The 62,363-nt window shown below is 39.3% G+C and overlaps 3 protein-coding genes across 4 annotated transcripts in view; 1 reads left to right on the forward strand and 2 right to left on the reverse strand.

Moving 5' to 3' along the window:
* The window catches only part of GATM (glycine amidinotransferase), a 15,300-nt gene extending 541 nt beyond the window's left edge, over positions 1-14,759 (reverse strand). The window contains exons 1-9 of the mRNA XM_026121325.2: positions 14,602-14,759; positions 13,960-14,178; positions 8,100-8,295; positions 6,643-6,833; positions 5,173-5,310; positions 4,722-4,886; positions 2,726-2,789; positions 2,494-2,610; positions 1-497 (exon numbers count right to left, since the gene is read on the reverse strand). The exon at positions 1-497 is cut by the window's left edge and continues 541 nt beyond it. Of these exons, the coding sequence (XP_025977110.1) occupies positions 385-497; positions 2,494-2,610; positions 2,726-2,789; positions 4,722-4,886; positions 5,173-5,310; positions 6,643-6,833; positions 8,100-8,295; positions 13,960-14,178; positions 14,602-14,670 (1,272 nt within the window). The 5' untranslated portion in view covers positions 14,671-14,759 and the 3' untranslated portion in view covers positions 1-384. The remainder of the gene's footprint in view (positions 498-2,493; positions 2,611-2,725; positions 2,790-4,721; positions 4,887-5,172; positions 5,311-6,642; positions 6,834-8,099; positions 8,296-13,959; positions 14,179-14,601) is intronic.
* Positions 14,760-29,482: 14,723 nt separating this feature from the next.
* SLC27A2 (solute carrier family 27 member 2) lies at positions 29,483-57,756 on the forward strand. 2 transcript variants are annotated; one of them, XM_026121255.2, is made up of 11 exons: positions 29,483-29,985; positions 33,090-33,299; positions 34,558-34,716; positions 35,245-35,369; positions 40,021-40,215; positions 40,575-40,662; positions 42,253-42,451; positions 43,060-43,157; positions 45,771-45,901; positions 47,406-47,521; positions 57,589-57,756. In XM_026121255.2, the coding sequence occupies exons 1-11, from the start codon at positions 29,508-29,510 to the stop codon at positions 57,683-57,685; spliced, it is 1,896 nt and encodes a 631-aa protein (XP_025977040.2). In that variant the 5' UTR covers positions 29,483-29,507; the 3' UTR covers positions 57,686-57,756. The 2 variants fall into 2 exon arrangements, with proteins under 2 accessions (XP_025977040.2, XP_025977039.2); XM_026121254.2 differs by having other exon boundaries at positions 40,572-40,662; positions 57,589-57,752.
* Positions 48,961-60,664, reverse strand: HDC (histidine decarboxylase). Its single transcript, XM_026121253.2, has 12 exons — positions 59,993-60,664; positions 59,390-59,562; positions 58,190-58,303; positions 56,694-56,816; positions 55,717-55,851; positions 54,599-54,742; positions 54,292-54,358; positions 53,565-53,727; positions 53,373-53,463; positions 51,931-52,029; positions 51,096-51,197; positions 48,961-50,910 (listed from the first exon to the last, which is right to left on the reverse strand). Exons 1-12 carry the CDS (start codon positions 60,018-60,020, stop codon positions 50,149-50,151), a joined length of 2,001 nt encoding a protein of 666 aa, XP_025977038.2. The 5' UTR covers positions 60,021-60,664; the 3' UTR covers positions 48,961-50,148.
* Between the last annotated feature and the right edge of the window lie 1,699 nt (positions 60,665-62,363).

A 62,363-nucleotide genomic window follows, 5' to 3' on the forward strand; every position in this document is an offset into this window, starting at 1 on the left:
TGTTAACTCAAGTTTAACATTTCAAGCTGCCTTTTTGAGTACTAGACAGAGGTAGATGTCTAACATTAGTGGCCATGCTATTCTAGCAAGAGCCTTTAGCTATCTTGTCAAGTTTTTACATTCAAAGCCAATGAAAAGGCTTCGTGAATAAAGGATGTCTTTCAAAAAGCCAGCCAGAAAACCTGTACTGCAGATGGAAGTAGATTCAATTATACTGCTTAATGCAAAGAGTAGGTAAGTAAATCATTCGCCAGACCACTGTAAGGACACCGCTGATCAAGCACTAGAGCTCATGCAGTTGTTTCTAACAAAAAAAGGGTGAAATTTATTCATTTCCTATGCTTATTTTAGAAGTTGAACCACTGCTGCCTAGCTGGCCAATAACTAGTCAAAATAAGATTGCAGGGTACCACGGCGGCGGATATCACATGTCCAGCAATGGAAACCACCTCCCAAGGAATTGGCATGGCGAATACTCACTTTAATTGTAGAAATGCCTGCAAAAAAACATACATTGCATACTTTAAAATGAAAATCTCAAGTTCACATGGTAGGCTTTGCTCAGAACTTTAGACAATGCTTTAGCAGATCATATGGCTTGATGCGAGCACAGAAAATATTTTCTACCCATTTGTTAAGAAATTTTCTTCAAATTCTAGGCAAAGAACAAGCTAAAACACACAGCCTGCTTATTTATTTCAGCCATACCCTCAGAAATACAGTGCCTGAAACACAGGCAGTGTTTGATGTGTTCTGATGTGCTGGTCTAAAATAAAAATAATAAAAAAGGTCTTTGCTGTAGGTATGTGAAGAATTAGCTGAACTGCTGATAATGCACATGATCAGGGCACATTTATATAAATCTGTGTGAGCATTTAGAGTTCAGACACTGAATGGGCTCTTTCAAGTGCCTTTTTAGAAAAATGGCATCTGAAAAAGTTTGGGACTCCAAGTTCTTTCTCAGAGAGAGAAAAGGGCTGTTATATTTGCTACCTAGGTGCGAGTTAAACTTCCTCCCACTTCTTTTCAGCTCTGATGTCTCAGCTGTGGCTCAACTCATACAAAACCCTGACAGATAGACTAGGATCAGAAAAGTTTTGTTATGAAGTCTGCCTTTTTGTTTCTTGGTGCTTTCAACAGCTCAGGAGCAGCTCAGGAGAAGCCTTCAGGTAGGTCAGCGATACCTTCATTCCCAGTACTCCCATCTCAGTCCTAGGAACTTGCTGACTACAGGAATTTGTTCAGAATGTGGCCAAGCAGACTGAAGATCACATGTGAAGGATGCATCATGACTGGCATTAAAAGTCTCATTTCCTAAGCATTTTAAAGCACTTATAAATCCTCAGCTCCTTGGTAATGTAGAGAAATAAAACTACTTAGGACTGAAAAGCTAAGTGATTCAGGAAAGGTTGTACAGCCAGTCATTAAGAGAGCAGATTAAAGCATTAGACTGCATAGTTTCCACCTGTGATCTGGCTCAGATTTGACAAAAGCTTCAATAAGTGCACTTCTCCACAGCACTAGCCTTTTAGTTTCAGAGTTGCTATCTTCCATCTTTGGTTCATTCTCTCCTTCCCATCATTTGTCTCTCCCTTTAAAAAAGTCTTCTGCTACTGGGATTTATCGTCTTACTCTCCAATACAATGCTCTCTTATTTTCCTTGGCTTTTCTTCATCTCTCTACCAGTCTTACTACTCTGTCAACTTTTGCACCACCATGTGCTTACCTTGATGCAAGACAACACCAAGCAGTCTCGCTACCCTGCAACTGATTAACTCAGTATGAGCCACAAGGAGAGCTATCCACATCCTTGCACTCCAGCATGAGGAAAGCAGCTATATTAACTGAATGACTTCTAACAGGTTTTTTAATATGTTTGTGCAATTAACTGCACAGTCACTGTGTGACTTTTCGATTTTTATATGCAGTTAGTTATCCTGACACTGCATATCTAAGCTCTTGCTAAAGACGCTGTCCTACCATGGAGCTGCACTTCTCACAGGAGAGAGCTTCTCCATAAATGCACTGAAATGTGTCAAGTGATCTGAACTTGACTGTTTAAAATGCAAAAAATATTGGAAACTGGAAAATCTGAAGGCATTTCAGCCATGAGGCGTGAACAGCTCTACATCACTCAGCCATGTATGCACTCATTCTCTCCTAGACCGATTTTGATCTCCAAACTGAACAGACAATAAGTTCTATGTTAAAAGAGCTCATTCAAAATCATGTTAGCAGTAATTTTAACTGCTACAAGAACCTTCACATCCTGCAGGCTGTAGGGGGCAGATGACATTAAATAGTCCACATTCATGACTGAAATATTCAGGAAAGAATTAACTGAATGATTCTTACTTATTAATCCAATATTTTGAATACTTTCTCTAGTGCTGGCTGCTTTGACTATTATGAGTGAAACATCTGTTCACCCTGATGGGCATAGTTGATCAAGATCATTTAGTTTTAAGTATATGTTAAAATGAGTTAACATACCCAGATTTTCAAACATCTTTTGAATTGATGTCTCATTGGCATCCACCATCACACGTTTTTCATCCAGCATTAAGACATTCATGGAGAGCCATTTAGACGACATCCACAGTGGGTGGTCTAAACACATTAAAATTAACTTGCTACAATGGTTGTACATTTTGTACCAATGTTGCCTCATAAAAATACTCCTAAAAATTCTCTTAGAATTCTCAGAAAAGTGAACTCAACATACCATCTGGGATGAGTGGCACTGGTGGATGAATCACTGTCCAGCCTGCTTTCTTGAAAAGCTCTATCTGAAAGAGTAATTTAATTATATTCTAAACAGAGGTCTTAAAAGTGTCACATTACTTCCTCCAACCTATGCCACATTTTCTCACAATACTTCAGTATACATAGCATCCCCTTTTCAGAGTTCACTGCTCTTCCTCTAATTCAAACTCCATCTACAAACCCAGTTTTCACACAGCATCTTCTGAAAACTTTTTCAGACTCTGTATTCCACTAGAATTTGTTTCTATGGAGTTTTTTGGTTGGTTGTTTTTTGTTTGTTTAAGCATATATCATAGGCCTACTGGAGTTGTTACAGAGAAAAGTAACATAAAGGCAGTTTAGATCTTGTCAAGTGAAAGTAAAATTAGTAACAGCAAAATAGCATTAAATTCTGTATTTTTAGTATTTTTCCTTACATATGACTGTACAAGCCACTGATGCTATGAATTATACCACCATTTATAGAAACAAAAATACCATGTAAAACCAAAATTATTTTGCATCATGCTTCATACAGATCTTAATATCACAGAATATGTAGCTTATTTAACAAACAGAACAAAATATAGGCATCCTAGGGAATAATATTTTGCATCTATTTATTAGAAGTGACACAAAGTTAAAAATAAGAAGACAACAATGCGGCTAGAGAGATTTGTCTCTGGAGTTTGAATACTTGGAAGAACTCTTTATTCAAGTATTACCACAAGCGGGCGCTCCACTTTTGAAAACAAACAGCACAGTCTGCAAGTATTTTATGAAAGCCTCCCTTTCCCCTGCACTTCCCCCCGTTTCACGGTCATCTAAAACTGCCAAGCCAGTTTTTATGAAACAAGGCTGCAGGAGTCTTCTACTATCCACATATATGACAGTTTTCATGCATCCATTTGCTGGGACTATTTGTTCAACATGAGTACACTAAAGAGCCTCATCTTGTGATTATGAAAAACAGGGAAAGGGAAAGGGGGAGGGAAAGACTATGATCGTTTTTAAAAACATTCTTATAATTGTCATCACAAGAGGTGGCAATTGATGTGAATATTTGCACTGAGGCCACTTGCTGAGAAAAGACTGTTTTTAAGAGCTATGCAGTGCACGTTTCCTTCATCTCCACTGTGCACAGCCCTATCCCCTCTGATTTTGTATCATCACAGTTATTACCATGTGGTTGCACAGCTCCCGGAAATAATGGGGATCCTAACCAAAATCCTTAACACTAGCACAGTAGCGGTAACGCATCTGTAACACTGACGTGAGCTCTTACTCCCTGCAAGGCTTTCTGATCTTACACTATTTAAAATTATTAGCTTTTCTCAGCGTGAAGTAGTAGGTTTTATACTCTGAACCAGATTGCCTCTTTTCTGCTCTTCAAAAGCATTTCTCATTCAGTTATTCAAAGCTGAATGCCTGAGCAATTACCAGATTCTTGCCATTGGTACAGTTAATGATACAGAAGCAGAGGCTTCCAAAAACAAAGTAAAATAAAAGGAAAAATTACTCACCCGAACAGCAGAAAATTCCCAATTTCTCTTTGGATACAAATATATGTAAGTAGTGAAAGCGTTAGAGAAATTGATTATCCTAAATACTTGCTTTAATGCTACACAGTTTAATATAAAATAGATCACTTCCATCATGTTTGGACTATGTATATAGAAAGAAACACATTAGATGCTTCCACTTAGCCTCACTAGAGGAGAGCAAGGAATAGCAGCAGAAAACAGGGAGAGCAATGGTCATGCACTGCTGAAAGAGTTCCAGAGTCGAGATGCAAATACAGATACAAATTCCTGAACCCATGCCTGAGTGCTGCCTGAATACTGTAGTTTAATATTATTCAGGTGTATATGAAATAAACTTAATGTATTAGCAATTGTCCAACAGGGACCTACTCCAGCTGAGTCATTTTTAAATACAAAACACTATTGCTACTTTCACCTTTGTTACAACCTCACCTGATGGCAGGGACGATCTGGGTTAGACAGCACAAGACCAGGTCCAATGATATTAAATGTGGCATCAATGTGCATAGGGTTAGGATCCTTAAAGGATATCACATGCACTCTATAGTCTGGTGCAAGATGCCGCTTCATCCATTCAATGCCCATATAATTGGTAACCTAAGAATAAAACAAGAAAGTTTTGCTTTAGTTTTATAGGCTACAATATAGAGGGCATACAAACTTAGTAGACATTACTAAGAAAATATTTAAACCCAAAATACTAGAAATTTGTGCCTTTAGCTAACTTCTTAGCCATAAGACATTTTCACCCTATATGTCAGACATTCTATGAATAACTCGTTGTCAACACTAACATTTTGATGTTGATCAGGAATTTAAGAACACACATAAAGAAGACTTTGGAAGATGGATATCAAAACTGTTGGAACAAGTCTTTGTCTACCTGACTCCTTTGTACAAAGATATCTCTTCCGGCTCTAATGAAGTCAGCAGCATCGAAGCATGGCTCAAATTCAGTAGTTACAAATTTCCCCTGAGCAGCTAGTTTATGTCTGTCTTCAACAGAAGAAATGGGATAATCCTAGTCATACAAAGAGATAGCTTTAGGTTGGTTGAGTTGGTATGGAAAATTTTCAAACTTACTGCTACTACAGAACATTTTGAAATTAAGAAAATAAGTTTATATTGATAGCTGGTATATTCCTTGAAGTTGGCTTTGTTTTCTTGTTTCTAGAATAAAAAAGGCAAAACTGTAGAAGTTTAAATAGATAAAGTACATTCGAGAACAGGTGATGATATAAGAGACAACAGTAACTCCAGAGAAGTTAATTTCTCTTGACAGCAACTGTCTCTGCAGTATTCTGGCCTCTGGCCTAGAAGTATTCATTACCAGCTGAGCCATGTTGAAGTTTAACAAGAAACCTTGTATATCTGTCAGTCCAACAAATCACAGCATAGTGACAGAAAAAAAGGGCATGCAAACTATTTCCTAACAAAAGTGGACTCTGTACTTTCCACATTTTTGGAATGGAGCAGTACTTCAACCTAGAAGGAAGATCTTCAGGAACGTAAACACATTTTAGCATCAAACGATGCAATTAAGAACTAATGGGGTGGAACAAACAGCACAAAAGCTACCAGATGAGCAAGCATGCTTTGGAATAAGCTCTGGAAGTTTATCTAATGCTTACCTTACTCTAAGGTAATTTCATTGAACAAGAGACGTCCTTACATCATTGAGAACCTGTCACTGTTCCCAAACAGTTATAAACATTCCACAACCAATCTTACACTTTATCGTAGATGAAGGGCCTTTACCTCAACCTAATGCACTTGTCGGCCTGTAGAGAACTACCAAAATTGTGTGAATCAAAGTAAATTGTTACAGAAGTCTAAAAAAAGTGACTTTCCCTTTCTTCCCAAGTACTCTGAAGGTAAACACCTTTGAGTGGATCCTTCGCTTTTAAGTAACTTCAAAAATACTAACTGATCATGCAAAATAAGAATTATGAGGTCTCTTCTGTGGGGAAAAAGATATTCTCTTCCACTTCCCTGATAAACTCAGGGAACATGGACATTCCCTGGGGACTGTATTTCTTTAAAGTAATCTTTGATGTCTTTCTAGTGGTCTTTCCTCTTTAGCAATGCTAAGTTAGAGCCAGTAATCAAAATAATTCCAAGCAGACTAGAAATGAAGAGGCAAAACTTTCTGTTTCTTATTGCCTACTAGCATATTCTAAATTTCATCTAGAAAAGCTGCATAATGTTTGCAAGCATTATTAAAAAAAAATACACACAAAAATTACAGTATTTCTTAATTTTTGTAAGTTTTGTGAAACCTAGACATCAGCTTGAAACTACTGAAGTTCTGTGAAACCAGAACTGAAGTTCTGAAACAAAATGAGAGCAATACCTGATCATAGAGTTTATCTGCCATTGTAGGTTTGGGTGCAGTTGTCCACTTAGCACCACTGTTGAAATACTCTTTGATTAGTTGCCTATATGCTCTGTACTCAAAGAAACGAGCACGCCAAGCCATAGGAGCTTCAATAATTTCATTTCCCACCACCAACAGGATGTCTCTTGGCATGGCAGCATACATACCTGAAAAGAAAAAGGCCATTAACCTATGAGACAGCCCTTTCAGTCTATTCAATTTTCACCCTAACTTCTTCTACCATTGCTTCTATCGGAAAGACTGACAAAGAGCATCTTAACAAAAATCAGGAAACCAGCCTATAATCTGAGGTCCCTAATCACATTCTTCAATGTTTCAAAGTGACAATATCCCTTCAAAATCCCTTGCAACATTTTACCGCAAAGCCTCAGTCGTAACGAGTTTATGGCTAGATAAAAGCAATCCACAATCTAGTTTTCACTTTGTAATTTAGTTAATGGAAATTAACTAGACAAATGCTTATGAGCTGCTCAAAAGGCTTTTGAATAGGTGATTGGTAGTGTTTTCCCAAAGGACCTCCTTTCCTTGTACACTATGCTCTTAAAAAGTAAGAGCAGAGAGGAGGAGTTTGATGTAGCACAGAACCAGTGCAGGAAGCAGTCACATCAGAACAATCAAATGAGCAAAAGCAGCAAGCACTCACATCAGCTGCTTTCTTATTACATTGCTGAGACTTTTCATAATCATTATCTGGTCTGTAACAAATGTGAATTCCAGCAGTACAAACTAACTTAAGAGCACATTTGACATGTGAAAAGAACGTGGAGATTACACTTGACGCCAAGTTGAGCATAAGCCAGTGTGCTCTCATTGCAAATAAAGCAAGCTACATCCTAGGCTACTTGAGGAGGAATGTGGCCAGTAGGTGCAGGGAAGTTCAGACCTCGCACTGGGAAGGCCTCTTCTGGAGTATGCCTATAATTTTAGGCCTCCCTAGTTTAAGAGGGATCTTGAGAAACGGTAGGACCCAAAAGAGGGCTATAGAGACAGTCAGGGGCCTTAGAGCACATGACCTGTGAGGAGAGCTTGAGGGACCTCAGCTTATTTCGTACAGCAAAGAAGGGGCAAAGTAAGAGCAGTCTACAATTACTTGAAGAGCAATTAAATATGAGAGTGAAGCACTTCTTTGTAGTGGCAGTGGCAATATAACAATGTCAACAAATGGGAGTGTGAGAGATTCCAGTTAAGTATTAGGAAAAAGTCTTTCATGAGAAGTTTGTGCAGCACTGGAACAGCTTAAGAAGAGGTGGAATCTGTCCCTGGAGATTTTCCAAGCCACAGCTACACAGAGCCATGTCTGACCTGATCTAGCATTGGCAATAGTCCTGCTCCAAGCAGGAAGTTAGACTAGATGACCTCCAAAATGAGAGCAAAACAGGCTATAAGGCTTCTAACAATAGAATAACATTTACCTGTAGACTCAAAATCAGGCGTTTTATATTTGACAGACCAGTCAATTGGATCAGGCCTCTTGACAATTACACCTTCTCTTTTCAAAATATTGCACATTTCTTCAATTTCAGCAATAGCTTTTTTTAAATGCTCTTTGGGGAAGCTCTGGCCTCCAAACTTCTGATAAAATCCCCAATACTTTTCATATGTGTTGGCCTAGGAGAAAAAGACAGGTAAGTGACCAAAATAACTGGTGCTTATTCTTTGTACAGTGAAATACATGCATAATACGCAACTTTTGATGTTCAAAGTTTGTTGTTCTTTTCTTTCACTGACTCCACATTGTACTATATGCAATCATCACCCTCACATGCCCCAGTGTGCCTTGCATCCCTTCCTGCAATACTTTGAAGAGACACTAAGAACTGTTAATGTCCTGCAAATCCTTCTCATATCAAGGACCTGGAAACAAAGTAAGGGAGAGCTTCAAGACTCCAGATAAATACTGCCAATTCCTGGTTGAGAATTCCTAGCCTAGCAGCACTCTGCTGTCTTTATTTTCTGTCTTTACTACTGCTATTCATATTTACCACTGGTAAGGTTTTCCTCAGATGTTTTATGATGTGCATGTTTCGGTTATCAAACTTGTAAAAACACAGGTGTTAATCTAGTTCTGAATGGTTGGTGTCTTCATAAATACTGACACATAGTAAGAGTTAAGTTTCAATTGCATGTGCTGAGAAGGCTCAGACAATTAGAAGAAAGCTTCAGTACTACTGACAGTCAGTACAGGTGGCATGATGCCCAAAGAAAAGGTCGTCCTATGAGCAGCAGGAAGCAGGGGAGGGGGAGGAATTCCCCTGGAATGGGGAGAAGCATACATTTCATTTCGTTTGAAACTTCAGTGTTTTGACTTTTCAGACAGGATTGTTAGGGTAGTTCATTTCCTCATACTTTTGGATAGATTAACAGCTTATTCTATCACTTGTTTCTATTGATGTAAATATTATAAATAATGTCATAAATACTTTCTTTAAAGGTCTCTTTCCCTCTCTAGTCGTAGCCTTACAGAAAGTCTCATTATTATCAAACCAGAGATGAAAAATCAAGAGAAACTAAACAAATATCTTCCAGTTATGCTTCTGTTAATATTTACTGCCTAGTATTGCTGAGTTTCCGGGAAAGATTTGGTCATTACACTAGGCCTATACAAGCACACCAAACATGTACCAAACCCTATATATTCTGCTGCCTAATAAGGCTAGCAGACTTTTTTCTTTTTTTTCTTTCTTTTTTTTTTAAAAAAAAAGAAAAACAAAACAATGAGCTTAAGTATCCAAAAACTGTGTCTGCAGTGATTTTCTCACAATCTTACTTCAGTACCATCACATAGCGGTGACATCAGGGATTCTAAAGCTATCCCAAGTACTGACAACTTATGCCCTGTTGGCTAGAAGTGGCCATACCTCAGATAAAGAAACAGTCTAGAATAAAGGTAAGTGATAGTAAATTCATATGTCAGGGTTGAATTAAAACAACTATAACACTTACATGCCTAAATCCTCTGCTCCTAGAATCCCATGATAATCTTCTGAAATTAACGACTAATTAATTCAAAATTGTATCCTAGTACTCATGGTTTAATCAAAACAAATGAGGCTGCCTCAGTTCAGCACATCTGTGAATGCTGTTTATGCATACTTGTAAGCTGTGAAACCTGCAGCTTTGATGGGTTTCTGCCAACACTAACATGACAGAAGAACAGATGTATATGGAGCCCTTTGGAATGACAGCAAAAGGGATCAGGAGAGCAAGGGGCCAGGCCTTCTCCCCTGCCAGAGAGTGTCCTGTTCACTGGACACCAGGAATAACAGTCACAGGATGCAGGAGAACCTGCCTTCCTGAACATGAGGCATCTCCTGCCACTGCAATCCTTACTACCTTCAGGAAAGCAACGTGCTGGACAGACACAATCCGAAAGCGTTCCCTTTGTGCTCAAGCAGGCAAGACAATTTATTTGAAAGCATGTCTGATTTCCTCCAACAACTCAACCTATTCTCTGCATTCTCTGCTATTTCTGAATGTTTCCCCTCATGGTTGCTCAGGCAAATATCTCAGCATGGCCAACCTGCTCCTTCAGCACTGAAGCCTCATGCATCCTTCCTGAAGAATTTATTCTTTTTTTCCAAGCAAGGTCTTGGGTAATTTCATCACCTCTGAGACTTGCCAGCTGTTCAGAAGTCACACGCAGATCATACGAATGTCTACCATTGCTATGGAATCCTGTTCTGCTAATGAGACAAATTTGTCCTAAGGAGTAAAGCAAGTTATTTCCAGAACCACCCATAACATATTTGCATCCTATTAACTCCTAAGAGGTGCTGCTCTCCTCTTCACCAAGTGTCCTCTACTACAGATCCTCTTTTCAAACCTGAGAAATAACAGTAGTGGTGCATCAAACTGATGACAAAATCCAGCTACAAGAGTAGTTTAAGACAGAGTAAGGATAATGCCATAAGACCACTCATGATCCCTGCTTTCTGAATAGCACGGAAAAGGGTACATGGCTAGGATATTACTTCATACTAATTCAGGGTTGAAATTTCAGACCCCTGTGATGATATACTACAAGGTATTTCTGGTTAGGACACAGAAAAGTTAAATAATCTTTTCAATGCATCTTACAACCTACACTGAGATTCTCCTTGTATCTGAGAAATTGGAGTAGCATTTATGAAAACAAGTTGTTTTTAAGAAACTTAAGAAAGTGCTGTAAAAAAGCATTGTTTTTAATAAGGAAGAAGCAGAATTACTCCTTACAATTGCTATTTTTTAAACATTTGTTATGGGGAATAAAGGAATACTGTCTGAAAAGACTCATACCTAGTACTGCGTGGTACAACATTAATGCTCTCTAGATCTACCTTCAAGCTAGTTAGGACAGTTACAAAATTTAATACACAAACATATCAAAGTGCTTTTTTGCCTAACTCAATAGTAGAACCCCAACTTTTCACCCAAGCTATAATAGCTAACTGTGGTAATAATTCCTCTTCACCAAAAATGTATTCAAAGCTATTATTCCCAAAATATACTGCAAAATATTGCAAAGTACAAAGCCATAAAGCTCAACGATTTGATTAAGTGCCAACTGTTTCAGAAGAATACACCTGAACTGTGAGATTTTGTTTGACCAACATGCTAATTCAAAAAAGGGGCGTCCTCCCAATTAACATAATTTTAACCTTCTAGTTTCCATTTCCCATGTTTTCCCACCAGTATAACCTACCTATGCCATTTCAAGTTCACTGAAAGATACGCAACAAAGTAGCCAACAAGTGTCAGCTAAAATATTTATCAGATAGATAGGGCTCCATATTCAACTCATTCACTCCTCTTTCTTATGTCAAGCACATCATTTATAGATAACAGCCTTAAGTGTATGCCAAAAGCGTGTCTCAAAGTACACAGAACACTGAATGCAACCATACTCACCACATACCTTAAGTATTTGGTAAGTAAACACACAATTTTAAAGCACAACTTGAAAGTACTTTAAAGCAAGTGTTTACCAAAGCAGTGTTATAATCTGAAATGTACTTTCCAAAGTGTTTTAGGTCCAAAGCCTCAATTTTTCTCACAGAACTCAAATTTGTTAGTTTTCAACTGCTGTTTTTGACTAATGACCCTCATTCATATTAGGCAGAAGGCATGCAATACATATCAACCCTAATATTGCCACTTACAGGCACAGTAATAGGGAATTGAATTATTTGTCTCCCACTTCTGGGCTAGCTGTTCTATCACACTGGAGCAACATAAACACATACATGCACACACACTCCCCTACCTTTCAGCCACATGGCAGAGATTCTGACAATATTTGAATCTACTAATATCTTTCAGTATTGCCAAGATAGGATTTAGACTACTGCTCAGACTATCAACTATGCTCCCAGGCAGAATTACTGTGGCAGTTTCTGCAGCATAGGAAAACAGATCTCAGCTGGCACACTTTACTACCTATTATGGACAATGAATTCTTCAGACTACATGCAGTGTACTTAAAGCAAAGTTAAATGTAAAGCTTTCTTTAACCCCAAACTGTAGGTCTTTGAATTAGAGAGGAAATTCTATACTTTGACATTCTCCATTGAGCTTTAGATATTGTAAATAACAGTGAAGTTCTGAGCTTCATTTGATTAATTCAGGCTTAGAAAGGCATAGAACCAGGCTAACTGTATAATAAGTTACACTTCAGCAAGTTAGACATTTCAAAGAATAGTTTTACCAGCATTAAGGCAACCTTTGGCAGCTATTTGAGAACAGAATTCTGCCCCATGTGATGTTACAAAGTAACAAAGCTGGACAGTAGGGTTTTTTCTTAGTCTAATAGCCCTTTCTGTATCGTCACTACACCACTTTTAAGTACACAAATGCACATACATACACTTTTATAATATAAATGCAAATCCTCATTAACTTCTCTCTCTCAAACTGCTAGAATATCTTTGGAGGGTCTGAAACAGTATGCCACAGAAGTTGGTAACTGAGCTTCAGCTTTCAAGGAGTAAATCCAAGTCATAATGAAGTCAGTGGTAAAGTTTTCTTCAAGCTCACTGGGGCCAAGATATCATCTCAAACATCCAAATGTAAGTCAAAGGATTATTTTTATATGGAGGGATTAGAACTACCAAGCTGCAGTAATTCATTCAAACGCCTCTAAACATTTTTGCCCAGAATCATGGCTCAAATTCTAAAGACAAAATATAAAGGTAAGCAGGCAGGGGAGAGGGTGGGGTAAGTCTTTTTCATAGCACATCCAAAGCCTCATCTAAACTATCATTTCTGGCATGTTAAACATCTTTTCATTATCTTTACTTGACATTCTTTCTATGTCGGAACAGAAAAATTCACTTGTTTTGACTGAGGTCTTCTGGCCAGTTTTCTGAAAATAACCTCTATAATTTTTACTAAGGTCTATGCAGCAGAAACATTTTGTCAGTTCATTTTGCTAGCCATGCATTACATGCTACCTTTGATGCTGGACAACACAGCAGCATGCTGTAGCTGTACCAGGACACTGGAAGACGACAATTGAAGATCATTCCCAGGAACCTTAAAAGTCCAGGTAAGGTTCATGACCAGAATGTGAATCAAGCCCATCAATTGGGAGTTCCTATTCTAAAATACAGTTACTCTTAAAACAGAGAATGAAAGTTTCTGCTTGCTTTAAAAAAACTCAAAATTCTGATTTTTCTATGTAAAACTTCTTTAAAATATGCATAAAAAGCAAGGCACGGCTAAAATACAGCATTTTAGGTAAGAAATGCAAATTTTTCCTGGGTTGTTGTTGCAATTTTAGGCATAACAAATCTGGAAACAGATGAATATGTATTTCCATACATTACTGACTCTAGTACATGAGATCACCTGTGAGCTATTTAAAACCTGTTTAAACAGAGGAACAGTCCTGCTCATCCACAGTTATAGAACTCAGTCTTCCTCAGACTGAAGAGTAGAAAACTTCACTTTAAGTAGTAAGCTTCACTTAGTTTCAAGCCCCAGCTCTACAATTAGACTTGTATCAGTCTCACCAGCTAACTCAAATGCTACAATGCTTAGCTTAATAACATCTGGCCTACATTATTGAGGCATATTGTCAACTTCTGTTAAAATAGCCAAGTCAGTTAAATGTGGGAAGAAAAAGCATAGCTGCAGCAATATGGCTATGCTCTAAAATCCCACCAATGTAAATAACAGCTGGACAGAAGAATTTCTGCAAGCAAACACCACACCTTGATGCATTGTGAAAACTTAAGGAAGTTGTATATAAAAACTACACTATTTTCCATTTAAGGTGGTGTTTTTCTTTTTTACCTTAACCTCCACAGAAAAAGGAGGAACGCATGCATTTTCAGCTCTTCCCACAATGACTTCTTCCAGTGGGTCCCATTCATTATATGAGCAAACAGGACAGTCCTTAGGCACAGGGCTAGTGGCCTTATTGTCATCAGCAGCACAGGAGTTCTGGGAGGCTGTAGCTGCCTGGGTGCTCTGGAAAGATCGCTGCACCCATCCTGTAAAGACTCTTCCAAGCTTGAAATAAAAATAAAAATCATGTTTCCTTTACACATTAAGTAATAGTTCACTGCACAAGCGCCTTACACAGTAATCCCAAAGCAATACACATAACCTGGAGCATTAACAGTAATCCACTGTTTATTAGAGCAATTCTAATTTATTCATGGCACACTACCTGCTTAAAAGACAATTTGCCTTTTAAAGTTACACTCAGCTCAGAATAACAGTGACTTTGGAGCACAGGGCTGACAGTGGTGACTGGGGGGGCACTGAACCCAGCACTGCTGAAGGAGGGTGCCTGTGTGAGCCTGACGGAGAAGTCAGCACTCACTCCACGCCCACTACCCACCGCTCGGGGCACCCCCTCACGCCCGCTACCCACCGCTCGGGGCACCCCCTACCCCTCAGAGGCCGGGGGCGGGTCTGCGCGGCACCCACCCGCGAGCCGATGTAATGCGCCGCTTCGGCTCCGCGGCTCCCCCCGCGCAAGCACCGCACTCGCAGCATCTCCGCGCGCCCGCTGGCAGGACAGCGCCGCTCCGAACCGCCGCGAGCCCGCGCCCACCGGCAGCACCACCGCAGCCCCTTCCCCGCCCGCAGCCTTTATAGCGGCTCGCCACGCCCCCGGCACCGCCCATTGGCCGAGGCGGCGCGGGGCGCGCGGAGCGGCGCGCGGCCCATATTCGGCGGCGGTGGCAGGCGGCTGCCCTTGTATAGCAGCTGCGGGGCGGCCCGGCCCGGCCCCCCCACGCCGCAGGGCCTCCGCCCGCCGCCCCCGCCCGCCCTCAGGCACGCGGTGCGGCGGTGCTCCGCGCTCCCGGCCCTCGCGGCGAAACCGCACCCGGCCCCATCGAGCCGAAGGCAGGCCCGGCGGGCACTGTCTGTCCGGATGAGGGGATCTCCAAAGCTCCCCGACGGCTTCTTTCCACATACCTTGATTTCATTCCCATAAAAGGTCTCCTTAACAGTATTTCCGGTCAGTTTTAAAATTCTTCTCTGCGAAGCATATTTAAGTCCATCATTCAGCTATTTTTAGTCATCCGATACGCATGTTCTTCATTAAACCTGTAGTAGACAACAGAAACTCAATTTTACTCAAAACTTAAATAATTCAAATGTTAAGAATTCAGATTTTTAGAATACAACCTAAAGATTTTGTGATCCTCCTCAAAAGTATTTTACTTTTTTAATTATCAAGGTGCTGTTTCAATAAAATTCCAAGCACTTCATTTCAAATTTTGACTTCTTAAAATGCATACTATTGTATGATGGAAAGTCTTCTTAAAATGAAAACTTCAAATGGTTAACTCCTAGTAGACCCACACTTCTTCACTTTCCCCACAAAATTTCACTATGATGAAATCAACTGAATATTTTCAAAAATACATCTATTTTAACCGAACTGCAGTCTCCAATGAGAAATTAATTTGCTACCAGCTCTACTCTTATTTAGGATATCCTCCTGAACCTGATATGACATTATTCTGCATTTTTCAGCTTTGCATACAAGTTTACTTTTAAATCACTAAATTTTGCCTTACAAAAGTGAAAAACAAACACAGAAAAAATTAATTTTGCCTGAGTTGTTTTCTTTAAAGTAGTATGACTCTTCATCTTTCTTTTACCGTTAGTAATTTTTGGTTCTGCCTGTATTGCCTATACCTTGCCTAACATTTCTTCAGCCGTGTTCAATCCTGTTCCTTCAGTCCATGCTTCATTACCCAGTGCTAGTATAGTGGGGCACAACTGCAGACAGACATGATACTTAATATTACCTATACATGAGATCATGAGCAATCCCAGTGAACTCAGCAGACGTATCCGTAGCAGGAAAAAGGTAAACATCATCAATACCACTGTATATTAAAACATAAACCACAATCTTAGAATACAGCAAATCAGCTACAGTTTTAACCTGCCTTAGATAAAGGAGTAAGCGAGCTTTACTCCACTAGGTAATTAATCATTTGACAGTTTGCCTTTTTGGCACATGTAAACACTAACCTTCTTTCTAAGAGATACAGGACAGTGCAATTCCTCTCTTCAAATATTTACACAAATGCTTAAATACTTCACAACTTGGAGGTTTTGGCTACCAGGCTAGACATGGGAAAAATTACATTTGGCATCATATCAACTGAATAAGATTAAATACATTTTAAAGGAAAGTTAATTATTTTAGTTGGTATGATACCAAGCATGCTTTGTCCTGTTTCATATGACTGCAGAACTTTTTCATGAATCACTCATCTTAGCTTGTTAGGAGTCATCTTTAACATAATGGCCTCAGACACTGTCCTTCCTTGTATGAGAAAGCTTACTCTTCTCCCAAGTTTTGAAAAGTAATTTTTTTGATGCTACTTAATTCTAGTTACTAATTTCTGTCCCTGAGTTGATTAAAAAAGAAAGAAACTAAGTTCTTGCTACTTATGCTTGTTATTTGATTCAACTGATTTTGCTGAGGTCATTCTACTCACATTGACCCATCTGAGAGAATTAATGATTGGCTTGTGGCTAAATCCAAAGGTCTTGCTTCCTTTCCTATCCTTATTGACTTATCAGCTAGTTTTGGACCTTTGGATCATTCTTTATCAACTCAGCTTACACAGTTTTTATAACTTTGCACAGTATTTCTTTTCCTACTTACTACAGATGTTTGATGTTTTATAGGGTCCCTAAAATTGTCCTTGCCATCATTACAGTGGGTTTTTTGCAGAATGCTCTACCATTTATTGATTTTCCTGCTAGGCTGCATTTTTTCTGCTCACATTTTTTCAATGAAAACATTCTTTCCTATATCCCACACATCTGTTTCTTCCTGTCTTACAGGTAGTTCCTCCTAGCTGCAAGCTAATTTTAAGTACAATCAAGGCAGAAATCCTTTCCTTCTCCTAACTGGAATGTTTACGGTCTGGCCTTGAAACCTTTACTCATGCTAAACAGCATTTACCTTTCAGCCTTCACTGAGGACCAGTCATTTGACCCCCAAATTGCCCTCCCAATGGCCTTGATAGGTGCAACGCTATCAATGCACAATCTTTTAAAGCACACCCTATTTATATCCTTATACTTTTTTCTTCACTTGACCACCTTCTGGGTCACTTGGGAAAAAAAATCTCATTTGTTTCCTTAAAGCAGTCACTCATTGTTGCATTTCTCTGCTTATCCCTTCTTATATTTCTTAACAACTGATTTGGCAGATATGGACTTTATCCAGTTTGCATTCGCAATACATGGAAATTCTTACAGTTCACTCTTTTGTATCAACATGAGAGTTCTCCTGCTTTTTGTGTACTAGCTAGCCCTTTATGTATTCTTCCTTCTCCTTCTCTTCTACAAGAAGGGCTTGACCTTCTACCAATGTAAGTTTTATCAGTGACATAAATCATTAAACACAGCAACGGTAACAGTTATTCCAATGTTACTTAATTTACATAATTCATTTGTTACCTAAATGAAAGGTAACAATGCTAGAATCCCTGATCAAGTCCATCCATCATTTGGAATAATATATGGTACTTTGCAGGACATATATACCGCCATCTCATTCTGATAACTAAATAATCCATTTAAAGCAATGTAGTTACAATTAACCAAGAACAATATTCGGGCCCAACAGCATTAAGACATATGATATACAGTAGTAAAGTTCTAGCTTAAAGCCATATAATTAGAAAAAGTAACAGGAGACATGCAGTATGGAAAAGTTCTTCTTGGCAACAGGACTAGTGTTAGTGAAGCTCAAAGCCTAAGTTCAGCTATCTTTTGGATGGTATCTGGTCTCTGGCTCATACATCTTTTTCTCTAACATGTATCTATTAAAAAAAAAAAAAAACAAGTCTCAAAGGATTGTGTTGCTGTTTAGTTGTGAATTTCCATCTGTCCAGGAACTGAGGTCCAACCTTTCAGAGCATATGTAGTTGTTTACAGTTGTAATGAGGTATAGCAATGTGCCTGAAGTACTTGAGGGACATAATGTTTAAGGTTAAGGAACAGCTTATCCTGTCTTAACAGTATTTATGCTATAGTACTGATTAAAATTATTTGGTATAAAATGTCATTTGACCTAACCATGCTTTCACATACATCTGTTTTAGAAATCTAAATTGCACTAAGTGTCTTTTTCATCAAAAGGTTGGAGACAACACTTCTGGTGAAATCAACAAGTGACTCTGAAAATGGAATAAAGATAATTACACAAGATAATTTTGTAAATTAACACTTATATACCTTCAACAGTTTTTTTTACTTATGATACCTCTGTTCAACAATACAATTGTCAGAGATTAAATTTCTTTTAGTGCTTTGTCAAGGATACTGCTTGCTAAATTCCAACAGGCTACACCCACAAGAAGAGAATCTGGCCTAGTAAACCTTACCTGTTAGCTACCAGGCACAACATAGAAGAATTAGGTATGCTTCTTAGAAAGCAAATTTCAAACTTCAGAAACATCTTCAACTGTTCAGAAGTCTGGACTGTTCAAGCTGAGGAAGAATCAATGCATCCCAAAATACTAAAATTACATATTAATTTTTTGCCATTTAAGATCATAATTTTGCTATCAGCTCTAAACTCTAAGATCAGTCAAAATACAGTTTGTCACTTGTAATTAAAACTTTTTTCATTTAACATACTTCACTTTAACTTGTGACCTATAATAACAGTTGAAAAATCAATTTACTATTTTCAGAGGTCCTTCAGAGAGATTTTACTTTGTTCAATTAGATAATGTAAAATCTTGTTTTATCATCCCTCATACTCAAAAGAAAGGTATAATGAGATTTAATTCCTTGCCATATCAGACAAGCTGCATTTGTAAAATGGCAGAAAATCCTTTCTCTCTAATCCCAGTTTCACCCAGATTTAACCTTTTAACTTGCTGACAAACTCTACGTGGCTTCAGCCTATTTTCTACTTTTTATAGTTTTTGAAGGACTAATCCTGTACTTTTCCCCCAACACCAGGCCTGGGAATTTACTTCAGAAACTACTTGGAAAATCTGCTCCTCTTCCTTCTCAGGACACCTTCACTGTGTGACATGTGCTGAAGTGCCAAGTTCTCCATCAGATTGCTCTAGCTTGCTACCATGGAGTTTTAGCTACAGAATGCAATATTTATTTGTGTGAGCACAAAAACTAAGGACACCTGATTTTCTCTCTATTTATGCAAATCATATGGTAAATGATATATCATAATCGTAAAATGGATTGTTAATCATAAACATGTATTTAACATAATCAGAGACTTTATAAAGCATCTATGTTTTGTGGATATTCTGGTGTCCAATAGCGCTGCAACCTTTCTGTTAGTCAAAGCACTTACAGAATCTTTTATTCCTATCCAGTTATCTATTATCATGAAACTTGTAGGAACTTAATACGACAGAGTCCTATTACCCTTTTCAAATTTGTCTGAAAGTAGCCAACAGAGCTTAAGTTAGCAGAGTGTGAGGGGAAGCACAGAAGAGACACAGACAGATAAATGCACAGACAAACCATGGTCATATAACCTCATGTTCTTAGGAAACAAGACTAAAAACTTCCTTGTCTTTAAGAAATCAAAAGGTGGAAAATGTTCTCCTGTTTGAAAGTGGATGAATTATATAACATTTTTTACATGTAACTTAGGTAGTGATACATCAAAATTTTGTAAGATTGTTAGCACACTGGTACGATTCAGTTCTGAGTGTATTATTTTATTTCAAGCAATTAAAATACTAAGCACAAGAACAGAACTCTAATGAGAATCATTAGACAAAACTTTTGGCTTAAAAGTAGTCCAAAAAAGGTTTGGAACTTTGAGCAAATAAAATAGTCCCTGTTGGGAAAATAGGACTTTCTACTGTCCTGATGGCTACTGACAAACCACACTGCATCATAAAAATGACCGGTTTAATAATTAATTTCTTTACCTAACAGAGCCTGCAGAAATCCACATTCTCACTAACACTGTATGTGCATATAAACATGAGCATTAACATATGTATAAATATTGCACGTTTTAATTTTAGATGTCAGGTTTCTATTATGGAGAGGTGACAGAGCTGAACAAAGTTCCGTGAAGGCAAGGGATTTGGTGATCATAATCCATGACATTTTACACTGTCATTTCCAGAGGCAATGGAGTGCTGACTACCGAGAAATGCAGGAGGTTCATGCAGCAAAAGGCACATCAGTTGGTGGGATAGATTTCATTCAGACCAGTATTTACATGCATACAGTAACATGATCTGCCAACATTTTGTAGGGTCAGATGTGTGACAACAATTCTTTCTGTCAGGGCTGCCAAGTGAACTTCATGGCTCTAAGGCATTTGAAATCTCTTGAATATCAAATATGTATGAATATCAAATATGTCAGCAGGGTATGTCACAAGACATACCCTGCTGCACAATATCATCTAAAATTGTAAACTGCTCCACATTTTTCTTGAAGAGCATTTATAAAAATTATTAGTGCAACTTTGCTGTGTCCCTGGAATAACAGCACTGCACTCAGTTTTCTTCTCACTCACACTGGAGTAAAAACAAAATTGAAGCTTTGTCACATTAGGCATCTGAACAACCACTTCAAACCAAGTTCTGGGTTCCTTTAATCAGGGTGTGTGTGTGTGGCAACTGGAAGTACAATATTGGCCTCCTAATGTGAAGAGTTTTTGTGTGATTTTTCTGGCAATAATTAGCACTTGTTCTTTCTTGCGAAAGACAGAAAGCATTGGCTCGCCAATAACCTGTTAATCCATCCCAAACTTCATGCAGAGGACAGCCCAAAGCACCAGGTATATTTTACCTCTATTTACTTTAGGGAGAAGGCTACAAAGAACAGCTTTCCCCCCTTTCTTTTTCTTTTTTTTTTTCCACACTGAACCACAGAATGTTTTGAAGAGACTCCCCAACAAGAAAAATAAGCCACAGAACCTCAGTCACTCTGAGGAGTTTCTTGAGCTTTTCTTCTTTAATCAGCTCTGCCCTGCTCTCCTTTGCTCCACAGACTAATTGACAGCATAGGTTCTTCCATATGAATTGGGACAGAATTATACACTAGTCTGAATATTCCCTTTGACAGACAAAAAAGTATTCAATTATGATTTTCTAGTGTATGCATGCAGGTTACTCCTGTGCAAGAGGCTGGAGTACCCTTGGACTAAACAAGATGACAGAGCTTGTCTGTTCAGTTTGCTATAGCTCAGTAAATTAGGCTGCAAGAATAAAGTCTCTTTTGCCCTTTCTAAGGAAACATAGTTCTTCAATAAGCACTTTCATTTACCTGATGCTCTTGTTGGCAGCATCTGTGACTACTGTTCATACTGTTACGCTCTCAGATGTCTGCTGAGCTAAAGTATAAGCTTGCTTTGATGGTGGTATGGTAACAAATTATACATGTAGGGTTCAATCTTGAATGTCTGTCCCTGAGGACTTCATAAATTCATTGCGAGTTTTACATTCAATCTGGTTCAAAAATTGGACACGTGGATGTCATCTACTCTTCCATCAGAAATGAAAAAATGGCAAAGACAAAATCTGCCCTGTACTAAACAAATGGTATCTGAACTAGCTTTCACTGACATAGGTCTGGAATGATGTTGGCTTTGCATCTATAATGAACTAACAGAATTCAAAATCTAATTATGGAATGGAAACATTTTCTCAACTCCAGAAAACTGGACAAGGCTCCTTGAGGAGGTTCTGTATTAGGAAACAGGATAACCCTCGAGCTCTGACAGCTCCCTTCCCTGATCTGGATGAGCACATCTGCTCTGCTGCAACCCCAACCATGTCCATCCAAGAAAGATGAGGATGGGCTCTGAGCCAAGGATCCAGTTTACATCCAACACCAGGAATCTCTCACACGTCATTGTAGAATAGTACAATTTGGCTCCTAGAATTTCGTATCAGTTGCTTCTAACATCTCTACAACAGAAAGATGAGTTTCACTGTGAATCAGACAGCTTCACCTAGAAGATCTTCAGACAACCATAACTAAGGAAAGAGCTAAGTCAAAGCAGGCCACTCAAAATAATATAAAATAGTTTAAGATCTTAAACTTTAATATAGTAGAAGCAAACATGATATTGTAAGGAGACTCAGTGGGCAGTTTTTCAGCAAAATGGATTTTTAATCACAAAATGTCAATTTCTTGAAATGAAAATGTTTTGGAGCCAACGAATTTAGGCAGAATATAGGAAAGGTTCCCTTTCCTTCTTCCACTTCCTGCTGCAGTTTTCCATGCAGGCTGCTGGGAAGACAACTACTGACAGTCTGCCATGAGCGCTACATTTCTTCTACAAGCCTTCTGGCATTGCAGCATAAGAGTTAGATCTCTAACAAAAGCTTTGGCAGCTTTTGAAGACCAGCTGCCCTCTCAAGATACCATACATGCTTCTAACCACTGGGCTAAACTAACAAACCACGATATGCAGGATGGAGTAGCTAAGATCCATAGCCATTAAATGCATACATAGCAATAGTACTGGCATTTAGATTTTTCATCCTGTCCTACTAGCACAACTTCCATCTCCTCTGAAGTGCAGCAGATCTCGAGTGTGTCTACACTATTTGAAATCTGTATGTGTGGCCTATAAATCTGGACTGTTTATCCATACTGCTTTGTTCACGGGTCAAGCCATGTTTATTCACAGCCAGAAGTTGCACCTGCTCATCTTTTAGAAGTAATGTCACTAATGTAAAAGGAACATAAAACAGTTTGTGGCAGATTGAAGCAAAGTAAAGGCACCCTGAAATATCTGGATTTCTTGATTTTGGAGGTGGGTGGAAGGGACTGGGCAATACATTAGACAAAAGTTTCTTGGAAATTCCAGGGTCACAGGAGAGGTTTGCTCACTCTGAGGGAGACTTTTTGGAGGCTGGTGATTGCAAATTACTTTAGTGAACACATGGGTCAAGTCAGTTGCAGAGTGGACTAGCAAGTCGATTCACTTAGCAGACCAGCTAGAACTTCTGATGCATTACAAATTTGCAAGCATCATCCCTCAGGAGCGGGGAAAGATCTAGAATAATACTGATAAACTGCTGAAGTTAGCAGTTTAAGTGGTACCAAAGAACTGACTTCACTGACCCTCATCTGCTGAACCTTTGCCAGAGAGGGAGGATAAAAATGGAATGCTTTGAACTTTGTCAATGAATGGGTTCAGTGACTTATCTCTTCATAACCATGAACTTGTCTCTTGCATTTACAAAAATGATTTTTCCTGGTTAATAGACATGTTGCAACTTACGTAGAAGCTGGGAGGGGACAGAAAGAGAAATTGAGAGAAAGCATGTAGGAAAGGAGATCAAGCTGTTGCTTTTTACTTCCTCACTCTCTCCTTTGCATTCTTCCTACTACCAATATGACCCCTTGACGAGCCAATTTTACTCACTGAGTCAGCAGAGAACTCACCCAACAAAATACCAAACTTTCTGCTGGCTTAGTGAGCTGAATTGGTCACTGAAGTGTCAGAAGATCACCAGAGCTAGAGCAAGGGAGGCCACAGAATTAGGAGGCTTACATATGGAGGAGAGGGAAATGGAACCACCCCTTTTGGCATCACCAGTGTATTACATCAGCTCAGCCCTTCTCATTTAATTGCAATCTTAGAGCAACACTGTGATGATAGTGCAAATAAACCTCGCAGCCTCTAATAACAACTGCAATAGCTGTTGATTTGAAAATGGGACAGGAAGGCATTTGAAAATGGAAAATGAAGACTTCAGCTTAGCAACCCTAAAAAATAACTAGTTGTGGCTTTCCGTGAGAAGGCTCAGGTGAACCAGATGATAAAAGAGCAATACCCAGCTGGCCTGTTTCAAGGACTCACTCAAGGCACAACTCATCCACTTTGAACCTTGTCTCTCTACCACTGGTCACCAAGTAACTAAGTGTTTTTCTGTGGTATGATTACTGTCACTTCAGCTAGCTAGAAAGGAGTGTGCCATCTTGTATTATTGCAGTGAGGTCTCGCATCAAACCATTAAAGAACAGAAAAGAAAACAAAACAGTGGAGAAAAGACTGGAGGCTGTCTGCACAGAAGAAGCTGCAGCCAGGAGCATCCCGTGGTTAGCCAGCATAAGGAGTGCATAGCTTTACCGTGCTCCCTGTCTAGGGAAGGCTACATGCCTTTCCCCTAACTAGCAGTACAGGCAGCTTGAATCCCAATTTAATATAAACTTCCAGTTACTTGTTACCCTCTGGTGACATCTTGTGGATCAGAGCAAGATAACCCTGCCTAATCCCACAGAGCCATGAGTGCCCTAACCTGCAGAGAGGAAATCTCTTTCGTACAAGATAGATGGAATTGGTTTAGCTTTTCTTTAATTTTTCTTTCCTTTCCTGCTCTGTAGTGTAAGTGAGCTCTATAATAATTCTTCCTACACAAATAAATTCTTCCTATACAAAGAACTAAAAATAGAAGTAAAAAGGGAAGAAAGCAAACAGGAGAGTAGAGCACAGAGTCTGAGAAAAGAGGAGGGTAATAAATAAATGTCATGAGCTACGTTTTCTATCAATAAAACTGTTTCCAATATCCAAAGCTTAGTATAAGCAAGTGTTGAGCTATTGGGAGCTAATAGCTAAAGCTAATGGGAAGCTCTGCACTGCTTGTCGCAGCAGCAGGAGCATGCAAATAATCATCACCACACAATGATAGCTCTTTGCACCCTGCAAATATTAAGCAGCTAACCCTCCCAGCATGCCTGTGCATGTAACATCATTCAGAGGCTGAAGATTCAGCTCAGAGTCAGCTTGGGATACTAAGAAATGGAAAAGGTTAGTAATACTCTGCTAAAAATATTAATTAATTTTTGGAATGTTAATTTTGGAGCCTCAGGTTTGAAATACTGTATGAAATGTAATTTAAAATTTTTGATAGGTATCAATCTATTTCTCTACTACAGTAATTTTTTATTACTTTAATACAAGTGAGCAGCCAATGTCTGTAGCTTTGCTGTGGTTATTCATCATTTATTCTGAAAATACTTTCACTAAAAGTTATTCCAGTCTAACTTCCCATAGAGACAAACTTACCCCGAAGGTAAGTTTCCAAACAAAGAGTTATTCCAGAATAACTGCAGCCCTTTAAATTCACATCCTATCTTACATCAGAATAATACGTAGCAACAACACTCCTGGTTTCCTAGCAAAATACCACCTCACATCTTCATATTCAAAAAAACTTATACATGATAGAGAATAACCACCCAAGTCCAAAAGAGAATGCTTGAATCCTTAGGAGTTCTGACCATATCCTCAGTGAAGGAAATGAACATTTTAACAGTAACTTCAAGGGGAGAGGATAGAACCAGTGTGCTCTAACACTGTAAATCACTAAACTTTTTTTTTAATTATTAAAAAACAACAGCTTATCAATGTGCAATAATTTGTTTGCCATTTTTATCCAATACCTCCAGACAGCTATGTTGACCAGTGTAAACAGATGGTATGCTGAAAATGATAAAAGGTTAAGTTATGGTCCCATAGCATAGGAAAAAATCATTCTACATAACAAGAAATACACTCACTTGTGACCTCTGCAGGCACTTTGAAATATGATGCATCACCCATGATTGATGCAGAGAAAAGAAAGAGTTCCATGAACATCAGCTATCATGGAGATATGATAAAAGTACTTGTATTTCAGGTGCTCCCACAAAGCATTAAAGGAATGGGAGGGGCAATGAAAGTTGCAGAGGAGGAGACTACAGAAAGTCATAAATCTGTTAACTGAGCACCTGTTGAAAACAGTAGTGAACAGGTTTGAACAGCCCTTGGTTGCCACACAGGCCTATGACAGCGCAAAGTCCCAAAGGGGTGCTTGGGCAGGAGCCCCTTGCTCAACATTAGCAATAGACCCTCTGCAGAGCCAGGCCCCTGGGCAATGCCCAGCACAGGATGGCACTGCTGACTGCCCCAAGGTGGGCAGGGCCTTGTCCAGTTCCCAGCACAGGTGCAAGCACACATGCTTCTTGTAACACCAAATAAGGGTCAGCCAGTCACAAGAAACTCCACCGGCTCTCTCCAATAAATTAGAACAGCTAATTGGAAAAAAAAAAAGGTGTAGGTACTAAATGAGGTTTGTTAAACTATAAAACCTAGCAAGCAACTAAGTCAATAAAAAAGCGCTCCTTTGCCCCAAGCTAAAAAAAATGATACTTGATTCAGCAAAAATACTGAAGTGTATACAAGGCAATTTACAGCCAAGCTGACACCTGGTTGAGGAAAAATGTCGATACATACTAAAGCAGTCCATAACATTAGTCAGGCACAAAGTAACCCACATGGATTAGTAATTCTCTCACAAAAAGAATTTAAAAATCAGAAAAGTACAAGACATTTCAAACCCATGTGCCATATACAGCATGCTTCCTGATATTTCATTAACTTCAAAACAAAATATGAATTAGCAGTTAATCACCTATTAAAGCTGCCATGGTAATGAGAAATACTTGAACAACAAAACTGTATATAGCAGTAGACTAACACACCTTCACCCCTTGGGATTACTTAAGAAAAATAAATTGTCCCAGTGTGCACTACAGACTAACTCCTAAGAGGGCTTTGCTTTGTATGGTTTCAGAAAACAAGACAAATCTTAGTGCTAAATCAGAAGTATAAGAAGGAACACTATAGACATAGATCATTTAGGACTTTGTTTTGGTTATTGCCTGTTGCCTCTCGTCCTATCGCTGGGCACCACAGAAAGGAGTCTTGCCCAGTCCTCTCTACACCCTCCCTTCAGATACTTGTACACATTGATAAGGCTGAACAGGCCCAGCTCTCTCAGCCTTTCCTCATATGAGAGATGCTTCAGTCCCTTAATCATCTTAGTGGCCCTTCGCTGGACTCGCTCCAGTAGCTCCACGTCTCTCTTGTATTGGGGAGCCCAGAACTGGACACAGTACTCCAGATGCAGCCTCACCAGGGCTGAGCAGAGGGGGAGGATTACCTGCCTTGACCTGGCAATGCTCTTCCTAATGCAACCCAGGATGGCCCCAAGACCAATGGCCACAAGGGCACATTGCTGGCTCATGGTCAACTTGTTGTCCACCACAACCCTCAAATATTTATTCTGTGACAATTTACAAGTTTTCCAAAAAATCAGTCCGGAATAAAAGGCAGACAGAAGTCCTTCAAAAGGCCACTCTGGGCATACTCATAATAAATGAACCTGAGGCTCTTAGCTCTCCAGACTGCTGATTAAGATTCCCTGGTAAACTTACAGAACTAATGCTACTGCCCACCTGAGAAAGTGAGAGGCCTAACTAAATAGGACAAGGTTACATAGGAAAACTCTTCTTCACAAGGCACATTGCAGGACTACAGCACAAAATTGCTACATACTCTTCTAAGCAAGTGGCTAGAATTAGTTAGGGTAGTTTGGCACTATTTTGGAAGGACTGGCTGTGGACATAACCCATTCGGCACGTTAATTTCTTCCTTGTTTCCCATGCAGTCGACATCAGGTAAAGAAGCTTTCAAAAATATTCTGTATTTTTTATGGCTGTAAGTCTTTAAAAAAACCACTAAGCTAAAGAAACTCTTCAAAAAACAAAATGGTCATGGTAATGCCTGGTAACGCCTGATGCTCCAGTTTGAAACAGTAGCTCTGAGAACTTTAAAAGACACTCATTTATCCAAATGCTAATGCTTAGTGACTGTCAAAATTTAGCCTAGACATAAAACAGTTACTTTTCAGCTGTGTTAGCTCTGAACCAGCTCATCACTGTCTCCATGAGTTCTAATGGGGACACATGGGGAGAAGTATGTAAGCAGGAAAGACCCTACTGGCTCTAGGGCACTTGAAATCCACTGGGTCCAATTTCAACTGCAGAGGAACTGCCTGGGAGATCCAAGTACAGCTAAACTGAATGGATAGCTCTGCTCCTTCCCACCCAGACTGAGTATCCATCACTTCCCTTCCAGTAGAGCTAGCTACAGTTCATGCAACAGCAAACCAAATTCACCTGGCAGGCCAATCAAAGTCTATAGTAAAGAAAAAGGTTTGCTGGCAGATCACTGAGCTGAATCAACTCACCTTGTGGCCAAAGAAATACCCTATCTGACATAAAGGGAGAGCAGGAAACTGACGGCGGGGGGGAACTGTCCTGTCAGTGACACAGAGCAAAACAGCAAGAAAAAGAAACATGGCCTTTAAACCCAGCAATGGCTGCTTGAACTTCACTGAGAAAAACAGTAAGTTCTGGTTGCTGTGCCCAGTCAGAAGGGTGAAATTCCTGGAGTTTGCTTCAAGGTTGTCAAAGTAACCAATGGCTCTCCCAGCCTTGGACAAAAGCAAGGCAGAGAGAGAGACTGTAAATTCCTTTTGTGCATCTAGAATACTAATAAACATTTTCTTTTAATTCAAAAATAAAAATCAAAGCACACTAATTTTTCAGCTCATTCAGTTGCTGTTTACCTATTTTGCCTATTTGCCACGCAGTCAGGAAAAGCGCCAGGGCTGGCACAGCAGGAGAGCAGGAACATGTTCCCCAGGGTGAGCTGTGTGAAACCATGGCAGCTTCTCACCTGATCTTCTAGGGATGTCCTACATCTCTCTTGGCGTGAATCTTGACTAGGCTTGTCTGCCTTTGTCAGTGATGACTGCAAAGTCAAAGGGGGAAATCCATATGGTCTATATACAATGCAGTGCGCGTTCTGCCTTGGAGAGAGGCTTCAGGCTTGTTTGTAACGAAACGTGCCAACCTTCTGGCACCCTCAGTCCAAAACTGTCTCTTCTCCAGCATCGCTGGGCACAACTTCTGACACTGCAAGCAGACGTGTAACCCGCCACCACCGATCGCCGCCAGCCCCACAAGGCTGTGACTAGAGCTTGGCGCCGCCGGGTACGCTCAGATTCCCTAACAACGGTCCCCAAACCGGGCAGCGACTGCCACCGAATTAGACAACTCTTCGGGGAGCACGGAGGGTTTGGGGGGAGAAGGACCGGCTCTGCCGGTCAGTCAGCGCTTGCTGGTGCCAGGGCATGAGCGGGGCACGGTGCTCGGTTCTGCCCCTGAGGCGCCGACGGAAGAAGTAGGCGGAGACCCGGGGAGGGACCTCTCGGCAAGGGCAGCCCGCCCGGCCCGCGGTGAAACGGGGACCGAGGGGCGGCTCTGCCGCTGTGAGGAGGAGCGGGCACGACCGTTGGTCTCCCTCAGCCCCGCGAGGCGCGGCCGTTGGTCGTCCGTTGCCGCCCGCCCGCGAGGCGCGGCCGTTGGTTCCCCCCTCCAACCTCGCGAGGCGCGGCCGTTGGTGCCCCCTCCCGCGCGGCGCGGCCGCTGGTTTCCGCCCCCCGCCCCGCGCGGCGCGGCGCGGCAGAAGGGACGAGAAGGGGCGGCAGCGCGGAGCCATGGTGCCCGCGCTGTGCACCGCGCTGGCGGGGCTGCTGCTCCTGCCGCTCCTGCTGCGCTGCGCCTGGCCCTACTTCTTCCAGGACTTACGCTTCGCCCTCACGATGGCGCAGGTGGCCAGGAGGGCGCGGAGAGCCGGCGCCCGCCGGCCCGCCCGCACGCTGCTGGATGTCTTCGCGCGGCGGGCGGCGCGGACGCCGCACAAGCCGCTGCTGCTCTTCGGCGGCGAGGTCTGCACGTACGGGCAGGTGGAGCGGCGGAGCAGCCAGGCGGCGCGGGCGCTGCGCGACGCCGCGGGGCTGCGGGCGGGCGGCTGCCTGGCCCTCTTCATGGGCAACCGGCCCGCCTACGTCTGGGTCTGGCTGGGCTGCGCCAAGCTGGGCTGCGCCATGGCTTGCCTCAACTGCAACATCAGGGCGGCGTCCCTGCTGCGCTGCTTCCAGAGCAGCGGGGCCACGGTGCTGCTGGCGGCCCCAGGTGAGGAGAGCGCCGCCCTGAGCCCCCGGCCGGCCGCTGAGGCGAGAAGCCGCTGCGGGAGGCCGCGGTAGCCGGGGAGAGCCCCGGGGCGAAAGGAGCGGAGGCTCCTCCGCGCAGGGCTTCGCGGTTGCCCGCTGCGCGGGGGCAGCTCCGCGGGTGGTCGGGGCAGCGGGGCCGGGTTGCCCCCTTGGGGCCTTCCCCGAGTCTCGCCGCGGCGGCTGAGTGCCCCTCGCCCCCGCGGCGCCCCGCAGGGGCTGGAGCGGCTGTCCGGCCGCTGCAGGGTGCTGAAGAGCAGGGCCTGGCTTCCTCCGCTGGTATCCCGGCATCCAGGAGCCGAGTTTGGGGATTGGAGAGGTTACATCAAACCAGGCGGATGGAAGAGTTCTCGGGATAATTTGCACCATGTTTGCATTTTCGGATCAAGTGCAAGACATGAGAATTGAGCTCAGGTGCTTTGTTATTTGATAAGGTTAATGAAGCCATAGTACTAAAATAGCCCTCGGTCACACACTATGTTGTTCCCAGTAAGGTTCCCAAGTCATGTTCAGACTGGAAACAATTAAGGTCATGCTCTTGGTGCAACTGGACAGTGACTTAGACACCTTAAGGTGGTTGCAGTCTATATAAAAGCTTGTGTCAAGTTTCACTTCAAAGACGAAAAGTGAACGCACCTAGATGAACCACATTACTTTTTCATAAAATAGACACGTTGGTATGTTTTCAGTGGAAAACTGCATTCTGTTCCGTATTGAGTAGAGACCTTATTTCGTGCCTAGTCTTTCAGTTGTCTGAATATATTTTTGTATGTATGTATGTATATGCATGCCTGACTGTATGGGAAGTCAAAGACACTGTTTATCTGCCCAGAGTTAAAAACATTTGCGTGAATATATATCCATTCTCAGCTTAGATAGTTGAACTCATTCTTCTACTGTATGTGATCGAGGTAGTTTATATGCCCCAAACTTTAGGAGTTCAAACATCAAGTTTTCTCCTTTCTTGATCAGTTTCTGCCTCACTGAAAATAAGTTCTGTGGAATCTCTGAACTTTCAAAATTAATTGGTATTTATCAACATGTATGGGAAAAGCTACTGTGTGCAAGAGAAAATTAATTTTTCTCATTTCTTCTCAACAATTTGAGTAATCAGGTATTGGCCTCAAATTTTCTAGAAAAGCTCTGGGAAGGGAATTTTTAAAGAAATAGTTTGCTGAAAATTGAGCTTTATTAATGAAAGTTTACTACATGCTTTAATCCACTAGTGATCACTGAATATAAGGAAAGGAAAGAAGTCTTTTCTGTTGGACCTTGATTCTGTCTATCCTTATCAAGTTTCATCCTTTATTATCTGGCTTCTCTAGGAAAAAGGTAAATATTGCCACATTAGAACTTATCATCATACGTGATCATGTCCGTGTGTTTACACAGACAAGTTTCCAGGAAAAAAATATGGTGAATTCATTAATACAGATTATATGCTATTAATGATATCTACAACAAAAACAGATTTCCAAGTTTCTTGGAGGGTTATTTATCTCTGTGAAAGTTTATTGGAGGATTATTAATCTCTAAGGTGCCAGGTTGTAAAATGTGTGCACAAAAGGCCTTATTTTATCTCCTTCATGCCTGATTGCAGCAAAGCAGCAAAACTCTTCTCCCATCCAGCTTTACTTTTTGTGCAACATCTGTGCAGTGCCAGACAATATCATGGAACAGAGGAAGACAGGCCAGGCTATACTAATATTTTGAGATTTTGATATTTTGATATTTGATATTTTGATATTTGAGAAAATAAGCCTCCATTAGATGTTCATGAGTAGCTCAGTGGCAAAGGCATAGATACCCCTTGTAATCCCAGGATACTGCTTGGACCAAAGTTGCAGCAGCAGTTCAGAATTGCTTGATGGGGGATTCCAAAGTCTGTCAGACTTGAAAAGTTTGCTCTTGTGCAGTTGGGACAAGCTTCTGATGCGGGGGTCTGGGCTTTATCTATAGTCAACCTGGAAATACAGTTTTGAGCAATAGATTTAATTCTTGGTATTAAGATTCCTAAGAGATCTGTTAATTTAATAATATTTTACTTACTCTTTGCTTTGAAATAAAACGAGTGCAGAAAAATAGGTAATATTTGAAAAAGTTTTATATAATGATGTTTCAATGAAACTGGTGTTGAGGATTCATTTTAAATCGTTTAAATGGATAATTCACAGGGAAATTGCCAGTGATCTGGAAGGCATTTAGTCTGGATTTCTAAGGAAACAAGATATATACAATTGCATCAACTGTCTGCTCATCTTTGCTAACAACTGTTGAATCCATTACCCAGTTCAATTTGTTAAGGGAATAAAAGTCTCAAGGGTGATTACGTACCTTCAGACTTGGCAGAAATTGCCAGCAGGTAGAGAGAGACCGGCATTAGTGCTTCAATGAGAGAAAGGCAGGCAGGACTTGATGATACAGGGAGTTTGTCTACTCAAGTGGCATATAACTGCAGTCATGCTATTTCTTGTTGGTTGGAGATACTGGAGGGAATATACAGGGAAATGGGACATGTGGAGGAGACAGGCACAGGAGGAGGTAGGACACAACTACCTAAAAGTCCAGGCATTCATAGTTCCATTACTTATGGAGTAAGTCACTTCTGCAGTTCTCCTCTGTGTGTTGAGACTTGATGAAGGAGAAGTTCATCTTTGTGAATAAAACATGGTGAGATTTAAGCAGCACCTACTTCTGTGCCGGCAGTTGCCAGGTAAGGCGCTTCCCACTGTGAAGGGGAACAGGAGCAACATGGAGCTGGTTAGGCCAGGTGCATGCTCCCTCAGGGTCCCACAGGGTATGCAGGCATGGGGAAGTGTGCCTGGATAGCAACTCTTTCATTTTGTTTGTCCATTCAATCTCATGCTGTAGAAGATCATATCAGTCTCAGTTCTGTGGGGAGACACCATTTCTCTTCAGTTCTTTTGCTGGATTCTGAAGTGACTTGGGCATGAGTTTCTTTAACAGCAATTAAACGTGAAAGCTCCTGAGGCAAACGTTGATGCAGTGATAGCACAGTTCACTGAACAGTATAGAATTTTCTTACAACACTTTTTTCCTCTCTTTAAGAGTTGAAGGGATCTGTTGAAGAAATACTGCCATTCTTGAAGGAAGAAAATGTTAAAGTTTATTACCTAAGCAGGACATCTGTTACAGAAGGAGTTGAGAGCTTTCTTGATAAAGTAGATGCTGCTTCAGATGAGCCTACTCCGTTGTCTTGGAGATCAGATATAACCTCTAAAACTCCTGCCATGTACATTTATACCTCTGGTACTACAGGTAATGTAAATTCATAAAAACTACACGGAAGGCCACACATGCTTCCTGACATTGTGATTTTTGAGTAAGGATAGAATCTGTTACTTCACATAATTGTGCTTATTCGTTCCCTCTGAGGTGACTGAAAATTTGATACTGATATCTAAAAGCAAAAAAGCATATAGAACATAGGCTGACTTTAAGCATCAATTCTGTGGGGAGGGAAGGGTGTAGAAGCTAACTAAATATATGCGTTTTCTGCCAGTAAAGTAACCATGCATCTGCTGTCTCTTATCCCTGGACACACTGCTACCTTAACTATGTGTCTCAGCACCCATCTCACACCCAGTACTTTGGATCATGAACTCTAAATGCTGGCCATTAAGTCATTGGGTGCCAGACGACCAAAGACAGTGAATGCAGCACAAAGTACAGCTAGTCATAGCCACTATGCAGACCTGTAGCTGATGTAGGAGCTGCTGCCTGCTTTATATGAAGGTATCTAGTGTTAAGAGCACTTAGCTACAACTCAAACTGGGTGACAAGGGTGAAGAAAAGGTAGTGTATGCTTCCACCCTAGCTTAGTCCTTTAGCCTTTCAGTAAACAGCACTCCCTTGGAAGGGAGAAAGCATGGATTTGAATCCTTTTAGGCTGCAGAATACCAATAACTCAGGTGTCTTTCCTCCTTGGTAAGAGCTCTAGCAGCTCTGTTCTTACAGAAACGGCAAGCACTGCCATCATTTTGTCTTCTAGTATCTGTTTCACAAGAGTAAGTAAGAATAAGTAGCAAGTTCAACGGTGTATGATGGGAAACCAGGAAAAGATTTTGTAATATAAATTCCAATTTCACATAAGATGATTCAGAGCTGTAAGGAGATACCTAATTCCAGGAGAGATGCAAGATTTGAGACTCATCACTGCTTTAGCATTCCCATTCCTATTGCTTAGCATGCTAGATTCTTCAAATCGCATTCCTTGGTAGCTCTTTTTCCCCATTCTCTATCTACTTATTCCTAGGTACCATGGTATTGGGAATTTGGACACTTAATGGGAGATAAGCACCTAAAAGTTATTTGTGGGAAGACACAACTTCACTAAGGCTAAACCCTAACATGTTTTCTAGATGCTAAATGCATACTTCCCTGAACTCTGGAACTACAATTTGCCTAGCCTAATGCAGGCATCAGAGGATAAGAGAGGAAACCCTTTCTTAAACTCCTGTGAGACTGCGTGGTCTTACTAGATTTATTGTTCATCTTTTTGGTTGGCTTTAAATAGGTCTTCCCAAGGCTGCGGTGATAAACCATGAACGAATAATGCTAGCTTGTGGTTTGTTTGATGCTGGCAAGGTTACCTCAGAAGATATTGTGTATACTGCTCTACCACTCTATCACAGCTCTGCCCTCCTCGTTGGCGTCCATGGATGCATCATGAAAGGTACAATACACTTGACTAGTACAAAGTGTTACTGCACAGAACTCATGCACAGATGTGATCATACAGATAGAGTTGCTCCTTAGCTACCAACCTTGAGGTGAAATAGTTGGTTATACATGCCTCAATAATCTGGGACCCCATAAGCCAAGAGACATTCTCATTTCTGATTACTCTCTGTTTTTCACATGACTTACACAGATCTTTGCCTTATACAGATTTGATTTCAGCACCTGGACAAACAGGATATGTCCTATCCTACATGACAGCTCTTTGCCTACCCTTTGGGCTAAGCAGTACAGCGTGCCATATGTTTAACCTACCATACTAGCTTTCTGATGAATAGAAATAGAGGTTGAATTAATTATTCAGCATGGATTGTATTTCAATATGTTTTAGGAAAAATACTTCTAAAAACCTATAAAACCCTAATTCTACAAGCTTTCTACAATCTTGCACTAAGAAATTCTATACAGTATTATATCATAACAATTGTTCCTTCTATTGTTTGTTTTACTTCTTTCTACACAGGTGCAACTATTGTTTTGAGTGCCAAATTTTCAGCAAGCCAGTTCTGGGATGACTGCAGGAAATACAACGTAACAGTGATACAGTATATTGGGGAAGTGCTTCGGTATTTATGCAGTATGCCACAGGTAACTTAACTACTGTGTGTGTGTGTGTGTGTGTGTGTGTGTGTGTGTGTGTGTGTGTGTGTGTGTGTGTGTGTGTGTGTGTGTGTGTGAGAGAGAGAGAGAGAGAGAGAGAGAGAGAAAGAGAGAGAGAGAGAGAGAGGGGAATTAGACTTCTAGGAGTATTGTCTATATTCAAAAAAATCTAACTGTAAGGAAGAGAGAATACACATTAACAGTCGCAAATGATCCATAATTGAGCATCTATCAGGTTCATTGAGTTTACTGTGCACTATGTGGCCAAAAACCAGGGGAAACCTTAGAGCAAAAACATGCTTTTTGGTTTTGGAAAAGTCTTTCTCTAAGTCAGGTTGATCAGTTCCCAGTTAACAATTTTTTCCTTGAAAGTTTGGCAAAAATCATTACTTTATTGGAAAAACATTGTTTGATCAGTATGAGCTATATATGTGATTCACTTTCCCATTATGCTTTGTTAATCAAATTTTAATATACTATTACTGCAAAAGGGACTGTTTTCTCACTGTTCTCACTGTTTTTCCACTACATGTATTCACTGTTCTCTCTGGTCTGGGAATACTTTTGGAAAGTCAAAGTATTAAAGTGAAAAGTGCATGGCCTGTGAGAATAATATTTGTTGAAAATTTTTAGGTATAATTTTGTGTAGTAAAATTTATGTTTAGATAGTTCTTTCTGCATGAGAGCTAAAGTAACTTTTTGCAGAATATTAAAGATATTACTCAAGATGAGAACTTACTGACTTCCAGACATGAGCTGGGACTAGTAAGAGTTCAAGGAACCAGTTACAGATAAAATAAACTATTCCAAAGATTTGAATTTGAAAGAACTTTACACATTAATCATCAAATATATCCAATTAATTAAAATAACACAGTAAGCAGTGTTGTTATTTACCTTTTATACAGTACCAGAGAAAACAGACTGCTGATATAGGGGATCTTAGGTAGTGCTAAGGAGCTATGCTCTTCTCTAATGAGGTTTACAATCTCATGGCACACTATCATGAATTCTTTTCAAGGAAAAAGGAGCTGGTGGCTTGAATTAACCACTCCTTTGAATAGTGGAACAATCACAATTAATCCTTTAATTGACATGTATTAAAGTGGATGGAAAATACACATACCTTATGTGATCACTCTTGCTGCAAACCAAAAATCAGTGAGGAACTCCCTAGGAACAAAAGGAGCTGTGCCATTTCATATCTAGTCAATGTGATACTTGGGTTTTTTGAAGGTAGGAATCTTAGCTCAAGACAATCATGACACACATACCCCGCCTCAGGTGAAAGCTTTAATGTGATTATTTAAGGTTAGCTACTTCTAAAGATACACTTAACATACTGTCACCATAATGCATCTATTCATAAATACCTTCCTGCTAAGATCCCTCCAGTCATATTAGTTAATCCTTGATTTCAAAATGTGCTTGCAGAAAATTACTTTCGTGGAAGGAGGCCTCGTGAATAGCAATTAGAATTTAGTAAGAATCAAGGTAATATCAATCAGTTTTACTAGCACCATTTGATAACTATAAGTCAGAACAGAGAAGCAGGTCTGCAGTTTCTTTGTGATGTATGTACGTGTGCAAAATATCAGATGTAAGAGTTCTTTTCTGTTGCTGGTTACAGAGATATGAAATAACTTCACTGAAATCAGTAGAATTTTTCAGGAAAGTGGTATATAAGCAAGATTCTGCTATTCTTAATATTATCTCTTCATGAGTTGTTAGCCCAAAATGAGCAGTTAATTACATAAAATAAAGTTTTATAATAATCTTAAGAGTGGGCCTCTGGATAACAGCAGTAGTTGTCATCAAAAAGTGCGGGCAAAGAAGATTTAAGCTGTGTTAAAGAAACTGGGCACTTGAAACATGTACTTACAGGTGGTTGTAACTTACCTAGGAGTCCCGCTGTTCTTGGAAAATCCCAATTAGCAAAGCACTCATAATTATTCAGTACTCGGTATAAATAAAATATACTGCGTATGCGGAAGCAAAGTGAAAAATTATTTCCTTCCATATAGAAATTTTATTGAGAAAATAAGCTTAAAGAATGAGCTCATATACTTGTGTTTGATAGAGTTGTGTCCTTTTATAAAGTCAGGATTCATATACGAATATAACTGAATCACAGGGCGTACCCTGTAACTTCCTGAGTTTAATCAGTATCTAAAAGACATTTCCAGTTGTCAGCAAAGTATAAATCAGTTCCTGAATGGGCTGAGTGAGTTCAGTAATGTTAGCCACATAGAGACATTTAGCTTAATCCCTAAAATGACCTGGTAATTAAAAACAACAGATTAGTTAGATAAGCTGATGAACCTGAAGCCTAATGAAAGAACCGAATGCTACAGCTGAGTTGTATTTGAGGCCGTCTTAGAAGTTACTCATTATTGACTTATCTACAAAGATGAGAGTTTAAGTAAGACCCAGGTTGCTAAGCTTCCATTATTTAATATAAGGTTTTTTATTTACTCAGTACAGAGAATGCAACATGGATGGAGAAAGCACTTTTACATAAGCAAAGTTTACAAGCTTAGTGTCTGGTGCCATGTATCCGTATGCATGCTACTTTGAGTGTACAAATCTCCCAGAAAGATGCAATTAATGGCTTAGAGTACAAGAACTTGACCTTGTGTATGTTACTGCTTAAATAGCAGTGGTGCCAAGAGGGTTTGGCCCATTATTGCAAGCATAACAAAAAGACAGTGATTGCAATGAGGAACTCACAGTATGAACAAAATCCACATTGATGTAAGATGTTACCTGCCTTAACTAAAGCCCTTTCATTACTGAATTTCCTTACTGCACTAGTAACTTTTACAAGTGCTACCATTTATTTCCCTTGCATATCCACAGAAGAAGTCAATGTGTGTCAGTTTTCTGACTGTATTTGCAGCTAACTTAAATAGTCATGTCAGAACAAATGAACAGTCCAAGTATTACAGAAATCATCTCAAAGGATACCCCTCCTTCCTTCCAGTAACTGTGATTAATGGCTAAATAACAAATTTTCTCTATTTGGCTAAGCAAATAGCAGGGGGGGATTGAAAATACAGATTTCAACAAGAGGTGAGGGACAGTATGGAGCTAAGCAGCAACCTGTCCTCAGTGAAACATTTCAAAATAGGTGTGTTCTAAGTTCAGACCTACAAATCCTCAATGACCTGGAGCTAGAAAAAAACTTCCCAGGAGAGACTAGGGTATTGTGCACACCGTTGTAGAACATTGTCTGCAACAAAAAGATTTTGTAAAAAGTGAACAGCAAGTTGTTTGGACAGTATGCAGACTTTCAGCAGATAAATTTGGTTGTTCCATTTGCAGTTTAGTTGTGCTCTACCATAGTAATGGCAGTTCTCTCAGTATCTCGGGGAGAAAGATATATTAATGTATTTCTTTAGATTAAATTTAAACTTCCACTGCTAGACTGTATCCTGTAGAAAAACAGTAATAATCCAGAAGTTATACAATTGAAGTCCAGAATAAAATTAATGTTTTACAGTATTTAAAAACTGCACATATTTTAATGTGGCAGTTTTTGTGCTTTTGGGGGAATATGTTGTTATAAAACCAATCCATTTTTGTCTTAATGGCCAAATGCCTCTCTTGAAGCACTCCTGAAAAGAGCAACATAGAGAAGTTTCAACTTCCAGTGTTCCATGCTTGTCTTCTAGCCCCATCATCTAGAACCTTGTCTTTTGCATAGTATTCCCTGAAAGACATAGAGCTAACATAACTGTTCTGCACAAATGGGCACTCCAGTCTCCTGCTGATAGAACAAGACTATTCTATCAGCAAGGTATTCTGAGTTAATAAGCCATTATATATTTAAAAGACTCTTTGTGCCTTAAAGTACTGTTAAATTAGGTATTACAAGGAACAGTTGGAGAAAAAGGCAGGCAATGGGGCAAAACAACCTTCCCATATTTTGCTAAAATTCTCTCAACTATTGTTACTCATTAGCACATTAGAAATATTTATGAATTACAAGTGTACAACGCAATTCATTGCTTCCTATTGTTGAGGATAAATATAAACATCTAAGAGAAGGCATAAGCAGGACTATCATCATCAATAGGTGTTTGTCACTTTTTACTCTGTAAACAAAAAGGTCTCAGAGCACTATTTAAAAAAATGAATGAAATGTTGTAATAACATTTTTAACAGGCTCCATCCTGCAGTGTTCACTTATAATGGCAAAAAGTTTGCTAACAAAGATTCCTACCAGTGATTTCCTTCCCCTCCCCTAATGTCATTTTAGGTCGTACAAATCTTTTGCTGAATTTAGGGTGAATTACTCTTTGGCAGATAGTCACCACAAGGCTTACAAACAAAATAAGTTAACATGGTGCCTGGGTTTCATTCTGGCTTTCTGCATATAATTAATTGTTCCTGTCCTCATCCAAATCAAGTTAACTAATAACAACAGTCAGATAGATATTTAGCCCAACTTGTTCAGTAATTTCTTCTCCTTTTATCCACATCATAACCACGTGCTTAGTTGTAATCATGTTTGCACATGTTTTACTTCAGAATATGCTCAATACTTTAGCCTAAAGTTTCCTTCAGAGTTTTCCACAGATGTAGAAGCTTTCACTCCGTAGTGAAACACTAATGCATGACTGTTTCTTATTTCCAGAGAAAAAATGATCAGGATCACAAAGTCAGACTTGCCATAGGAAATGGGATAAGGACTGATGTTTGGAGGGAATTCATCCAAAGATTTGGAAAGATTAGTATTCTAGAGTTTTATGCTTCAACTGAGGGGAACATTTCCTTCGTTAATTACACTGGAAAAATTGGTGCAGTGGGAAGAGTGAACTGCTTACAGAAGGTAAGATGGATAACAAAACTTGGCATTCTGTGCTTATTGGTGAAGTTTAGCATATTGCCAAGGGCCCACACAAGGCCTGATAAATTGGGAAGCACCCAGGGCCCAGATATGTGTTTGGCGAATGTGCCCAGAGAGAAGAATTATGGAGAAGTCCCCAAGTACAGTCTGTAAGTGCCCATGCTAGATACCACTGACATCTGTCACTAGTTCAGGTAGGAGAACATTGACACTCAGCACTTCCAGTTGAAATGTGATATATTTGGCACCTGTTAAAGCTGGATATGTAGCATAATTATGAAAATATTTTTCAAAGATTGAATATTCACGTGTGTATACATTTTGCAAATTTTCACTAGAAGATCTTACGCTATGAACTGATTAAATATGACGTAGAGAAAGATGAACCAGTCCGAGATGAGAATGGATACTGCATAAGAGTTCCCAAAGGTAAAAACTCCTTTAAAAGCATTCAGAAAGGTGTGTACTTTTAAAAATATTATATCTTTGCATCACTTTTATCTGGAAAGATGCTGAGAACTGCAACTGAGTAAGCCAGTTTTTAAATAGAAGTTAGAAAATACATAACAAATCTTGTACTATTGTAATACAACTTAACAGAAAGATAAAAGTACAGTGGGAAATCAAGCAAGTGTATACTTTGATTTTCATAATTGTTCTAGTTTTAGTAGTGGACATGCTAACATTTTTACCTTTTGAGTACAGGTCTTGACTTTCAGCTGGAGTTATTTAATTCTTCGCAGACTTTGTACTTAACATGCCATTAAAGAAACATTTGCAAAACAAAAAGCGATTCTTTTTGTCACCAAAACTCTTCATCATTGGCAATAGAAAAAGCACGCATGAAAATCCTTTCTTATACTTCACCTTGATATCAGTTTTCATAGCTGGGGGGGTTTATTTATTGGCACAGGTGTACCTGGGTTTAAACCAAATACTTCAGATACTTGTGATTTTGTTGGATTCTGTTACATGTTCAAGTCATTTGCGTGAGGGAGGAATCGGAGTGAGCACCTGGGCTAGACAGTGAGACACTCTCCATGTATAATGGAACTGGGGGACGGATAACCAGTTATGTTAAATTCCCATTGCTGAGGAATATACCAGTTATGTTAATAGAGAGTCTGCCCCATAGGCAGCCTGTCCTATGCCAACTGTCTTTATGGAGTCTCTTGAATTTAGGTGAGGAGGGATGCCCACATGTACATTCCTCTGTGTTAGGATTTACATACGTATAACTAACATTTTAGTTGTTGAACTGGGGAGGAGTGGAAAATACCTGCAATGTAAGAGACAAAAATGTTAAAAAAAAAAAAAAAAAAAAAAAAGTAAAATCCCAGGCTTGAAAAACAGGATGGCAACAGACTGTTATGTTGCGGTTGAGTTTCAATTTACATAAACATGTAGGTGTTCCTTCTCCCTTCATAAATTACTCCAGCTGTAGCAAATGAAAGAGTAAGGAACATACTAAGCAGCCTTTGGGGCAATTTTGCATTCAAAGTAAGCAAGCTGAAACCCAATGCATTTGGTTTCTAAATGCAACTGATTCTTTTCGTTGAGAGGTCAGCAAGTCCCACACCAACCGAGATACATGGATGTAAGTAGCCTGTATGGAGAGTGGCTTTCTGAAGACATTCCTGTGTAGATTTCCTTTGTAGACACAGTTCTTATTGAGTCATGTGTTTTAAACTGCGGTTTATGAAGCTGCCTAGAGCATCTGAGCAACTCTTTTCCACTTAACTGGTATCAGACAAGACATCAAAGACTCTCTTCTGCATTAATACAGGCAGGTGACAATTTGTATTATCTACAGGTATTCCTACTGAGAGCTAATGAATTGAGAGGACAAGATGAAACTCTTAATCTGTACCTCCAAAGCTAATTTTTAGGGAAGATGATTATAGAAAAAAATCTCAATTCTTTAATGTCTGCAGACCTCAATAGTAACAAAAATTGGTAAGTTTGGGCAATTTCCATTGTGCTTTTTAAATGAATAGCAAATGTTTTTCCTCTTCATAGGTAAACCAGGACTCCTGATCTGCAGAATCACCAAATATGCACCATTTAGTGGCTATGCAGGAGCAAAACACCAAACAGAGAAGAAGCAATTAAGAGATGTTTTCCAGAAAGGGGATTTATATTTTAATAGCGGTGACCTTTTAGTGATTGACAATGATAACTTCATTTATTTCCATGATAGAACTGGAGACACATTCCGGTTAGTGCATTTATTCAAATGCTTATCACAGAAAAAAATATTTATTGTCAAGACTGATTTCATGTTCAAGTATTTCATGCTGACTGATGAAAACTGTTTTCTCTGACGTTAGTCAGAAAAAAGAGGATTCTGTATCACTTCTGTTGTATTTTAACCATTTGTGTTTACATACACAAACTACAACAAGTTCAGTTTAGGATAAGTGAATACCATTTTGAATAGTTCTCATTAGTCAGAATCCATTCACACTCACAAACCATTGTGGTTTCTCATTCACTACATTTTTAAAACCCAGAGTTTATAGAGCCTCGGATAGAAATTAAGGTAAGTAGTATTTTGGGTTTTGAGTCTGTTTAAAGCTCTATTAAGCATGAGTAAGATGAGTGTGTTAGATCCTACTGAGATTTGAATATTCTGGAACATGCTGTTAAAATTTGCAGCATGTTCTTCTCTACTTTTAACAACAGGTCCCTTGTCCCAGTGGAAAAGTGCTTTCTGACCTCAAGCTCAGTGCTCAGCCTGTTTTAAAGTCAGACACTAAATCACTACAGATCACTATGAGTAATATACATAGAAATTATTACCTCTATCAACTGCTTATATTCCAGGTGGAAAGGGGAAAACGTTTCTACAACTGAAGTTGCAGACATTTTAGGATTGATTGACTATGTTCAAGAAGTTATTGTATATGGAGTATCTGTTCCAGGTATAAATGAAACACTTGATGATAACGATTTTTTTTATACTTTAACAAAATTTTGTTACACTGAGAACTGTAGAGTATAGGTAGTCCTCCTTTAGCTTCTCTATTTTTCGTAAGTTACATTTGATGCATTCTATAATTTCAATGTATGCAATATTAAGTAGCTGAGAAAACATAGCCAAAGCTTATATTAACATAGTATACAGCAAGAATATTAACAGGAAAATGGAAGAAGATTTGAGACCAGGTATCTTGGATACAAATGGTGTTCCATGTTTTAGAGCAACGTAGCTCTACAATTACTGTAGAATGAGACAAACAAAATAGATGTGAAAGGAATTTCTAAAAGAACAAGAAAGTCACTTAAGAAATTGACTCCCCTGTTCTGCACCTTTCTTAAACAATCTGAAGCAATGCATAAAGTTCTAAAACACTTACTGCCTTTTTTTCTACTCCTCAGAAATTGTGAAATCTTAGAATTTTAGAACCTCTTTAAGACCTTATGACAGCTATTATTTTTTAAAAAATTGAGAGGCATTGCTGCTTAATCCAGATTCCCAGATGTATTGGTGGACAAAAGAGGGAACAGACAGCTTTATTCTACTTTCTTGTGCTCCTGTATTTTGGAGGTACCTTCCTGTCTATTTGGCTCACTTACCTAAGTTCCACAGGACGCCCATCTAGCTCCTCACTGTAAATGTGTTGTGATGGACAGTTAAAATGGAATTCATTCTTCTAGTGTAGCGCAGGGATCTGAAATCAAACAAACAAGATTAGATCTGAAATGAAATCCTGAATATTTTTGAATTTGTATTGCACTTGTGGTTTGGAGCTGTTGGCATAATATTTCATATGCCCTTTGGAGAAGTTTAAGAAGGAGTCAAAGGAGGACGCTCCTATAAAAGTTAACAGGCATCAAATTTTTCCATAAAGCCTTCCAGACTAGAGTATATCATAACATAGGTCACATCACTGACAAATTAGTATTTCAGAATTGGAAGACAGTGTTAGAAATTTCACTCTTCCTACATCCACCACCTTCTTCCACCATTTGCTCAACACATGAGAATTTCTGTTAATATTCTGGTCCATCCAGTGTTTTCTCTACTAAAAGTGAAAAAAATGAGAATAGAAATTCTTGGTGTTTCTGAGGCTAAAATAATGAGAATGTTTATGAACCAAGGTGATCTATCAGAACAGTAGATTTAACTCAAAGAAACAAAAAAAGCTCCTTTTATTAATCATTTATGCCTCCACTACATATTGAAGTAAAATTAAAGCCTCTCTCTTTAAATCACTTGTGTTTTTGATTGCTTTGTGGTAGTGATAAACACACTGTTGCCTGGGGGACATTTCAAAAGCAAGGTAACCACGTAAGTGGTCTAGAGTTCTTTATATATTTCTCAAATTACACTGTAGGAGAGGAGGAAAATACACTCTTATTCCCAATGCTCTTGTAAGACCGTGTAGAAGAGGTGCTAATACCCAGTTATGGATTGGCTTTATGAAAAAAGGAGCGAGATGATTGTTCAAACCCAGCTCTCACCTTGCCATTGTGCAAGAACTGTGTGGATTTTGTATTTAATTTTTTTATGGTATGGAAATATTTTTACTTCAGTAATGTAGCTAGAGGTGATCGTATACACCACCTGAGAACTCTGATTCAGCACTCTAGATTCTGAATAAACAAATATGAATGCCAGGTGGCTTAAGTAAATCGTATGAAAGGTAAATGAAAACAAAACTTAAAAAGAACTGTAGAACCATTCATCTTAAACTTGCATATTCTTGTGCTCTACTTTTCTTTAAGCTTAAGATGCCACTTTCCTTTTTCACTTGCTCTTGTATGCAATTTTATGAAAGTATTAATATCGTTCTAATGTGAAAATTTTGCGTACTATCCATTTCCCTGTAATCAGTTTAAACAGTACTTGTCCTTTTCACAAAACTGTAACAGAAGTGAGCATAGGATTATTTATGAGTAAGTAATATACCCAGATCTGATCTGATCTTCTTGAAGTATTTGGAATCCCAGACAACAGAAATAACACCAACAGGTTAGTGTTATATTGTGCCCCATCCCCAGCCACCAAAAGTGTAGGGCAAAAGCCCTCTCAGTATGTGGTTAAACATGTTAAAAAAAAAAAAAATCTGTAGTACTTGGATTCTTGCAGCACTTAATTCAGGTGGTGATAAACAATGTTAAACTGGGTCTTATTTCTTTCTGTCCTCTTTCTGCATGGATGAGTTTGTCAGCACAATGAGTGCAAGTAGATTTACAATGTTTTATAATAAGGTAAATTAACCCACACAGCTGAATGCTGCTGCAGGCAGACTTTCACCTCTAACCATTGAGGCCTGACATTCAGCTTGCATTGAAACATGGAAATAAGGATGATTTTCCAAATGTTGGTCATCCATCATTCTGATGCTAGGCTTTCAAAAGAATTTTGCATCTAGGGTGCTGAAGCTTTAAGAAAATCTGTTCACTTAGATGTCTAATGGAACGTGCGTTTTCTAAAATTGCTTAGAAGGAAGGATTCATTTGGGGGGGGGGGGGAGATTAGTCTGAAGTCTTCAATGAACCATGGTTATTTACTGTCATTATTCCTTCAGGTTATGAAGGCAAAATAGGAATGGCATGTATTCGACTGAAGGAAAACTGTGAATTTAATGGTGAACATACTTACAGACACGTTCATGCTCACCTTCCAAACTATGCAAGACCTCGTTTTATAAGGATTAAGGTAAAATAGTGTTCCTATGTAGCTTCTGTGCATCTGTCCACATTGTTTTCTCTTGTTTCTGTGAGGACTATGGACTTCCTAATTATGCTAGCAATTCTCAAAGGGTTTCTTTCAGCTCTTACTTGCTCTTGTCATTTACCAATATGAAAGTAGATTGGACCCAGGTGTTTAAGTTCATCCTGGAAAAACAAAGCTGCATGAGCAGATACAGGATACAGGATATATTTTAACATATAAAACCAGGAAGATCTTTTAATGGAAAATATCATACTTCCTGTTGCATTCTTTCAGCACACTAACAGAATTGTGTTTTCAATTTACCACTTCTACAAACTGTTCTGTTCAAAATAATGATCAACTCACAAGTAACAGCTTGCAAAAGAGCAGCCTTAGATTTTTTTGTATTAGTGAATAAATAGCTAAATTGTAAACTAAAATTTAAGTTGAATTAGGAAAATGTGAGAACTCCATTCTAGCACTACTTCTTGGGGTATTTATTTAAAATAAATATACCTCCTTTCAGTTAGATTTTGTATTCACTGGGATGATTCAAGGGAAGGAGTAACACAGGGATACTAGCATCCCTAATTACTTAATTGATCTCTAAACTTTTGAGTTACTATACAAACAAAGCAGCTGACCAGTCAAGGTAGTAGTTTGTCTTGCCATCTCAGGTAAAGCACACTGAGACTTGCCCAACCTCCAACTATCTTTTTTTTGCTGTTCTTTTCTGAGAGAAAATTCTTCTCTTTTTTGATCCAAGAACAAGGTGCAGATACGCTAACAGCACTCACTATCATCAAAGACCTTCCTGTGGAGTCAGTTTCCCTTATCCTGAGTAGTTATTCTTAGAGCCTGACCTCCATCAGTTTCTTGCACAGCCCTCTTTACAGATACCTGCATCAATCAAGAACTGTTACTCTTTAAGAAGATGATATTGCACCCTATTGGTGATCTGAACAACTTGGTTAACTGGCTACCACATTAGCTTTACTAAACAGAGCTTTAACTGATGGATGTTAAGTGAAAACTCATCTCTGGTGCATGATTAAATGAATTGCTGGATCAAACCCATGACTTTCTGAGTAGAAGCTGAAAATGGCATTAATAAAGTCTCTAGTGTTTCCGTGCCTCATTTAAAGAGGGTAGTAAGGAAAGCCTTTCAGTAATCTACTACTGTGGCCCCAGTTTCTTTCATTCAGATTAATTACTGATCCACATACTCAATAGTTGAGCTATTATCAGATGAATACAGATAGTTTAAACCTTTATTAGTAAGACTTTGACTTCTTCACTGTATGGATTTATACATAATGTCCATCTCAGAGACAAGAAACATATATATTGTTCATGTTCTAATTACCTGTAACTTTGTATAGATACTACCTAGAAGAAAAGTTCAAGGCTGTTCTTTTCTGATTCTCTTTAAATGTGGAAAATTTAATTTAATTTGCCATAAATATATCCTGCCATTGATAAGTAGAGATTTAATTTTGTTTTGTAGAGCGCCATTGAACTCACAGCAACTTTTAAGTACCGTAAAGTACAACTAGTCGAAGAGGGTTTCAATCCAGCAGTCATCAAAGATTGCCTGTATATCCTGGATGAAAAAGAAAATACGTATGTACAAATGACCCAGGCCATTTATAACTCAGTAAAAAAACATGACTTCAGATTGTAAGTGTGTCCAAAAAAATCCATGTTTTATAATCAGCTTTTAAAGCATCTGTTACTCTAGCACTGCCAGGAAATCCTATTTATTAATATTAACAAATATCTGTATCTGAAATAATGTGTGAATATGTGATCATTTTAATAAAATAGAACTGCTCTGACACCAGTTATATTTCAGCCTGGATTCTCCTCTCCTTCATACCTTGTATTTGTTACCTGCTGTCTTTTTGCTCCCTTCCCCTTTTGAGTTTTATCTTTTCTGAGCTGCCTGCTCTCTAAGTAGGAGTGCTTCCATCACCCAGTGCATTGTTGCTGTCACCTTCCAACTCTCCACTCTTCTCAGGACTAACCCTGATTGTTGAGGCATCTATGACTGTTGTTCTGTCAGAACTGACTGTCACACATTCACGCATATAAGTAGGTTTCCCCTTCCTGAATTAGGTGCTCAAATAGGCTGTACTAGGATAATTCAGAATTAGTCAGATGGATACATATACACACAATTTTAGGCCAGTCCCATTCTTAAAACTTTTTTACTTTCTATGCACTAATGTGTTAAATTTGTAAGATCTCTTATAGCTGGAACTTGCCTTACCCTTTCCATAAAAACTCCACCGTTGCTGGCATACTGCATAAAGAATAAACTGGAATGCCACACTACTTGTAGTGTCAAGTATTCTGCAGCTAGAACTTGAGAACACTCCAACTGTAGCTACCAGGTTTACCAGCACACTGAGCCCATCATCCTAAGTCCCAAGTAATTAACATTCAAGGCTTGTTCTTAAACTGTTTAAATCGTATACAGGCTCTCATTTGTATTTACAGAATTTCTACTGATCTGCTTATGTGAAGAGAAGGCCACTGTAGCATTAACTATCCTGGATAGCTAGTATAGCACAGGCTCCTTCCCACAGTGTGTGGATATATTGTTAAAACTATGAAGATTCGTACTGGGCATCTTGGCATATGAAAGTGAGTACTATATAAGACATCTTTATGTAAGTATATTTATATTCATGTTAGAAGGTGAGCCACAATAACTGCATTAGTAAAAAAACTACATCCCTAGTCAAAACACAATATTTGTTAACAAAGACTGTTAATGAAGCTTACAGTTATCTCAGATTAACTAATCCAAGAAAGTCTAGGTTAGATGCTCACATTAACTTTTACCCATTGCAGCAGAGGTACCTTCTCATTTTAGTTTTCATGCATCAAGTAATACATACACAAACTAAGAACAATTTGTGATAACTTATAGCTATATTTTCCTTTGGGTGTATATAGGGTAATGGCAGACAAGATACTTCATAATGAAGTGTGCTTTAAGTTTTTCTATAATTAAAAAAAAAATTCTGCAAATAATAATACAGCATAGTATAAAATAAATTAAATACTCACTAGGAAGAGTTGGCAGGCCAAATTTTACTGCTGCTTGTAACACATGCCTCAGTAAACCCCACTGTGGGTTTAGCTGATGTTGTGTAACAGTATGGAAATTGGTCTGCTTGACCAAATTCATTGCTTATATAACTTCAGAACAGCTATACTGGCCCAGCACTCTGCCTTAACAAGGGCTTATTGCAGCTGTCTGGCAATGACTATGAAGAAGAGAGCAAGCATCCAGCAATGCTTCCCCAGAATAGTTCCTCACCAGTCTTTATGCTTCCTGACTCAACAGTAGACTTTCTGAATTTAAAATTGCCCTCAGTGGCTTTTTCTCCAATTAATGTTTTGAATTATTTTTGAAAAATATGTAAATCATTGCCCTCTTGTAGCAATGAGTTTGTTTGTTACATGAAGACCCCCCCCTCCTTTTGTCTGTCCTGCTACCTGTTAGTTTAATGTTGCTAGTTCTTCTGTTATGGGAAAGGGTTAAATCATTCCTGTTCTCTTCCCCCATGCACTTGTGATTTACAGGCCTTAGATAATGCTGACAAAAGCCACAGGTGCTCAGCAATGGCAAATCTTCCTGGTACAGAGTTGCACAAAGCCTCCTGTGCACTGTAACTGATTAACATGGACAGGAAGGCAGGGCTGCTGTGGTTTTAAATTCAGAGAGTTTAAAACTGCCCTTGCATGGCAAAACCTCTTAGAAAGGTTACATCTTCCTTTTTGCACAGTTTACAAGTGATGTTGGCATTGTATGTACCCACAGGTCCCTACAGCAGTCTTTGGAAAGTTTAGGTCAAGGTATTAAAAAAATCGGTGGTGTAAATAGTGAGCTAAATTGTTTACACCCTATTGAGACCAGCATACTTTGTTAAAATGATTCCAGCCTACCAGCTGTGAATGGTCCATTAGTGTATTGCAAGGCTGATAAGGCAAAAATTGGCATTTTCTTTTCTACAGTCTACAAACCAGAGTTTCATATTACATGCTTACAAGATTTATTTGATGTTTTAATTTATAAATACACAAGGTTTTGCATCAGTAGAAGCACAGGAATTTTCTCAGTGGTCGTTGCCACTGTTTACATATTGAACAAAATAACAGGTAGTATTGCATATGGGTAAGCAAACTTTGGTTCTTTGCTACCTGGGGAGGCCTTAAGGACCAATCTCTTTCACTTGTTAAACAATGGCTTGCAGAGGACAGCAAGGCAGATGAAGGCCACACTGAATGCTACACTCTGGAAAACTTGGAACACTGTAAAACTTGATCAGTTTTTTGAAGGCACTTTTTTTGAGCATCATCACCTCTTCAGGCAGCCTAGAAAGAATTTTGGCATTTGTATGAGACTCTTTCTTGTCAGTGGCTCCTGCTTTGGGGTTACATTGCTCGAGACCACCAGTCATTGGCACGCTATTGCAGCTAAGGGAGCGTGCTGTCTTTTTCTTGCCTTGAACAGATAAATAACTGAATAAGAAAGAGGTTAACTTATGTCTGGTAACATCTTGGACATCTTCTGGAAAACAGTCATCTAGAGGATCCCCTTGACCTTCCACTTGTTGGTTAATCACACATGTACTGGGACTCGCTGCTAACTTCTTAGGCTGAACTACTATTTTTCTGGAAGGTGTTTTGTATTCTCCTTCATCTAAATAAAACTGAGAAGCATTACTAATGGTATTAGAACTAGGCTTAACTATCATATTAGGGATTCTTGCCCCATCACCGGAATTGACGCGGGGCAACGCATAATGCCGGCTAACGATTTGGGCTGCAGTGTGTTGAATGATGTTCCAGTCTTGCAGAATATCTTCCCTGGTTGTGTACTGAGATGTTACAGTAAAACGAATGATGAACTTGTCGTGAATAGTTGCTGGAATAAGGAAAAGCCTGCCAGAACTGCTCACTTCTTTTAGGAGCTCTTCTGTCAGCCAGTTGGGACCCTGTTTTAAATATGGATAAGAAAAAATACTACAGTTACAATTGCTATGACATCCAAACATCTTTGTAAGAATTCCAGCATTACAAATTCTTACATGAAGAATTTATTCACAGTTATTAATGTCTGGGGAGAGATCAGCTGCAATCAATTCATTCTGAGAGAAGATGCAAATGGCTCAATCTTTACCTTTAAACGAAACACAACCAGTCCAAGGTGTCTCTTGGCAGGAATTTCAAAGAGCGGATCACTTTTAACCAACGATTCAAAGAATTTGGCTGTTTCGGTACCCTATAATTAAAAAAGTAGTTATGCATTAGTTTGTCACAGACCCAATATAAGACACTAAATTAAATAGTTAAAACACATCATTCCAACATGAATGATAGCAAAACTAAGAATGACAACAACTAAGAATTTTAAAGACTGTCTCTATTTGCCAAAGCCTGTGGTAGGATCAGTGAAGAATCTGATCCAAAATCTATTTTCAGTGGGTTTTGCAGATACTTACAGACAAACTCTTGACAGCAAACAAGAGTAACTAGACTATACATAGGAGTTTTCTGGAGAAAGGTTTGAAACTCCAAGTTAGAATCATCTTGAGATAACTATTGATCCACAATATGATTGCTTGCATTTACATTCCACCAAGGCTTTAAGCCTGTAGATTTTCATAGCAATGGGTTCATCTGATAGCTATCTATCACAGACTGCTTCCCAAACAGCTGCCACTTTGCCTCAAAGAAAACCTCTACAGATTAGCACTCCACAATTTGCAGAAGGCACTGATTTATCAAGTTGCTTTCCATTGCCTTCTGCTTCCCAGAACTGTACAGGAAAAGCTTTGTTTACGTAGTAAATCTTTTCAGATTACTTAAGATTAAAATCAGCATGCATTTAGTATTTACATGCAAGGTTTGTATGTCAGAGGATTTCTATTACTCATCATTTTATCACTGAGTTTAAATAAACTCAGCTGCCAATAAATGCACAACATTTATGCTTGTATTGTTAATTGACATACATGCCGGACATGAGCTTGAAGCTTTTTCACCCCGAATGAACGAATCACAAACCATAGCTTCAAAGAACGAAATCGACGACTTAGTGGAATTTGCCAGTGCTGGGAAAAAACAAGAGCGTATCAACAAGTGCAAACACAACAGAAAGGAGTGTCCTCTTACACTACAACAGTCTGATACTTCAGACCTGTACTCAGGTCAGCAATCTTTATTGGCACAAAGAGTTTCACATTAGTGAAAACTAACTGAGCCTAGGAAATAGCCGAAGAAGAACTATGTCTACATATTTTCCAAGTATTTGGAAAAATAAAGTTTTGGCTATTCCTCTTCATCTACAGCATAGTTATGTTTAGAATTTTTAGTTAATTACCAACTTATAAATAACAACTCCTGTTTACACTTAAAGAGCCTTATAAACTAAGACGTGTCAATCTACACTTTATGATTGAGTGCTCACTTCAAGTCCTGTAATATGCATACTTAAGTGCTGTTCTGAATGGTTTCCCAAATCGACTATAAACAGTTGGAACAGATACAGGATTAGACCCTTCCAGAAAAAATAACATTTACTGCATGTAAAAGAGTGACAGAACACGTGAAAGAGTACTTCTAAGGATCAACAGAATGACTTGCAGGGTCCTATTTAACCACAAGAGGGACTTACTGATGTTTTTCCTCTACACACACGCAGACACATGCAGACACACACACACACTCTCTAATGAAAAGCATTATTGATTTAAAGAAACAAAACAATTATAGTTTCAGGACTTGGATGAGATCACAGCTGAAACAACTGGTAGTTGAATATTATGTTGTTTTACTGTACTGAAGTCTTCTGCAAGATGGATCTAAACTGAAATGCCTCATAGCCTCCCCTAATAGCTTCATCTGAAGGAAAATGTAATTCATTCTATTGCTGTTTGAGAGCAGGGGGGTTTCATTGATTACTTCTTTCTTTATTGTATGACTTATCAGAGATATAGATAAGAGAACACCCAAAATGCTATCAGGAGGAATTGCTTCTAAAATATGATGCACAAAAATGACTTTCTGACTAGAAAGGCTAGGGTACATCCCCAGCTGTATGAAAAAGCCTCACTATAGTCAAGTTCATGACACAATGCTAAGGATTAGCCTATTTGCCCACAGAGGGCAAACAAAGTCTTTAGGCATGCAAAACACTAATGTCATGCTTTTATTTAACTTAATTTCTATATCTGAAAGCATTTCTATGCAATTTTATAATCAGCTTTCATAACCACAGCTTACTTCAAAGCTCTATTATTTAATCTGCATTAGGATCTCATTAGGATCGCTTTTATACTTTTATGTAGTAAGACCAGCTACAAGGTAAGCACACTCCAAGGTGTGAGAAATTTGGCAATCTGTGTTTGAACATTTCACAGGCAACTTAGAATTATCAACTCAAATGGCAACTTACCATGAAATCTACAGCAGCTCCTGAATTGGGATGCCTGAGGTAGACAGGGTTAACACTGAAGGTTTGCTGTAACTTGTATTTATCTTTAACCCTATCAATTGTAGAATGAACTGTTAGCAAAAAAACTGTGCAGAGAAAGACTTTGCAATTTGCATATTATCCTTTTGGTGTTTGTGTTTTGCCTTTACTCACCAAAATCCAGTGCAGTCAAAATGAACCATCATCCATTTAGAAGGATTAAAAGCAAAGGAATCTGCATATTCAATTCCATCCAAGAACAATCGAAATTCAGGACATACAAATGCTGTTCCTGCATATGCAGCATCAATATGAAGCCAGAGTCCCTCAGCATCACCTGTTGGAATTGAAACTGTTGTATGCAGGGGACATAATGAATCAAAGTACATGCTTAATTTTTTTCTCTGAAGACTAGGTGCATAGGCAGGGAACAGAGACAGCTGCAGGTCTTCAGCAGCTACTTGTCAGAATTTATGCTGGAGTAGAATCTGCAGCCACTTCAAATTTATCTATTGAACTGGTAGCTACAAAGGATATCCTACTAACTGGTATTTTCAAAATTCCTTTGCTAGGTTAAATATTTATTTATTTATTCATTCATTATACAACAGTACTGCGCTCTATACTGTGCACCGTGTGTATTCCCTGGGACACCATATTATTAAAGATTTATCCTTGGCAAATTTTATCCATCTTGAGAAGAAAATATTTTGGCATCCTAATGTAAATCTTACAGATATCAGTGGAAAGACTACCACTGACTCCACAGATCTTTAAAACATATCCGAAAAACTTAGCTGAGTAGTGTGTCTATTCTCCTTGGTTTGGGCATGAAAAATCCCCACACTGTCTTGTCTGTGCTATCATAGTTTAAAAACAACAAAACAAAAAATACGCTTACAAATTGGACCCAGTTCTGAGAGGTTGTCAAAAGCACAGACACCAGTTGTACCCAAAGTTGCACAAACCTAGAAGAAAACAAACTTGTTAAGATGGCATTTTTAAATAAAAGGGTGCATTTTAAAACCAGACAGGCTATCAATTCAGTCAAAAATGAAATGATACTAAAATATTTGGATTCACTGAAACAGAAATTGTCATATACATTTTAACCTTCAACTAATCTATTTTAGCACAGTAAGAAATGTTTTAGACATTTTTATGTTGACATTTAGAATACAATATGTCGATAACAAAGTTGAACATACAAAAACAGGCACTAGGCCTCTGTTTCTGTCTTCTTCAATGGCTTTCATCAAAGTTTCACCTCTGAGGGAAAAGTTCTCATCCACAGGCAGAAATTTCATCTTCACAAGAGAAATCAAGCCAGCCTTTTCTACAGAAGAATGCGCCTTAAAAAAAAAGAAACAGTAAGAAAGAAAACTCTAAGGCTGAACAACTGTGATAAATTATAGCATTATAAAAGTGATCACAAGAAAAGCAGAGATAAGGTCCTAATTATAATTTGGATTAATATGTCTGAAAGCTTGTTCTTCGTGAATAACTAAAGGAAATATTACACTGCAATTCTAAGAAATGCATACGTTCCATTTATTCAAGTACTGCTCTCTAAAATGTAATAATCATCATCATTATGCTGTACTTGGAAGGCCATTGATCAAACCTCAAATCTTAAAGGAGCCTCTAGAAATGGATCAACCTCGGTTTATTCACTCCTCATTGCTATAAGAGGAGAAAACCCCCTGAAATCTGCCCAGTTTGGGGTTAGGGTAGACCAAAGCCTCTCGCAACAAAGGCCCTTTATTTCTATCAAGGAAGCACAAGCGTGTCTGCTGTTGCTGTATTTACAGTGAATGTGTTTGTTCAGTTCAGGAGCCAAAGGATGGAACAGGCTTGCAAGCAGAGTCTCAGTACTTTGCAGGTGTTCCTGGTTTTCTCCAAGAACAACCTCAAGGGCCTGGAGTGGAGAACCCAACCAGGGGCATCACTGAGATAGTGCCCTGAGTGTGCTTGTCTCTGAATGGAAGCAGACTGTGAAGAAACAAGGGCAGAAGCAGCATGACATCAGCACATAGTAATGGAAGTTACTCGAGTATGGCTGCGTGGAAGACGGCAAAGAAGCGCAGAGATGAGTTATGTGAAAGGGTCTCCTCTGGGCTGCTGAGACCTTGCAAAACAGCTCACCTCACACTGATTCTTATTCCTCATCAGCAGAAAGCAACTTTAGAGGGATTAATTCATGCTTGTGAAGCATTTACGTTTGTGGTTTTTTATTGATACAGAAATGCAAATTCACATTGTAATCTATATGGTCTGGATGAGACAGCAGAAGCAAATGTGTTTCTTTGTAACCATAAGAACCTACTTGATCAGACGTGTAAGCGATGAGACGAGAGTTGAGTGAGGACTCATCAGTGTCTGGCTCAGAAACTTTCATTTCCAAAATTTTGTTTTTCCTTGCTGCTAGCAGTGCAACCAAGGTTGCTTCACTCACAGTGCTCTGCAAAGACATTGTACTTTTACTGCAGCATATTGCTACTTTATTGCTATTTAGTCAGGGATTTACTAAAACCATTGAACTGCTCAGCTACCCACGCCGTCTTTCATTTCTACAACTGCTTTTCTCAGACACAGCGTAAAGACACTAGCTGATGAGCAGCTCTCTGAGCCAGCAACACAAAACAAAGCCTTCACATTGCTGCAGATTTTTAATATGCAAGAGGTGGTGGGGAAAAATCACATTTTCCTTTTTTTCTTCTGTGGCTAAAATGTAGCATCTCCTACGAAAATTATACACCTGAGCAAAGCTCCTTATACTATACAGAGCCTTAGCACTGATTGCAGGGGATACTCTCTGAGGCTTTATGAAAGAAGGTAAAGGTTCGGGCTTTAATCCTGCAGTTCCTAGACACACAAAGTAGACATGAAAAAGAGGAAAAAAATTCTCATGTGGACAAAGCCTGCTGGCAGAAGGACAGTGACAAATGAAGTCTTCCCCTTCTCTAATTACATTAGAATAACTTTGGGGAATACTTTAGTGATGTGAAACGGACTGAAAAAAACAAATCTGATTACCTAATTTATCCTTAGTAAGTCCACAAGAGTACTACCTCCTAGTCTGTAACGTATTAAGGACTAAAAACAATAGTAACTCCTATTCCATTATCTTCCACATTTAATTTTAAAATTCAGTAAAGAAATGCCAAATTGAGATTTATCTCTACTTCCCAACACACAGGCCAAATCTTGTTGATTTTGCTTCATGGAAAACTATCACTTCTTTCAGAGGGAAATTCACTTGAGTGAAAAGAGAAACTTTGATCTTTGAACTTTCTCCCCTACCTGTAATACTCCTCCTCCAACACTGTTGGGATGGTGGTGCAGGAATTTATCTGGAAGACCCAGCATTTTAGCCAGCCAATCCATCACATTCATTTCCAGTTCTGTACAGGCTGGACTGGAGGCCTAGCAATTCAAACAAAGATAATCAGCTTACTGCCACATATCACATTTTCATTAACAGTTATTAATATTTTTAATTGCCGTGGCAGAAGTCTCACCTAAATGTGACAAAAGTGCAGATTACAAACTTTGTAGTATTGGATATTTAGACAGCTAGCCCTATAAGACTATGGCAGGTATCTCACAGAGCACAATACCACTGCAATGAGAATGATGATGTCTGACCAGTTCTGTAACACAAACCTCTATGCTGAGGTTGCAGGTGAGGGTGAGCTCTGGGTATCTTGCTGCTTCCCTCATTACCAGCTGCTTTCTTGGAACATCAAATACAAACAGACTGTCACCAACCTCCTGAAAAAGCTCTCTCCAACTTACCAGCATCATCTCAGCACTGAGCTTCTAAACTATCAATTATTTTAGACAGTCCATTAAAGAGAGACATCAGGAGTCATTTGAGGCAAAAATCTGGAACTGTAATTCACCATACATGATTACATGCTTTTGCTCCCTGAAGAGAATGGACACTGATCCCTCTTACAAATGAGGAGAGCTAAGTAGGGCCTTTTAAGAGCAGCAAAAGTAAGGTGGAAGTTGCTCTGCAGTGTCTGGCTTTCCACCTATGAAAGAATCAGTTTACATTGCAAACTTAACAGAAGTCTATCAAAACTACATAGAGGACATAGAAACGGGCATTTCTGTGTATACAACGAGGTAATTTGAGACAAGTATATGGAGACTGTAACCTCCAATTTTTTATTTATTTTTTTTTTTATAGGTTAATGAACTTCTACTGCTTTCTACAGGGAGACATACGGCTAAAGATCTCGGCAACTTCACTAGTGGAGAAAAGATTGGCTTCAGAATGCCAGTGATGGCTGTAGAGTCATACATAACCAAGTAGTGCTGTGTAGCTGCAGGAGGACACCAGATACACAGACTTTCTGGGACAGGCCAACTTCATTTACAAGCGAAAAAGTAGGAAACTTGTTCTCTCAATGGAGCAGTCACAGGTGGTGGCTATTTTATTGCCTGCTGTGCTTGTGTAACAGTTTTGGGACTGACACTGGAGGTCAGGGAGCAACGCTCATTTTGAGATATGCAAAGAATTAGGAAACAGACCTTTGTGGTGATATATTTTTGTCATTTTACCTCTTACTATTTGGTAACTTTTGCTCTTTCTATGAAGCATTTTAAAAAATGTCTTCAAATATTTATTTATTTTTACGAGAGAAGACATTCTTAAGTTGTACAAACAACTTAGAATGGTTTAAAGAGTTACACAGATTCATAGATCCAGAAAGAATGACAGTGACCTGCTCCCTCACAGTACACATTGAAGAAGAATATCCAAAGTACCAAAAAACAGAATAACTTACCCATGTGAATCCCAAGCAGTTAATTGCATCAGCCAACATATCTCCCAGGAGTGAAGGCCAAGAAGTAAGAGCTGGAAAGTAGGCGTGCATATGAGGGCTCTGCCAATGGACTACCTAGAACAAAGTTAACAAGAAGTTAAGTCTGAAAACGTCACAAAATTCTGCAGCAGATGTAGCGATTAGCATCTGGGCAGTGATGGGAAAGGTCTGCAGCAACATAACGTGCAATTATAGATCTACTAGCAGAAAGCTACAGAGATAATATCAACAGGAGTACAGCACTAGCAAATGATAACACTGTCGTTATTAGATAAATTCCAAATTGTAGCAAAAGCATTTATCTGAATTAAACATGCAGACAAAGATTTTTCAACAGGAAAGAACGGTCTTTTGACAACATTCCATTATGGTGGCTTTATTCTTGTTATAACAAATGAGTCAAAAATATTTATCCTTGTACTTGGGAATCCTTGCAACAAAGTTGCTCCTAGTCATTTTGTCACCATCAAGCAACAGTTTGCCTTCAGTTACACACAGCAACTTAGAATTATATAGGCCCCCTCTGTACTCTTGAAAAAGGAGCTTGAACGCTGGACAGGAATATAAACATAATAAAAGTGAATACCTCTCCTAGACCAGACCAAGTTTGTGCAAATATCTATAGAGGAAAATTTAAAACAGTCTCTGTAACACCTTCTTACATAAAATGTTTAATGATGTACCATTACCTCCCTTAGCAGAATCAGCAGTATAGATTTACAAGAGGAAGGAAACCTTTATGTTCACAGAGCAGGAGAAAAGTCTTAAGTGTACATGACTTTGGGCGAGAGATACTTCACCTTATTGTGTCAGTCTCCCCATCTCTGAAACTAAGATGCTGCTGCTTATCAGGTAGGGGCCTTGTGAAGCTAAATTTGTCGATATCAGAAAATCAGTTTCCTTCTAAGGAAATGTGAAGTATTCTAAAGTCTAAAATACTTCAAAAGTATATTAATTCTACCTCCTAAAATCGTCGTTAGGAACACAACAGTAATCTCCAAGATCCTTCTCTGGACAAAATCTCTACATTAATTATTCTATATTTCAAAGTGGTTTATTTATTTAAATAAATATTCTGCAGAACCTGTGCATTCCCAGGATTTGGGTGTTACCCCAAGTAGCAGTGACTTTTCCCCAACATGATTATACTTTAATCCTTACCCCAGGCATAATAATCTTCTCTATGTCTCCAAAGATGTTGTCCCAGCTGTCTGGGTCCATTGGGGCAGAATCCGGCAACTGAGCTCTCATGTAACCTGGCTGCACATCAGGAGTCACCCGTCTCTCTCTCACACTGCTCAGGTACTGGCAAATGTAATCCACCATCTCTTTACCTGGAAGAGGCAACTCAGTGCTTTGAGTTCCTTCATCAGTGGGACGAAAATTTGCTCCCTATCTCCAGAACTGCACCAGTATCAGTGAATTTTCATGGTGTCAGCCAGGAAACAGCCACTGTGCATAATACACCCCTAGCACAAGTTTATTCAGAATCACAGGATTTGGGATCTTTCCCATAGTATTTTACATGCAAGACCAAAAAACATAAGTCATCCACTGACTTTAAATCCATTAGTTTAAAATCTATCCTGGGATCCATTCTTATCCTCTCAGTCCTAGCAGATCTGCCTCAAAGATGCATGTGCATAGTTTGAGAGTGCATAGCTCATCCCCATTTCTGGGTACCATTCCCAGCCCTACAACAGCTATTCCCTGTGAGCAAACGCTACCTATTTCCAAGCGCAGAGGAGAATCACTCTCACTCACCTCTCCGTCTATACTCTTCCGGCTCCATACCAATTTCTTCTAAAAGCAGCTCTTCGAACCTGGGCCAGGACTGTTCAGCAAGCTGTGGACAGTACCATCTGGTGCCCTGCTAGATGCTCAGCCTTTATAGCTCTCTTTATCTCTTGGACTCACGCATTCTGGAAAAGGTTTAACGTAGGCAGGTTATTGGTGAGCGTTTATCTAACTCCTCCCAACTGAGGGCTTTTACAGTCTCTTGTATGTTCTGATCTGTGCTCTTTTGATGTGTAAGGCAGTATCTCTGAGAAAAGCTGCCTCTGCACTAGCCCTTTCCCATTTTAGAACAACCTTTCAGGAGCTTCATGGTAATCAACACGTCATGAATATCAGAAACATTAACATCAGACTTGTGAGAGAGAAAAACTCAAAGTTTCCAAAAACAAATAAAAGCAGCCATCTTATTCTTGTTCACTGAAAACAGCCTAAGCAGCAGTTAATACAATGCAGGCACCAACAAGTAAAAACTCTGATGCTGCAGTTCTAAGATGATGAGGACTTTAAAAAAAAAAAAAAAAATTAGGACTGATTTTTTCCAGAATCGAGCTTCTGCATCCCCACACTTCTTCAACCCTTATGCACTCAGTCCCTTGCTGCCGAAGGAAAGGCACCACAACTATTGCTAATTCCAGAGCTGCAGTATAAAGCAATGATCCCCTTTGGGAAACACTGCTCTTTCAGATCAGACTAATCTGTATTGCAGGGTAACGTTCCTCCACTGATACCCCCCTAGACCGGTGAGCTGGGAAAATGCATCTTCTTCACACACTGTGCTTGCTTTTCTGACATGCAGTGTGCGTAAGCACTCACTCCAGTTTGGCCTTGTATCTCCAGAATTCCTTCACACTCCTCTACCTGGACTGTTCTCAGTTTTGAAGAATAAGCATGTAGAGCCCCCCTCATTCCAGTTTCAGAAACAGAAAACACATCCTGACCTGTCTTTGGCAGCATAGCCTTTGACACTATTTCAATGTCAAGTGCTAATCCTCTTCAACAGAAGGAACTTGCTCTATACTGATACCAGGCAGTCCTGGGAAAAGAGAGAGTTCGGGCTTACTTAAAAACCTTAATTGTCTAAGTGAACTAAGCACTCTAAAGAGAAATGTTTACAAAGTATGCTTGCCCTATTCTTGCTCCTCCTTATGCCTTGCTCCTGGTTATGCCCACTGCTGGAGACAGAAGATGGGGCTAGATGTTAGCCTGATCCATTACAGCCATTTCCATTCCCATGACACAGAAGGGAACTGGCTGCCAAAGCAGCTCCTGTTTTCTGCCTGATGCACTGTAATACAGCCTGAACTCTTTCATTATTCTAGGAAGTTGTTACTTCTTTCTCCGCAGTGAACTTTCTACAGAACAGTGTAAAAAACCTTTCCTATTTCTGCTGCGATTAGATATTTGAGAAGGAACAACTGTTTCAGAGATACAACAAAGATGCTCTGATACACGCTCATCAGATTAATACACTGAAGTAGAAACATTGATTAAAAGGCATTCAAAGCAGAAGTACAAGAGCAGCACACAAAAACATACCATAGACTTATTCATTTGCTTTTATCTCATGTTTCTCAGGAAACATAGCGAAAAAATTAACAAAGCTGGCAGCATATTTAATCCGAACTTAAGGAACCTCTCTTGGCTTTGCTGTAAACGTTACCACAAAGGGGGGCAAAGGAGGTGAGAAGGGGCTGGCATAAGCACAGGACCAGCTTGGAAAGAGCTCAGAGTTCTCAAAAACATGGGCGAAACTGTGATTCCTGCTCATGACAAGTAAATAATATTTTAAATAAGGAAGCACATCTGTTTAAAAAAAAAAAAAAAAAAAAAAAAAAAAAAAAAAGACTGGTAGCTGATTACATTTATGATTTCAATTTGGAACAGCAAATAAGGAGCAATACTTTGTAACAATGTTTTCAGACCTAAACTACACATAATAAATATTTCATGTGACATATATCCTACGTCTTTTGCTCAAAACTGATAGTTTGGTCAGTTTGGTTTTTCATTCTGTGTAGAAAAGAACAAACAGTAGGTCCTGTTCGGAACTAGGATAAGATAGGCGATAATGAATTACAGGTAGGGTAAATATTGCTTGAGATAAAGAAATTTTTGTTATAGCTACCTTGCACTTGGAAAGACTTTGTTACAGCCAATGAGGAATAGAATATTTGCTCACAGGAAGCAAAATGAATAGAAAAGGTTTTCTCGTTGTTTGCTACAAAGGTCTGCGCTGTCAAAGCCGTGGGAAATTCTCCACTTGGACACGAACATTACCACTATCACTTGTTAGGCTAACGCTCAAATTCTTATCACTATTAAGAGTTCACAGAGATTA

Source organism: Dromaius novaehollandiae, chromosome 10 (assembly GCF_036370855.1).
Source record: "Dromaius novaehollandiae isolate bDroNov1 chromosome 10, bDroNov1.hap1, whole genome shotgun sequence".
NCBI lineage: Eukaryota > Metazoa > Chordata > Aves > Casuariiformes > Dromaiidae > Dromaius > Dromaius novaehollandiae.

Excerpts from the sequence above, each read along its gene's own strand:
- SLC27A2 (XM_026121254.2), top strand. The coding sequence starts at position 29,508 with ATGGTGCCCGCGCTGTGCACCGCGCTGGCGGGGCTGCTGCTCCTGCCG. Across the intron at positions 33,300-34,557 it reads TTATACCTCTGGTACTACAG|GTCTTCCCAAGGCTGCGGTG; the intron begins GTAATGTAAATT and ends GGCTTTAAATAG. Across the intron at positions 45,902-47,405 it reads CTCGTTTTATAAGGATTAAG|AGCGCCATTGAACTCACAGC; the intron begins GTAAAATAGTGT and ends TTTGTTTTGTAG.
- HDC (XM_026121253.2), bottom strand. The coding sequence starts at position 60,020 with ATGGAGCCGGAAGAGTATAGACGGAGAG. Across the intron at positions 56,817-58,189 it reads ACTGCTTGGGATTCACATGG|GCCTCCAGTCCAGCCTGTAC; the intron begins GTAAGTTATTCT and ends TTGAATTGCTAG. Across the intron at positions 55,852-56,693 it reads TTGGAGGAGGAGTATTACAG|AGCACTGTGAGTGAAGCAAC; the intron begins GTAGGGGAGAAA and ends ATGTCTTTGCAG.